The 72,089-nt window shown below is 33.7% G+C and overlaps 1 long non-coding RNA gene across 1 annotated transcript; it reads right to left on the bottom strand.

Annotated features, from left to right (window-relative positions):
* Positions 1–34,033: 34,033 nt before the first annotated feature.
* Positions 34,034–39,663, bottom strand: LOC129223758 (uncharacterized). Its single transcript, XR_008580646.1, has 3 exons — positions 39,524–39,663; positions 39,306–39,426; positions 34,034–34,224 (listed from the first exon to the last, which is right to left on the bottom strand). It is a non-coding gene; the product is annotated as an uncharacterized LOC129223758 (long non-coding RNA).
* Between the last annotated feature and the right edge of the window lie 32,426 nt (positions 39,664–72,089).

Below are 72,089 nucleotides of genomic sequence, written 5' to 3'. Positions count from 1 at the left end.
TACATCAGCATAGATATTTTTTTCAGATGGCTTAAAGATGTCTTTGTTCCGAGAAAACCCCAAGGAAAGACTTTACTAATTCTGGACGGTCACGCATCGCACTTAAACTGTTATGACTTGCTGGAATTTGCAGACAACAATGATATTATAGTTGTCTGCCTGCCCAGCCATACCACACAAGCTCTTCAGCCTCTTGACCGGTCTTTTTTTAAGCCACTAAAACACTACTTTAAAAAGGAAGCAAGGAATTGGATTGTTAATCATCCAGGAAGGACCATTGGGAGAATACAAGCTGCAGAACTGATTGGTAGAGCCTGGAAAAGGGCAGCTTCTGTTCACACTGCTATTAATGGTTTTCGAAAGACGGGAATTTTCCCTCTGAACCAAGCAGAGATTCCAAACCACTTCTTTTCCATCAGTGAAGAAATGAAACCGACCTGTGAACAGTCCGAAAGTTCTAAATCATCTGACCTGACATCCACCCCGACAAAGTTATTGCACCAGATTTCACCTGTACCTAAGTTACAGGAAAGATGCCGAAAAAGAAAGAAACAGTCGGCTATGGTTATTATATCCCAAGAACACATCAAAGAAAAAAAGCTAAAATCCGCTGCCAAATTAAGCAAAGCGTCAAAACAGCTGGTGATGGACACACCCATTGAAACCGGCGGAAGTGATCATACAAACAACTGCCTCGAATGTGAGGAGAACTATTATTTGACAAAAGAAACAGTAGACTGGATAAAGTGCGTAAAGTGCCAAAAATGGTTACATGAATCATGCACAATGTATGGTAATCTTTGCAATGTTTGCGGAAAAACAAAAATTAGAGAAAATAAAAAGAAAAATATTGTCTGAATAAAATTCCACTTATTTCGTAATATTTTTACATTATACTTTCTAAAATGTAAATTTGAAATTTTCATATATAGGGAAAAAAATGAAATATTTTGCAATAGTTTGAGTTTGATTATAAATTTTATATGTTGTGTATGAGAGTTTCATATTTTATAAATTAATGCTAAGGTTGGATTTTTCCTTTTTTTTTCGAAATAGCTTTCATTTCATGTGTTATAAACGATTGATTTTTTTTATAAACTATTGACCATTGTTTAAACTTTTTATGTTTAAAAAATAACTGATTTTTACGGGTAGGGCATCTCTCCCATGTGAGTGAGGCATCTCACCCGGAACTTCGGGAGAGATGGCCAAATGTAGTACTGTCACAATTTTATTTTTTCACTTAAAAAATGTACAATATTGTACAAAAAAACTACTTAGTATTAATAAACAATAACTATTTTGTATTTACCATAAACTTTCGTTGTCATTTTTAATACCCAATTTATATTAGAGCTCCTTTTTCCTTAAGGGGGGCATCTGTACCGGAATTACCTTACAACTATTCTGTAATACAGTACTGAATAATAAATAATTTAAAAAAGATGTTTATGTGATGCATGTAATTATTTATTATCTTTCTTTTTTAAATGAATAAAAATACTTTTTAATACGTCCCACAATTTATCTTGCACTGGCCATGTGCGGTGACCAAAACACACAATAAACAGCACATTATTGTGTTTTGGGGTTTGCTTTCAAGTTAATTTACTTACATTGTAGCTGTAAAAAAGTATAAGTTGTTTTAAAAACTTCTTGAAAGAAAAAAAAATCCTGATAAAACACATTCCATTTAAATTTCTTTTGAAAATCCAACAAAAAATATTGGGGGTGCGGCGCACCCCCTGGCACCTTCGTAAGTCCGCCTATGTTTGTTTATCAATGACAAAAGGAGTGTCACTGTTGTCAAAACCATCATTGCTTAGGTTGCTCGAAACTAAATCATAAGTTCATTATGCGACAAATTGTCATTTCATTTCTTCACAGGTTCTTTTCTTTTGAATAACTTCCTTCTTTTCCATCAATTTTTTTCTCCTTCTCTTTTTTTTTATAGCACCAATCGTGATTTTTGTTCTGAAGAACTAAGAAATTCCTATCCTCTTCATTTTTGATCTCTTTCAAAGCGTCTGCTGCATGCACAATGTCGAGGTGATTTTCCTTAATTTCAGGTCTCACCCCTCAAAAAGATCTCTTCTCCCCATTTTTAGCTAGAATTCTAGAAAAAAAAAATTCTGTAACTGTTTTTATGCATCATGGAGACTAATTTATCAATTCAGTGGTCTGTTCTTCTGGTAGGAATTCGTGCTTTTTGCCAGAAAACAGAAATTTCTTGAATCTTTAACGCCGCACTTTTTTTTCTTTTTGTCATACTTACAACTTTAGATTGTAAAAAAAGATGCTTAAAACCTACCTCTAGTACAGGCCCGTGTCCAGGATTTCATAAAGGGAGGGGTTGAAACTTTTTACCTTTGTAACTTACGTTGTCAAAGGAAAACTAGCTATACGTGTTGAATAGTTAATTTTAGTTCGATAACTAGGCTTTTTTTTAAACGTTTTGTGTATTTTTTTAAAAGAAATCTTATTTGTACGGTTGAACATTTTGTAAAAGCGGAAAAAAAGCACATATTCCTCTTATGCCACCAAATGTTAGTTTCTTTTTTTTTCTTTTGTTTTTCCATCAAATAACATTGAACAGGAATTTAATGAAAACAAAAATTTTATTTAAAAAAAAAATTGCTGTTTCGCATAGAAACATTTTTGTAATGTGTGAAACGACTAAATCATACAACACTAAAGACATACCATAAAAAACCTAATAGTAAGCAAAGTAACCATTTTTCCTGCCCCTAAGTTTTTTTTTTGGCTACATCATTGTCTAATATTCTTTTAAATAATTTTCCCCTGCATGCTTATAGCATTGCCGGACTCTTTAGCCATTCCTCCATCGTTAATTTTTTCAAGCATTTAGAAGCGAAGGTGCCTGGGAATCCTACAATTGAGGAAAATGTTAATTGGTAAAGATGGGGAAATATTAAAGAGGGTGAATACTGTATCAGAGTTTAACTCTAAAATTAATTAAAACTTAAAATACGTTTTGGAAAATCGTTTAATGATTCATTGATTTCTTTTTCAATGGGAGGGGTTTAGCCCCTAAAACCCTCCCCTTGGACACGGCTCTGCTCTAGTAATTTGTTTGGAAATATATATATATATGTAAGGATCTCGGCTGGTCTAGGGGTATTCTTCACACAACAAAGCATGATGAAGGCATCGTACACTAATAAACATTTAATAATTGACAGCACAAGACGAATACAGGAACATAGAACAAGAAACATTAAAACATCGAGAACAACACGTCTTCCACCACACTTCCCATCATTCCTTCTTCTTCAATCCGCCAAAACTGGTCGCGTCACGCACAATCTCACTCCGCGCGTAGGAATACACAAGAGTTCGAGTTCTTAATAAAGTGTCTTAGAAAATAATACATCACCACACTCGTCCATCCTGATTATTCACGTCCTCGTGAACTGGTAAAATTTCGGTGAGAGAAAAAAAATGAAATGTTCTAAAAAGTTTCTTGGAAAGAGGTAAAAAAAAGGTCTGCAAATCCTTTGGAGTCGAGCTGGCATCAAGTCGTTGCTCCTCCATCGTCGTCAGCATCATCATCGTTGTCGTAATCTTCATTACGGTAGTCATCAGCATCGTTGTCGTCATCATGGTAGTCATCATCATCGTTGTCGTCATCATGGTAGTCATCATCATCAGGTGGAGTTGAAGGCAGCACGACGTCAGTTGCACGCTCCGATCATCGTCAAAAGCAGGATTTGAACAGGAACACCAAAAAAAAAAGAAAAAGAAAAACACTAATATTTTTTTTTCTCCCCCTTTTTTTTAGGGACAAAGTTAGTCGGTTGGAGTTGTTGTCCATTTTTTCATAAAGTCAGCAGCAGATGAAGTCGAGTAAGGGCCTTCGTGTGTGCCAACTTTGGTGACCTCATACCGATTGTTTGGGTTGACTTCCGTTACTCTGTAGGGACCAAGAAATTTAGGTCGTAACTTCATACCTGTACCAAACTGAGTTCTTTGTATGGCAACGAAGTCGCCTATTTGATACTGAGTAGCAATTTTCCGTTTTTTATTGAAATTCTTCGTATTTTCCTCTTGAATTTTAAGTATGTTTGTTTTTGCTGTGTTACGAAGCAATTCTCTATCATCATGAAATTTTTGTTCATTTTCTTCTTCAAGTAAACTAAGTATTTCTAGATCTTCGTTCGAACGCATTTTTACACCTGTCAAGAGTTCGAATGGTGAAAATTTTGTGCTTCTGTGTTTTGTGGAATTCAGGATTTTCTGCAGTGTTGGAACAAATGTGTACCATTTTGTGGGATTATTTATCGAAAGCTTTGCAAGAACGGGGATCAATGTACCGTGGACTCGTTCGACTTGTCCGTTTCCCCGCGGTATTCCAGTTGTGATTTTTACATGCTGAATATTTTGTTTTATACAATAATCGCTAAAGTCTCTTGACGTAAAAGCTGGGCCTTTATCGGTAGCTATACGAGAAGGATTTCCAAAAATACTCTCCTGAAATTCTAATTTTGAAATAACGTCATTTGTTGTAGTTGATTTTGTCGGGTATATCCATGTAAATTTTGTAAATGCATCGATAATAGTCAAAATGTGTTGATAGTTCTTATTTGTAGACATTAAAGGTCCTAAGAAATCGACGTGATAAGTGCTTAAAGGGCGATCATCTTTTGGAATTGGATTCAAAAATCCATCTTGCTTTCCACGTTTTTTATTTACCAAAATACAATGCACACAATTGGAAATCACAGTTTCGACAGCTTGTTTAAGGTTAGGGATAAAATAATTTTGTTGTACAACATCAACAGTTTTGGCTACTGCAAAATGACCATTTTCATGTACATGTTTGATAATCTCTGTTTGCATACCTTTGGGTATAACGAGCAATTCGCGATCATTTATCAATTTGTACAAAACACAATTTTTAACTACATAGTCATTTACTTTATTAACCTTGACTAGGGCAATTACTGTTTTTAAATTTTCATAATTTTGTTGAGCTGCAGCGATTTGATCTGTCAAGCAATTTTGAGTTATCATCATTACAGGATATCTACTCAAGGCATCTACATGGTTCATTTTTGTTGCGGGGCGATGAATTATATCGTAATTAAATTCTTCAAGCAACATGGCATATTGGGCAATTTTAGGTGATATATCTTTCTTAGATAATGTTTTCTTGAACGCGTCACAATCAGTAACAATCATAAATTTAGTATTCAAATAATGTCGAAATTTTTTAATTGCTTCAATGACTGCTAACATTTCAAGTTCATAGCTTGAATAATTTTCCTGCTGAGGGGTCGTTTTTCTACTAAAGTAGTAAATTGGGTTATAGTTGTTATTCAAAGACTCTTGTAGGAGTATAGCACCAAATCCGTGTTTACTTGCATCAGTGTGTAACTGAAGTTTTGCGCCAGGACGAAAAATGTCGAGAACAGGATAAGAAGTTAACTTTTCCTTCAAAACAGAAAATGCCTGATGTTGTTCTGGTCCAAAAACAAATGGAGCTGATTTCCGAAGCAAATCACTGAGTGGTTTAGCAATTAATGCATAATGCTGAATAAATTTTCGGAAGTAACCAGTAAGTCCTAAAAATTTTTGAATGTCTTTCACATTCTTCGGCAGGGGAAAATTTTGAACTGCAGAGGTTTTGCAAGAAGAGGGCATTATTTTTCCATTTTTAATCACATGACCCAAAAATTCTATTTCTCGCTTGAGAAATTGGCATTTCTTAATATTTAGGTCGAGTCCATACTCAGAGGCAATTTGAAGGACTTTTCTCACCTTGTTTATACCATCCACTTCATCAACGGAAGGAATAAGAATATCATCCATGTAAATAATGACGGTCTGATCAATTAAAAGTTCACGAAAAATGCAATTAATATATTTCTGGAATAATAAGGGGCTTCCACTTAATCCGAAGGGACATTTCTGGAATTCATACTGGGCATTATGAGTGACAAATGATGTATACTTCTTACTGTTTTCTTCAATATCAATATGAAAAAATGCATTTTTCAAATCTAATGTAGTAAATGTCTTTGCTGAACTTAAAGAGTCTAAAATTTCATCAATTAAAGGTAAAGGATAGTGATCTTTAATTGTTTTACGGTTTAGTTTGCGGTAATCAACACATAAGCGATATGAATTATCTTTTTTCTTACAAAGTACGATCGGTGAAACAAAGGAACTACAACTAGGTCTAATAATATCTTTTTCAAGCCAATCAGCAATCTGAGAATCTACGATTTCTTTTTGCAAAGGGGATAACCGACGGGGTTTGCTTACAACAGGAATCTCATCTTCTAAATTAATTGACATCTTTAAATTGGTCGTTTTAATTTTATCAGGCTTATAACTCTTAATTAAATGACTAACTTCTTCACGTATTTGAGGGGTTTGAATATGTGCAAGGTCTAATTCAGGTTCATTGGGCACAATATTTGCGACATTCAACAAAAAATTTTCATGTTTTCTCAAGTTACAACCATTTTTATCAACACATAAAATACCTTGATTAATAACATCAGTACCAATAATTGCATCCACATTTAAAATATCATCATCAACTACATAAATCAATGTCGAGAACATACAGTCATCAATTTCAATATCAGAAAAGAAAGTGCCAATGGGGTAATAGGTTTTGTTTCCCAAGCCGGAAAATGTTGCACTTGTAGGTTTTAAACTTATATTTCGGAAATTTTTAAAAATTTTATTTGAAAGCGCGGTTAGCTGTGATCCAGTATCAATTAGAGTAGTTATCACTGAATCATTTATTTTAGCTGACTTCAGCATGTTGGAGTTAATTTGGAAAGAATTACAAGTTTTATGAGCACAGTCGGTCGTTTCCGTGGGTGAAAATGGAGTCGGATCGGCCTTGCATTTCGAAGAATTCGAAAAAGATGTCTTATCAGTTGTTTTCTTTTCACAATCTTTACTAACATGGCCAAAGCCTGAACAAAAAAAACAACGTTTTCCTTTGTTTTTTGTTGGACAGTCATACTGCAGGTGGGAATCATTTCCACAAAGAAAACAAAATTTGTTCATCTTTCTTTCGTTATGTTCGTTATATCTGGCTCCTAGTGAATTTTTTTCCGATCGAGTTGAAACTGGAAAAGGCTTAAACGCTGTATTTTTTCTCGAATGTGCATCAGCAGACATTTCAGAATATATCTTCAGCTTATTTCGAAAGTCATGAATATTCAAGCAATTATACAAAACACTTTTATTAAATGGCGTATCATCTATTCCGTTTATTATATAATGCATTAATGATGAATCATCAATATTAGCCGTCGAACCAATCTGACGCATCTTAAAAAAATATTCTTCGACACTTTCATTATAACGCATTTTTCTGTTCGAAAGCAATTTGTGTACTTCAGCCGGACAACGACTGTCGGAGAATTCCGCAAGCAATAATTTTTTTAACGTCTGCCAAGACGTTGGCAAAATTTCGCTATCAATGAAAAGTTTTGCTTTTCCTACTAGTAATCGTTTAGAAAATAACAAAGCTTGCAAATCACTGAGATGTAGAAGTATGATCGCTTCTTCAACGGAATCTATCCAAATGTTGACGTCAGACATTGCGTCGCCATTGAAACGTTTAACTAGAGTTTCGAAATCAGAAAATGTAACGTACGGTAATGCGGTGTTTGGATTATCAACATTTGTTATTATATTTGTTTCCTTTTCGTTAGGATATTCGGTTTCAGTTTGCACTGTAGCAGTTGCAGCGCCTTTAGTTTTTTGATCTCTCTTTTTGGACTTCATTTTTTCCACACCACGTCTGTATGTTTTCGAAATAAGGAATTGAAAATTGTGAAAAGAGTCACTCACCGCTTAAAGTTGAAGGAACAGCTACACGTTGAAACTTTCAAAGGGGCGAGGTTTCGGAATCAAAGGCCGTGCCCTCATTTGTAAGGATCTCGGCTGGTCTAGGGGTATTCTTCACACAACAAAGCATGATGAAGGCATCGTACACTAATAAACATTTAATAATTGACAGCACAAGACGAATACAGGAACATAGAACAAGAAACATTAAAACATCGAGAACAACACGTCTTCCACCACACTTCCCATCATTCCTTCTTCTTCAATCCGCCAAAACTGGTCGCGTCACGCACAATCTCACTCCGCGCGTAGGAATACACAAGAGTTCGAGTTCTTAATAAAGTGTCTTAGAAAATAATACATCACCACATATATATATATATATATATATATATATATATATATATATATATATAACCCAGAAGATCAATATAAAAATCATTTCTAAATTTGTGGGAAGAGACGTTGGTGCCATTTTACAAGTCTAGGTAGATCGTTTCAAAAGTAACCAGCAGCACAAACCACAGTCAGTGAAAATTATTGATAAAAGACGATGTTGTACTTGGTTAGGAAACAAGTGAAAGATGCACATTTTGTAAAAATAGAGTTGCCGCACTAACCACTCTCAAATAAAAATTAATGATGCAGGCAATGTTATACTTGGTTAGAAAGTAAATAAACGATGCATATTTCATGAAAATATAGTTACAAATTGAGTTTACCGAATCATATGAAAATAATTCTAGATTTATTGTGTAAAAAATATGCATTACCTTTCATAGTACAAAAGGGAAATATCAAGTTTTTTCTCACAATCAATTAGCAAAAGCAAATGCCATGTTATGGAAAACACTGCATGCTAACAAAGTTCATGAACTTAAATTAAATTATAATTCTAATTAATTTTAATATCGCTCATAAGTTTGTGTGTTCTTACAAAAATAACTCAACTAAAAACTAACAAGGAAACTTTTGTGAGGTTGTTTCAGAAATGATTGCCAGCAGCATGAAACGTCGTGTTGGCGGAAAAACTTCGTTGCCTGAAAAGAAGCCTGGTCAGGAATCGGAATGTTATACTAGGTCACCGGAGAAGGCAGTTTGAGTCAAATATCATTGCTAACAATAAATAAGGCCATCAAAAATGAAAATCTGATAGGTTTTTTTTTAATTTGAAAAATGATGAAAAAATCTTTCTTTTCGGCGAAAATTCAATTATTTCATGCTTCTTGAGGCACCCCTTAAACATTTCCAATTGAGCTAAAATTTTGCACACATCATTTTTTTGTTCATTGAAACAAAATTGTGGGGTGGGAGCTAACTTTTTACAAAGTTGAAAAATAAGGGCCACCCTAATATATATATATATATATATATATATATATATATGTATGTATGTATGTATGTATGTATGTATGTATGTATGTATGTATATATATATATATATATATATATATATATATATATATATATATATATATATATATATATATATATATATATATATAATATAAAAAAAAAAAAAAACCAACTAAACGGCTTCAATGTCGTAATTGTGACAAATGGGCACGTGATCGATGTGCTAAGTTTGATAAATTATATGCTTGTGAAAATTGTAATTCGCGGACAATGATAATGATGATGATAGTTTATTAGAATAAGTCATTTATGAAGTAAATTTGTGAAGCCAAAAAGTTTTTGATTTTTAACGTGGTTAAGAAGTTTTAAAAAATTTAACAGAATAAACCAGAAAATGTGGAAAATTCATTTCATTACTAAAATATATCTCATGTAACAACTAATCCCATATATTGTAACAACATGTCCCGTGGTGGGGTAAGTTGTTACAATCTACATCTCTTCAAAAAACTTGAAATATTTTGGAGTAGTGGCTTCTAATTATTTTTTAAAAACATATGCTATGAATGTTAAACAATCTAGATGCATTTTAAAGTTTCACGTGTGTAAATAATTGAAATAGTTTAGCGTAAAAAAATATCTCACCAAAAACATTCTGTAAAAAACTAGCCAAGTCTCGATGGAGCTGTTTGTTTATCTCTAAAAAGTAATGAAATCTAGACAAAGTTATGACAAGTCGAAGGTTCCTTACTGCGATTTCTCTATTGTCATAGTTAATGTAGTGTGACTTGGCCGTTAAACATTCTTTATACGTTAGTGGGTACAGGTCAATTTTGTTTACACGTTTTCCAAGTGGCAATTTTCCATCGTCAATGGGTAGCGGTTCTGGCGACAGATTGGTGTAATCGTGTCATGGAGCACCTGGTTTTGTACCCTTGTGTACCCTTTAACGGCCAAGTCACACAACATTAACTATGACAATAGAGAAATCGCAGTAAGGAACCTTCGACTGTCATAACTTTGTCTAGATTTCATTACTTTTTAGAGATAAACAAACAGCTCCATCGAGACTTGGCTAGTTTTTTACAGAATGTTTTTGGTGGGATTTCACTTCTTTTTGTAGAAACATTTAATTTGTGTAATATTCGAGTAGACTAAAGTTAGGCTAAACTTAATTAGAAGATGTGTCCCACTACGCTGGACTTTTGCAATGACAGTCGATTTTTTTATGCACCAATAGTAGAAGGGGGCATTACCATATCTCTAATACAGCTGAGACCAGCTAAGGGTTCTTCATTAGATACTTCAGACTTTCGATTTTTGACATCAAATGAAGCGGCCAACCAAGTTGAATATTTTTTGTAAGGGCGGTATGTCGATCTCTAATAGTTTGGTCTAATAGCCAGATCTTCGATTATCCTAGTTTTTATAGTTTTCCCTTTATGTGCCCATTAAACCCTAACTCTGTACCAAATTTCACCTCTCTGAGTTTATGGGAAGTACTAGTTCTATTTTGATGATCATGAGTGAGTGAGTGAGTGTCATAAATGCGAAACTTTGCTTTCGCTTAACTTCGGAACTAAATGACCTACAGACTTGAAATTTCGGATTTTAAGTATGTGATTATAGCTTACTGGATGATGAAAATTTCTGCGTTCTGGTGTCATCAGAAGGTTCTCAAATAGGGGCCTGAAAATGCGGCGAAATGGTTCCAGTAAAGGATGGTACGGCAGTGTTTGCTTCGCGCTCGACTTGGCGGGGGCACTGCCGTGCCCCCGATATATATATATATGTTGTAATCCACATTTTAATATACAGTTTTGTCTCCGCGTAAATTGAAACGTCCCCGGATAAACAAATGTACGGGCTTCATTTTCTATGCAATATTTAATGTTTTCTTCTCGATAAACTATGGGACTTCTACTACCTAACAAAATGATGAATAATTTCTTAAAACGAAAATTACAGTATTTAACCACGAACATTTCAAGTAAAGAGGTCAGAAATTTTTGTTTGTTTTAGCCGATACTTTCGAGTTACTGTACGTATTTTACGCGAAATTTTTCATGTAATTAGATAGCAAACCAAACTTAACGAACAAAGTATTCGTTTGAGCCATGATTTCGTAATTAACATGATCGTATTAAGAGAGATCAACTGCATTTTCATTTCCGCTTAAATATTTCACATGCTATTGTGTGATATTTTATCTTAAAATATTACTTTAATGATAAGAATCAATATCTATTGATTTACTTTTCTCTAAAACTCTGCATTTTTCAATTATTAAAAAAAGAAAGAGCGATTGTTCTAAGCCCCTTCCCCACCCCCCAAGATAATTATTATTCACGGAGGAAAAAAACTTAGTGTTTTATAAAATAAATGAAAACTTGCAAATTAGCATTTCGAAGTTGTCTCTGACGATGAGACATTAACATGTTTTTCTGAATTCATACATAGGTATTTCAACATTTTTGTACATTTGACGATTCCTCTGGCATATCATATCTGTTAATAAGATTTGATATTATTCTTTTTTCATTGTATAAGTACATGCATACAATTTCAAATTTTTATCTAAAAAATGATTACACAGAGAAGATTTTCAGAGGTCCGGGAAATATTTTTACTAGTTTTGATCGTAAAATTTGCTTGATAATATTTCAAAAGTAATCTTTGCTTTCTGTAACTATAGGTAGTGGGTTATTATGCCTGTACAGCAATAAAAAGAAATTATAATTATCAAGATTTAAAATATTTACATTCATTTGTCGAAGAAACTATTTAGGCTGATGCTGATGAATAACATTTTACAAAAATCTCGATCAAACACTGCTATTATTTCCAAATAAGCAAGTAATAAATGCTGTTATTTATAACTAAATTGCTGTTGAAAAGTTGTCTTTATTAGGAGTCTGAATTTCTAAAACAACACCACCAGCGTGATGTTTTGCTAACTTTCTTCTAAAATATAAATTTTAATGTCAATGAAAAAATTGTGAATTTTAGGAGAGATTGCTTTTGTTACTTGAATTAATAGTTTTCCCGAATTCCGTAAACCAATTGTAGAGCACTAAAAATTCAGATCCGAATCAGTGACTATCGCTTGGTACGCAAAGGTCAGCCCTAATAAAGTCCAATTATTCTTTATAAAGAATCGCTCATATGGGACGGGGAACAATTTTTGCACAAAAAATAATGCGCTTGGAGAAAACGCGTGCTGTGGGTTTCCTGAGATAAAATAGTTTGGACATTTAGCAAAAGATCTTCATAAACTTCATCACCCTTTAAAATAGATTTCACTTTTCTTATGGGATCATGCTTGGGTTTTGCTCAAGGGCTGCAACTTTCGGACAAAAATGATGTCGATTTGATTTGTGTGTTGATGGTGTATCCAATTTAAATTGTGTTAAGAATTCCTTGCTGCTTCATTAAGGTTGGTCATTGTGTGAGTACGTTCGATTCATTTCAGCAAGGGGGGAACGCTGATTGGTTTCATTAATCGCTGTCTCTGTAAAAGTTTTTTGTTAACTTCGCTGGTTTTATCTCTGACTTTTAATAGACATTCAAACTTGAACAGCTTAACCCACTGCACTCTCATGCGACTCATCCTGTGTTTCATGCAAGCTTTTGTTGCATTTTGTAGGGTTGTGCCGAACACATTGCAGATTGCTCAGCTAAATCACCCAAGTCAATTTTCAAGTTACTACCCACATTTATAACATTAGCTTCAACGTGGCAGCAAGCACAGGTTGAACAGCATAAATAACATCAGTTTTTTCATTGCTTTCTTCCTTGGAGAAAACTATTATGCACTTATTGTAACTTAAAGCATTTGAGTGCATTTCCCACGTTTACAGAAGCGTTCCAAAACTGCAAACAGGATGCTCCAGGGGGAGGGGGGGGGGGGGTTGAAATCTCTATGTAATACACTTTTTCAATTTTTTTAAAGCGCCATTTTCTGGGTTTCAAAGTTTCAAGTGATGGTTTTCGAGAACGTTTGTAATTTTTACGTATTTTCTCAATTGCTGAACGTATAAAAACTGAACCTCGAATTGGAATACTAATTAATTCTCGGAAAAAAATACTCTATTTTTAATCCGTTCTTAAATGGTAAATCCACCGTCTATCATATGAAACACAAAGTTTTTCTTGCGGATATACGAGGAAGGTGGTTTGAACTTAAGATGATACTTGTGAAAATATTCATTATGAGCGACAAAGGTTTGAAAACATGTTCGCATGGAAAATTTTTGTGGGATAGGGAATCTTGCGGAATTTTGCTCTCAATCCCGCAAAATATCATGCGGACTCCCACGGGATTCGGGATCGGGATTGGAAACCCTTATGAAAACACGTGGTGTGGCTCCCCTGCAATTGATTTTACTAAAATTAAAAAAATGTGGACAGTTGGAAAAAGATTCGCATTAACTTCACCACCTTCTCAAATAGTTTTCTTTTCTTATGCTGGGGTTTTTGCTCAAGAACGGCAAATTTCGGAAAAAAAAACGATGTCTGTTGGATATGTGATTTGCTGTATCCAATTTAACTTGCATTGATAATACCTTTGTTGCTTCATTAACGTTGTTCACTGTATCAGTGAATGTGATTCATTACAGCAAGGGGTGATTACTGCTTGATTTCACCACTTCACCAAGTCGCAGTCTCAGTATAAGTGTTTGGATAACTTCGCTAATTTTACCTCTCAAAGAGGAATTCAAAAACATGAGCAGCTTAACTTACTGTACTGTCATGAGAGTCATCCTGTGTTTCATACAAGTTTTGTGATCCCCTTTTAAAGTCGTGTTGAATACATAAATAATGTCAGATTTTTTATTTCTTTTTCCTTTGGAGTGCACTTTTTGTAACTTTTAGGTTTGAAGAGCATTACTAAAGCCTACAGATGTGCTGCAACATTGCATTCAGGCTACTCAGCGGCTTTTAAAATATGTAATACACTTTCTCTATTTTTTAAGCGTAATTTACTGGATTTTAAACTTTAGTGATAGTTTTTGAAAATGCTTATGTTTTACGCATTTTCTCAATTGCTGGACGTATGAAAATTGAAACCTCGAATGAGAATGCAAATTCATTCTCAGAAAAAATACTCTATTTTTATGGTATTCTCTGTTCTGAAATGGTAAATCCATCGTTGGTCGTATGAGACACATTTTTATTTGCTCTTCCTGCAGATATACGAGGAAGAAGATTCAAACTTCAGATGATGCTTGCGAAAGTAACCGTTTTTATGAGCGTCAAAAACTGGAAAACATTTGAATGGAAAAAAAAAAATTGGGGGATTGGGAATCCCGCGGGATTGAGAGCGAAATCCTGCGGGATCCCGCGGTGATCGGGATTTCGGGACTGGAAACCCTAGCTAAGACTGACTGACCGAACCTATGCTCAAATTGAATAACAAAAGCAAGTTATGTTGAAGGTATATTGAAACAATAAATCGATTTAAGTTTCAGTTTATGCAGTTAAGTTTACAAATTCAACATTGTACGCGAATGTTGTTTAATAAAAGCATAGCTTCTGTCAGCCAGTCTCACTACTGCCATTTTTTTTAAACCAAACATTAAAAAATTTTAATTTTGTAATGTTTCTGTTAAGGAAATGTTATTTGGTTAAGAAATTGCATGACTTGTTGAATAACATATGCTAATTATATTGAAGGTATATTGAAACAACAAAGTGAGTAAGTTTCTGTTAATGCATTTAAATTAATCAACTTCAACAATATAAGCTTGTTATCAAATAAAAGCATAGCCTTTATGTGCCATTGTCATAAATGCCTTTTTTTTTTAAAGAAGCGTAGGATTCTATTTTGGTCTGGAGTTATTCAATGATCCCCGTCCTTCTTAACATTAGCTCAGAAGACACGCGTTCTGCCAGGTAAATAGGGCTTGAATGCAATGGGGAATAATTTTACATTTTACAAAGAGAAATCCAGGTGAGGCTTGGAAAGAAAACTGACGTTACACGTTAAATACTTGTTATTCGAAGCAATATTCTAAATAGATGACAAACTCTATGTAAAATTCAACAATATTGAATCACTATAATCATGACAAAAAATGAGAGACAAAAATCGAGCAATTGGTTTGTTTTCCATTAAAAATTTTTTTTGAAAGAGCATGGTCGAAAACATGGGGTAAACTACTTTTTCTTTTTTCAAATTTGTACTTATTTTCTCTCCTAAAAATAGTCTTAAAAGACGTTCCGTCGCTGTTTTCATTTTTGCTGCTGACGTCACAAGTGAACAAGTCGCTAGGATTACCAGAATAAAGTTTCAGAACATTGCCAAACTTCACCAAATTTTATTTATTTAACAATTCTGGTTCCGATAATAATTACTCGCAGTGAAAAATCACCAAAAGGCGATATCTTGCCAGGAAAGACAACCACGTGCTCCTATTTAAGATGGCGGTCTTCACTTGTGACGTCGCACGATTTAACCTTTTTAGAAATCAGGCATTTTAAAGAAATTAATTAAAACTTAATGATGGAAAAATTCAAATATTTTCTATCCCCACATTACATTCTTTTGCTTATTCTACCTATTTCAGTGACTGAAGGAAACACCCTCATTAAAATCAGCAATGGAAATGAAAGTCATAGAGAGAAAAAAGACAGTTGTTCAAAAACAAAGAAGTCAAGTATTTAAAGTTGTAAAAAATTTTTCCTTTTTAACTTCTATTTCACTTAATATAAAAATTATAAAATATGGTTACATAAAATATAAATTACGTTACACTAATCTTATGTGATTTCAGGAAATAAATCGGGAAAAGGGATGAAAAAAGTTAAGGACACGTTTTTTCCTAATCCTACTTTGCATATACATTTATCACGAAAAATATGTCTCCCATATTTACCTTGGGTATTCGTTTTCAGGTCAATATATCAGAAATACTTCGGTATTGGAAAGAAAATAATCTGCCTGGAAAGTATAATAAAATCTCTTTCTGGGTTCAGTAGTCTAACATCTCTCCAGGATATGTTTGATATGAAAACAAGATCAATTTTGGAAAGATACGATTTTTTTCTTGAGCTTTTAAAGTACTTTTGTCACGTACTTGCAAGGAAAAAGGAAATATTACATTAAATATAATACGCAGATGGTTTTTTTATTTTTAGTGTAAGACACTTCTAAGGGATATTCCTTACTGCATAGAGAAAAAATATACTTTATTAGTCATACAGAACCTTTTTCTGAAGCAAAAGTTTAAATCTTTGTTTACATGGTGAATTAAATGCACTGCAAGTTTTCGTTTAGCTTTGCGAACAGTATCTTAACCTAGTCTTATTTTCGTGTATTTGTTTAGCTGCTTCTGAGAAGCTATTTTACTTTTAAAGTTGAAGAATTGTATGATTACTAAGATAACTATCACTGTAATATTGTAAAATGTTCCATAAAATAATCTGGTTTTAAACTGGCTGCTAGGAGCAAATAATGTAAGTAACACCTAAAATCAGTAAAAATACATATTTAAATAAATAAAAATTAAAATAAAGTGAACAAAATATCATTTGAAAAAAATAGAAAAAAAAAAATAAAAAGAATAAATAAAGAGTTGCGCATTAGTTTATGCCTGTTTTTTTATCCGGTTTAGAAACAAAATATACCAAGGGCGCATCTCAACTTTTCTCTAGAGAGATCTTGACATGTTTAGGAAAATCTCTTATTAAAAAACCATACGATAGTATAAAAATGAAAAAGTCTTAATAAGTAACAATCGAAAAGCATAATATAACATGTTTTTGGACACATATGTTACTTTTCATCGTCTCTCAGTTGTTGAAATATGAGAGTAAGTATTACGAAATTCTTAAAGTATTTCGAAATTTTAAGACAAGTCCCCAAATTTTGCGAGTTTTTGTGTGAAATGGATGACGTTCAACACGCTTTGCATGGATGTTCTGCCGCAAGCAGATGGTGAAGTCGCGGCGTAACTTTCATTTCGCGCCAAGTCTTCAAATTTGGTGACATTTCTTAAAATTTCTGCAGATTTAAAAACATTACATCTCGATAATAGGGATACGGGGGTAAACAAAAAGTTTCACTATGCTCTTTCCATTCAATTTTTTTTTCATATTAGAATGGGGTTGTTTCCTTCAGTTAAAAGTACTACTTTTAGTCACAAAAATTGTTTGAATAAGCAAAAAAAAAGAAAAAAAAAAAAAAAAAACATGGATCCAGAAAGTACTTTTATTTTCCCAACAGTAATTATTTAATTAATTTTTAAGACGTCCAATTTTTCAAACAAGGCGTGGTCTTTATGACGTCACAAATGATGCCCTTTGGCGCATTTTTCACTGCGTTTCCACGTTATGATAATCAAGCAGCGAATTAAAAATTGCCTCTACGCTTGCTATCAACCATATCGTTGCCAGTACACGTGAGTAAAGATGCGAATTAAATATTGTGCTCTTCTGAATGGCAACAGTGAATGGCATTTCATCCTTTGTGATGTTATCGGCAGAAGCGTTAAACAATAAAAGCGCACCGAATAAAATATTTTTTTTAAAAATATTAAACTTACTCAAATTATTTAAAAAATGGTCAGATCCTATGTTTTTAAGCATGCTCTTTCAGAAAAAAATACTTTTAAAATTTTGGAAACGACCTCATTCGCGTGGTTCTTTGGTTACACTCGTATCAGTACCACTGCATTAAAGTATCCATAGAGAGTTCTCCATTGTTGTGAATCAAAGCTCTTGAAAATTCAGATATGTAGCAAGAAAATGAACATTAAAGGTCTATCAAGTTACTTATTCATAGTTGAAAAAAGCTTTAAGTTTAGATTGAAATTGATGATGGTAATAAATGCTTTGATCTTTGGCAATTTCAAAGCGACTTAACTAGTAAGATTAGAGATTTGTGTTAAATACATCAATCCAATTTTGGATTTGTATTAAATTGTATTTGTTTATAATTTGTATATTGATGCTCTCCGTCCTGGGCAGAACACTTTGGTTGTGTTTGATGAGTGACGGTAGTTCACCGGTTAAAATAATGACGTCACCTGTAATGCTTTATCATTAGCTGACGTCAGTGCTGTCACGTGATCAACCGACCGGTCGCTACCGGTTGAGGTCGTCGAACGTATGCTTTGTTTCATAAACCTTTTGAAACGGTTGACAATATTGTGACACCCATTTTGAAACTAACGTTAGGTTTGCAATATACCAGGCAGCTCGGTTTGGATGTAAAAACCGGTCTGTCTGGCATATTGCATGCAGTTTTGCCTTTGCCCGCCTTATTAGGAACGGTAACTTACTGCTGATGAATGTTAGGTTTGTTACATGGCGTATGTACCTATCGAGACCTCCTGTAGATAAGGGAAAAAAGAACACTTGATTTTAATATTTTTAATTTTATTTATATGATGAACGACGTTTAAAGACTAACTAAATTTTCACTATGTGATACTAATATACAAGTAAGTGTTTACGAGAAAAAAAAAAAGATCAGATTAAATCTTTGAATTTTATTTAGCTCCTCATCATTTACCTTTTCAATATCAAATATCCCTAAAATACCCTATTTGCTTGAAATATATAGCTTTATTTAAAGCGGGAGGGGGGGGGGAGGGATCGTTACACAGTTATTGCGGATTTCTGTTTATCACTAGCTAATTCCTTTAGATAATTAAATGCACAAAATCGGTGAATTGCATCATTGCTGACGATAAGCAACAGCGATTACTCTAGGGTTAGTGTACTCAAACTTATGAACGAAAAAAATAGAGAGAAAACTTCTAGCCCTTGACATTCATTTGAATTTTTTTATGGTTTTTGCAATCACGAACTGCGATAGGACTTTACTTGTTGGGTTTCTTGTTTCTACAAATGGAATGGAGAGGAAATTTCTACCCGCTATATTGTGACTGGTGATTTTCTAGATTAGATAATACGAGGCATATCTATAAAAATGGGTAATTAGACTGCAGTAGTAAAGATCAGTTTCATGACCAATTTGCACTCACACATTTATCATTGGGGGGGGGGGGGGTGCGCGGGAACTTCCTTTTTTGAATTTGACGCTCAAAAATTACGAAGCATCACAGAGTGCTGGGGAGAGGCTCAACGGAAAGATCTGAATTTGGAAAGTATTGTTACATCACGCTTTCAGTTGGCATCATGCCTTGCTCGAGACAGCATGGCGCTTTTACTGTGGAGGCGTATTTTTCTAACGGCCTCTCGATCGGAATAAAGGACTTAAACTGGCCTGCACGCTCGCCTGATTTAGCCCCCTGCGACTAGTTCCTATGGGGTTATCTGAAGTCGTGGGTTTATACCGATCGTCCCCGATCCCTGGAGTAGAACACCTATAACTGGAGAGGCCGACGCATCCGCCATATTGGAGCAAGCGTACATCAGGGAAAGCTATCTTTATTGGCAATCATTCTCCAAACAGGGAACGAGAGAGTCGGAGAGCGAAGGCGAATATTAGGAAAATTTTGGAAACAGTTGGCGTCGTTTCCATGCTGCTAGTCACTTCGCGGGCTATTAATTATCCGTTTATTTTTTCTTTCTGCATCTGCTGGAAATCTGAAGAACTGAAATCTTTTTTAGAGCTGTTTGCACAATTTGCAGCCGAACAACCACCCATTTGACTTAATTTAGCCCATGCTGAAGAAATGTAAACATCAGCAGCAATTCTATCGCTACGAAGCACTGGATCAAGTTTGCTCCAAAAGGGCGGATGTGTCGGCTCCTCCACTATAGGGCCTTACCCTGGAGGACCCGAGGAACTCTTTTGAGCCGAAACTGCAAATGTACCGGTCGGCATGCTCCAAAGAGTTGACTGAAAGTTACAATAAAATAAATACCTTTGTGCTGAAAAGTAAAGTAAGAAATAACAACCTCAAAAAGCACAAATTGCGGATTACTGCAGACACGTGTCAGAGAGAGCTTCTGCCCTTTATTTGCATTCCTGTTGGTTCTTTATTGGTTTATAATTTTCTCATTGGTGTTTGGTTAATCCGCTATTTTTATCTTTTAAGCTGTTTGCTGTCTTGGCTTTTGTCGGATGTCTTTTCATCCATAAGCTCATTACTTTTTGCATTGAAAAAGGCGTTCATTGTAACGCCGAAACACGTGTCTGCAGTAATCTGCAATTTGAGCTTTTTGACGTTGTTATTTCTTACTTTACCAAACTTACGAGTTTGACTGAATCGGTGTATTGACAATGGAGGGCAACATTTACAACAACAAGATCTTGTTATCAAAACAATGTAAATCACAATCTCCCATTATTTGACAGAAAAAAGATAATAATAAATAATTTTTAGGCATGTATTTTTTTTTAAATTTCATTTTCACAAAATGAAGTTCCCTCGCGCCACCCTGTGTTTACAGCGCATACCGGTTTGGGTATTTTTATTTCGTATCAATTTTAAATGATTGGAAATAGTAATCTGGAAGTTTTATGTCTAGATAAGGTCTTGCTATTTAAGTTTCAGTATGACCGCCGATGATATGGATAGGCTAACATCCGGTTTACTGGTGAAAATGGACGCATCTATAAGTTTTCAGGGATTCCAGCTGTAGTACTCCAGTCAAATAAACTAAAGAACAAAAGGTGGTGAAAAATTATCTGAGTTTGCACAATGATTCCATGAATGACCGTAGATAATATAAGATTATAATGACCACCGATGAGATATGGAAAGGCTAACATCCGGTTTACTGGTGGATATGGACGCATGCATAAGTTTTCAGGGATTCCAACTTTAGTATCCCAGTCAAATAAACTAAAGAATATAAGGTGGTGCAGACTTTTCTTTGCTTTCATAATGAATCCCTGATTGACCGTAGACAATATAAGATTAGTAATACACGAAAATACACAATTGAAAAAAAAATCTTTCGCTCACGTTAACAAATGAGTTTTATTTTAAAGCGACTCTAAGAACAATTTCTTGACAAAAGCAGCAGAAAAACAATGAAGATTTGGAAACATCCTGCTTTTTTTTAGTTAAGAAATCGTATCTTTCAAACAAGTTCATTCCTAAAAATTCAAAACAATGATTAAATTAGTTTTCCTCTTTTTCTTGCAATTAGAAACTCACAGATTTTTTTTCTTCAAATGATCCTTACACAGGACAAACAAACAAAGGAATGAGTCTTAATTGAATGTGTCCAACTCACGCAAAGAATGTAAATTTAAAATTATTTTATACACATGAAAATTAACTCGATTCTATCTGAATAAACTGTTTCCGAGATTTTTTGCTTTGCTTTTAAATACTGCTCATGCGTTTCGTTGCTGAAAAAATTCAATAGGTTTAATCTCAGGAACTTCTATTAACGAATTCACAAGCTTCGAAGATTTAAAATTGTTTCCGACTGCTTTTGCTTCGATAGCAATTAATTGAAATTTCGATCCCAGCAGCATAATGGGAGATTTATAAGAAATTTTGTCTGGCTTTATTTTTAAAACAAAAGCTGCTAACAGAAGGGATTGTCTTATTTATTGTAGAGTATTGAAGTAAGTCGAATGTAACACAGATTTTTACGGTTAATATAGAGCTATGTAAAAATTTTTGGAAAGTGGGAATAACTGAGGCAGTGAAAAGCAAAGGAATGTAAGTGGACATTTTCAAGGTTTAAGTAAAACGCATTTAAAGTTGCAGCACTAGGTAGGGTTTCATTAGTATTTTTCTAAATCATGCTGTTTAGCAGCACCTACCAGGGCTACTAGTACTATCTCATAACCTAAAACAGAGTAGAGGTTCACCTTCCATTTGTACAATGTCTGCCGCTTATTAAAATTGCATTCGATCTGAGAACATTTTATTTTACACAGCGAGCAGCTAATTTCATCAACCGGCATACGTACACTTAAAAAATGAAAGGTTTTGATGTTTTAACCTGCCTACAACGATACTGTTGGGACCTAAAAAAATATCGTAATAGACAGGTTATCGTTATAGACAGTTTGACTGTTCATGCTAACATTTTGCTGTCCCCCCCCCCCCAAAATATTGTTATAGACAGGTTATCGTTATACACAGGTTTCACTGTACTCTAAAAACGAAATGAATTACTTCATTTAATTTTTGTTTTAAGTGTCCTAAAATACAGTTGATATTTTAAAGAAACATGAGGTAGGGTAGACCGACCAGTGAGTGAACACTACCCAGTGAAAGAACAGCGCGTCATTTCTTTAAAAAAAAATAAGCTTCCAAAATTTTTTTTCTGAATAAATTCACTACAAAAGCGTTTTTTATTGATATTCTAAGCTATCTGACACCTGATTGGTTACTTTGGATACGTATTTTTTTCCTGGAAAAAATTTGAAATTTTTACTGCCGTGAATCGTTTTTTCTTCTTTCAAAATAATAAGGCTGGTTTCGTGCTAGCAATTATTTTGATACATATTATTTTTATAAATAAATTTTATTTTTTAACTCTACGAAAGAAAAATTAAGCATTCATATTTAGGCTATGGATTTAAATTGTTTCAGTCAATGAAGAATGCGTAGATTTTCAGGTAGAGGGGTGTTCAGTCACTGGGTACGAAAAATTGCGAAAACCCAGTGAATGAACAATGGAAAAATTTCTTTTGATTTAAAAAGAAATTTGAAGTTTCTTTGAGATATTTTCATTTTCGTACTTTTTTGTAATGCAGATAGTTTTATATGCTTACTTATTTATGTATTTCATTATATATTTTATAATTTCTTTATTTTTGTCTTTGCAAACAATGCACTTTTTACTGAGTTTTATCTTTTATCTATCTATATCTCTATCTTCAGTAAATTACAACCCATTAGCCAGGGCTCGCGTTCAATCTTCGAGTTGAACCGAACCATTGCTTCGGTCACTCGTCTGGTCTGCTAATTCTATATTAGCTACCAGTTTGTTTCGCACTCTTTGCTTCCTTAAGAGGTTTTCCATCTCCAGCTCAATCACTTTCCTATGCCGGGCTGATGAGTGCTAATAAGCACGAAACTGCAGTCCTCGGCTGGAAATGACTGAGCTGGCGGTGTATTTCACGTATATCTCTATCTGTATATTAACCTACCTACATCTATCTTTCAATATCTTTATCTCTCTTGATAGATAGACAGGTAGATAAGAGGGATAGAGAAATAGAATATATATATATATATATATATATATATATATATATATATATATTAGGGTGTCCCAAGATATAATGGAGAAAATAAAATTTGTGAAATCGAATACGCATACCCTCCAAATTTTTTCCATTTCACCTCAGAAACATGAGAAAAAAGTTTTATTGCAATAAAATTACGGGAACCCGTGCCGACTTGAGGTCAAAGTTGGACCTAAAATCCTGTACGGCGACTACAGTGAAAATATTTCTAACTGTATAATTCCTTACTACACGCAACATCAATTTATTTAAAGCAGATATTTACAACAATATTAGACTAAAAGAAACATTACTGTACATAGTTTTATTTCAATGTTTGCTTTTTGCAGTCAGGATAGAGCTTCCGGTGCTCTTGAACGCAACATAACACAAATTGTTTTTGTTCCTCATCAGCTGTTAGCAAACCATTAAAGTCCTGCAGCATTTTTACCGCTCATTCAGCTGCATCATTTACTGCTGTAAGCATTGAGACAGTCTTTTTCACATCAAGGAATGAAATATTATTGACCATACCATAAAAGCTGGATGAATTTTTGTAGAGCAATTTTAGAGATGATTGGGTCCACATTTTCGTACTCTTTTCAAAAAGCACAAATCTTTTTTGGGTGCTTTGACTGCCAAAATGCATTGAAGCTATGGTTTCACGTATATTGTCACTAAAAACAAGCAGACATGAAACAATGCTTCATTTTCCTTCGTATCTAATTTTAGTTATGAACTAAGCAGTAATAGTTTTAGGGAGTAAATCGCTCGAGCCATCCATCGAGCTTGGTGCATGGCTCCCGGTGGTCGTATTTTAAATTCATTTTCTGTATCTCCACCTAAAAATAGGATAGGCAGTTCTATCAACTCTTGATAGTCACCCCTGACCATAATATTATTAAGTTCAGCACGGTAAAAGTCAAGTAAATTTTCCAAGTTAGGGTACAGTTCGGAAAACTCTGCAGCTCCTCCATAGCACTGTATTTTAGTGGGATAGATCAGTTCATATATATGATGAAGGCAAGCAAATGAAAGCATTTCTCTATCAATATTTTGCTCAAGAATAGCGCAAGAACCACTTAAAGGACCTGTTTTGGAAGCTGTAGTATCACAACATAGAGTTTTAACTTTGTCTTCAAAATTCCAAACTGCCTTTCAAATAGCCTATGTTTGTTCTTTTCCTGTAGAATTATCCAGTTTAGACTTAACAATGAGTTGTTCGTCACATCCATGTGAAATAACTACAGATAAGCGATCTTCTTTTGATTTTTGAGCAGCAAAAGTAGGCAACAGTTACATATTCCAAGGTAAATTCACTACGGTACCTCGTACTGAAAACCAATTTTTATTCTTTCCTCGTGATCCTTCCGCTTTTTGGTTCGAATTCTTTGAATTGAAGATTTACCTATGGAAAATTCATCAATGTTACACCCAAGTACGTCAATAGTAGCTTCAAGAATAAACACATAATCTCGTATACTTGGACACCTGTCCAATGAAGCAACTGACTTTGGAGTAATAAAATCGCTCCTCATTACATATTTACTTCTTTCAGGTTTTGATACTACTTGTTCCAGGTTCTCATATACTTGCTCCAGGTTCTAATATACTTGTTCCAGGAACTGATTTATATGTTTCAGGGAAATCTTCTGAATTAATATTTTCACTAGAGCTCAAAGAAGAATCTTCTTGTACAGGTTCATACAATTCCGTGGATGTTGAAGCGGAATCGTATTTAATGCGCCTGTTTTCTTCTTTGACTGCTCAAAGTCGAACCCTTTCCTCTTTGTCAGCCAGTTTTTTTATCCGCTCCACCTAAAGTGACCACGTCGGCCGTACTCTCTTTGGAGTTGCAAGAAAATCCCATCTTCGTCTATTTTGATTAACCGAAGTGCATCAGCATGTGCAATATTGAATAAATTGTTTAAATTTCTCTCAAATACTTATTGACGCTGTCTGAATACTTCTTGCAGTTTCTTTGCATTTTTTTGTAAGTCTCTCCAAGTTTGATGCTGGTTTTTCAGTTTATTCACTCAATTTGGCAACGATTTGGTGGGAATGCGTGCCTTTTCCCAAAAGATGATGCATTCCGAATAGCGAGATTTGCACTTTCACTGATGGATTTACTTCTCGAATGTCATAAAACAAAACAGACAGAACTTGTCCATTAGAGGAAAGTTTCATGCCCGTAATTTGGGTGTTTTACGCGACTCCTATTAAATATATCTTTTTTCGAACTTTGCAGTTCCACTGCCATGTTTCGTTTCCTATGAAAGGACTCTACTGCGCGCGCTGACCGGAATATATTCGTACTGACACATTTGACGGTTTGCAAATTGCCAAGGATAAGCCCCCCCCCCCCAACATATGTTTTTCTGTTTTCATTTGTTTTCTGTACGCTATTTACTGCCGCTTTGAGCTTCGCAAAGTATTGCGTCGCCAGCAGTCGCTTGCTTATGAATACACGTGCTATTTACACGTTTAGGCGCAAGTCGGCACCAGTTACCGTGCTTCAAATTGCATGAAACTTTTTTTACAGCGGTTTTGATATAAAAGGAAAAAAATAAGAGGGTATGCGTTTGAAAAAAACGACTTTCATTTTTTTGGGACACCCTAATATATATATATATATATATATATATATATATATATATATATATATATATATATATATATATATATATATATATATATATATATATATATATATATATATATATATATATATATATATATATTAGGATCGATAGGTAGATAGAGAGACTAATATAGAGATAGATAGCTAGGTAGATAATAGATATATAGACAGGTAGATAGACCGATAGATATAGATAGGTAGATATATTGATAAGGGGATATTTAGATGGATAGGTAAATAGATAGACAGGTAAAAAAGCAGGTAAATTGATAAATAGACTGATTAGGATAATAGATTGGTAGATATTTAGATGTACAGACATATAAATAAGTAGATAGTTAGGTAGATAGAGATAAGTAGATAAATAGATAAGTACATATATATGGATAAGTAGATAAGTGGACAGATAAGTAAATATATAGATAGATAAGCAGGTAAGTAGATAAATAAGTTGATAGATAGATATATAGATACATACATAGATAGATAGATAAGTAGATAAGTAGATAGATAGATATATAGATGGATAGATAAGTAGATAGATAGATAGAAAAATAGATAAGTACATTGATAAATAGGTAAATAGACATAGAGATAGCTAGATAGATAAGTATATAGATAGATAGATAAGTAGATATATATATAGATAAGTACATTGATAAATAGGTAAATAGACAGAGATAGACCGATAGATGTGTAGATAGAAAAATAGATAGAATGATATATTGGGATAGAGGTATAAAAAGATAAATATAGATAGATAGATAGATATAGATAGTTATATAAATGGATAGATAGATAGATCTCAAAGAAACTTAGTTTCTTTTTGAATCAAAATTTATCATGTTCATTCACTGGACCAATTTGTGCTCATTTACTGGTTCGAGGTGTTCATTCACTGGGTCTATTTTTTGTTAAATATTTTTTACTATGCTCTTAAAATATTAGCTTATTGTTGTTTGATCAACAAAATTGGAGAGTTAAGATTCAATATCATTTGAAAGTTAACAAAATGTTTTATAATTTTTAACATTATATTTTCCTCTTTGCTCTATAGTGCATCGTATAACATGAAGCACATTTCTGTCATCTACTAAAGAGGGCAAATTTGGCACTAAGATTTCTTCATCTTCTCATACTGATTCTTTCACCTCTTGATGCTTCAATATAAATTTTTTACACATGATGTCAAACGTTTGATTTTATAAAACGGCGATATTGATTTTATTAACGGTTAGTTTTAACATGTTTTCGTATTGCAATGTTTCTGTTTTTCTAGATATGATTTTGAAAATCGGTCGATTCTTTAATCCAGTGATTTTATTAGTGGCGGCTACTCTACTGGATATCTCAAAGTTTTTAATTTTGGCCCTTTTTCTTCTCACTTCCTCAACTGTTCCATGGCTTAAACGTTTTTGTTTTGAATGGAAGATGAAATTTTTTTGAGTAATTTCAATATTTATTTCTTGTGAATGATTAAATTTTGTATTAAATTTTGGTTCAAAAATGAAAGGAGGCGTTGAATGGTATAGATGTAAAACAAATAAATGAACAAGTATATTGTAACCATCACAAAACTTTCTTCTGATTTCATCGCTTTTACGCATAGTCGCTACTACCAAGTTTTGAACAACAAAAATCAACGGTAACTAAATCACAGACCAAAAAATTACTTTCGACAAGGTATTTTTCTTTTTGCTGCAGCTTCAATAGTTGCGCAGGTATTAATGTTCAAAGTTGATTAACCTCTGAATAAAAAGCAATTTCTCTCCACTTTCTTTTATTTTTATGATTCCTGGAAAAGCCTTCGACACTTCTTTTTGATAAACAATAAAATAACGTGATTAGAATGATTTGATTTCTTGAAACTAGAGAACAGGATAATGTGGGTGGAGAATAACTAGTAATGTTCTTCTGTCATTGTTCTGAAACATCCCAAGGCCAAACAATCATCCACCACTGGGCTAGTCCCCTCCCTCCTTTTTTTGATCCACAAACCAGTAAACATTTCTAAATCTATTTCGTCGACCAGAGAACCCTATAATTATGACCGTTCAAAAGAACCCTATAATTATGAGACGCTAACCGGTAGGTTTTATTTTTATCGTATCTACAAGCGTATTTCACCCAGGGCTGTGGAGTCGGAGTTGGATTAACTTCGGGATAAAGGAGTCAGAGTCTTAGAAAATTTGGCGACTCCAACTCCGGGCTATTTTTTTCTTCAATTTTCACTGACTCTCTTTACACTTTTTGAAAAACTAACTACCTAATTTAATCCAATACACGTATAGGGGACGTACTAATAAGAAAATAACTGTCAGAAGCAACCAGCTCGCTTGATTGTTTATCTTACTTTCTGTAATAGCTACCTACATTGTCCCTTAGTTTGCTGGTTTTATAATTTTCCTTAACTAATAGCAACTGTTAGCTAACGGTTTTCTTGCCAAACATTTTCTAATTAATCACTTCCAAATAAAATAATAATTTATTTTTTCTTCAATCTCAGTTATAAAATAGTAAAAGGAATGTATCTGGAGCAAGTCGGGACCTGTAGCTCGGGAAGAAACTTCTGAAGGTGTTCGGTGAATTCAAATAAAAAATGGTGCGAAAGCACGAATCCAAAAGATCCGGTGAAATCTATTTGGTTTTTAAATCTAAAGACTATATCCAGTATAAGCTTAGTTACTAAAAAGTATGAAATAAAAAAAAGGATATGATTTATTGGTTACAACACTCAATAATTGCAGTTAATCCTCATATTATGGTTACTTCTGAAGTAGCCATTAAAATTAAAATTAAAAATTGAACGAAGAAAAAAATAGGTATAGTAAAAGTTATTCGTAATAAGCTGTATACCACAGCATTTTGTGCAAAATTTGCTCCAGACGAACATGTACCCGGCCTCTCCCTGCAATATAGTGCCCTATTTTCGTTTAAATTTTATAGATGAAATATGATTTAAAATTTATTCGGGAAAATTTTCAAAATAAAGTATTCATATTTTTTATAAACTTTGAAATAAACTTGGGAAATCACCTATCAGATGGGTGTCAGCCAGGTAGGACCGATCCCTTTCAAGAAAGGTTTTTTGGCTTAACAAGGAATTTTATTTTTCCTCTCAAGTTACAGCGTTCAAAAATTGAAAGCACACGATTTGATCAACATCTATTGGTTTCTCATTAAAATGGGAGCAAATTAATCCTTTTCGGTTTTTAAAAGAATGGAATTTTTAAGTAATTTTGTTCTAAAAATCACAAGTATTGAAAAATTCAAATTTGCATTTCGAACGTTGTACGCATCTTAGGTTTACAATAAAATACGGCGCGAAATTTTCATAAAAAGTCATTAGTGTTTCAATCTTTGTTTAGGGGTTTTCTCTCTTCCCATGAGGGGGGAAAATTCAAAATAAATAAACAAATAAATAAAAATTCCGGAGCCAGAGTCGGAAGTTTCAAAATCCAGGAGTCGGAGTCGGCCATTTTCCTTGGACTCCGCAGCCCTGGTTTCACCCCCGCCAATGAAAACTGGAAAAAAAAAAAAAAAAAAGATTCAAAAATTTAGTCAATCGTACCTTTTTCTTTGTATTTTCAATAAACATTCGGCATCGTGGATAATAAGATGCAAAAGAAACTAGACCAAACAATTTCACGTCTTGAAAAAAAAAAGAAAAAAAAAAAACTGAATTACTCCATCTAGGGCCGGATTTAGACTTAAACAGGCCCTAAGCTATTTCAGGTATGGGGTCCTTTTTGTGATACGGACAACTTTTTTCTATCGGTGGCGAAAAAGGCCATTTTGTAAGCGTTTTTCCTTTTTTTTCACAATGATTATATTTCTTTAATACATAAACCAAGCTTTACTTTTCTGTTTGTTTTTTAATGTGGTTCCTGCTGTCCTTTTTGAATTGACTATACGAGGGGGAATGGTATCAAGAGAGTGATACAGACCTCCTCTTTAATTGGGGCATTGAATGCCTCCAATTTTAGGGATCCGCGTGGTCCTTCCCCGGAAGGAAGTTTTGAAAAATATGGATAAAATTCTGCATTTTGAAGAATTTTGAGGAATAATAGGAAAAACAAAACTGTTAGGAATAGGCAAATTAATACCTTTTTTAAACTTACATACTCTTTTGCAAATTTTGAAAAAACACAGTGAAAATTGCGTTTGGGTCGACAAATCAATGACAACCATCGACAGAGAGAAAGAATGAGGGAGGAAAAAAGATAATGCATTGTCACTTGCTCACATTGACTTTCAGTACAGTTAGTTTTTGATCATCTCTTAATCATGGGTGGATACACACTACTATTTTTTTGTTCGGGGGGGGGGGCACGCTGATGAGTGACCCCCACATTCCTCTACGAGCGAACTTGCGGTTTTGGTTGTGAAAAATTTCTGAAACTGGTGTCAATAAAAGTCCCCAAATCGGCCAGGAATAACGCACTTAATTGGACAAAAACGTTACTAATTAATTTCATAAACAATGAAATAATGTAGTATTTCAAACGTTTAATTTAATTTTTTTTAAATGAATTGAAAAGATCACTGCAATCGTTTACATTTTATTCATAAATTGTGGATGCATAATAGTGTCGGCGGTTTGGGGGGGGGGATGTCATGACCCCCCCTGTATCTGCTCCTGCCCCCAACCCACCGACAAATACAGCAATAAATTCAGTATAAAATGATCAATGGAAAGAAAAATCTTTAAAAGAAATTCTATGCATATTTACAAAATAGGTAACAGGAGAGTAACATACTGCCCATTTGGACCATTCATAATTCATACACTTGATAAGAAATGAAATTAAAATACACTTTGCTTATGAGTTACAAAGACTTATTTTATTGTTTTCAAGGTCTCTAGAACAATTAAAATTATTTTAGGTGCTTCATTTGCACCTTTCCTTTGTCGTGAAATTAGGGCAGTTAGTGACAAGGGATTGGTAAATCAAGAGGCATGACGTCACACATTCTAGTCAAAATTAGGCCTCCTACACACGAGGCAACTTAGTCTAATCAACTTTCGTACAGGCAGTTATCAGGAGGTTTAACCTGATGGAATAGTGAAGGAATCGCCAGACATCCTTCTCACGACAATCAACCCATCAAGCACATGAGAGGGTACTATTCTCATCTTGATGAGTTGGTTGAACTTTTTTTATTGATTCAACTCAATGAAGCTTGCCAAGCCTTCTCTCTACACACGAGTTAACTAGTTGAGTCAACTCGGTTCAGTTTTAACAGCATTGTGGAGCAGCTGCTCGAATAAATTCAGCTTATTGGAACAAAAGCTGTTTCTAAGTTGCCTTATGTAAAGATAAGGACATAACGCCTGTCAACTAGTTGACAGGCAACTTTTTCGGTAGTTCATTTAACTAAGTTGCCTCATGTGCAGTAGGCCTAAAATCTTTTCATAGTCATAAGTTTGGAAAATGAAATGTGACTTGTGAGAAGAGGAGGGAATTGAGTACGGCGAAGTGTGATACTTTGTGACAAGGGAGGAAGTAGGATTACGGTTAGCCCTAAACTTACGGATTTATGACTAGCCTTAGTGTTACGGTTAGCCACAAACTTGTGGTTTATGGTTAGCTTCAGTGTTACGGTTAGCCCCAACGTTATGGTTAGCCCGAAAACGGTTAGCCTCAAAATTTTACATGTACGGTTAGCAATTTTTCTGGTTAGTCTCAAAATAATTGATAAGTTTTTGGACACGCTATTTCCGTTTTATATTAATGTTTTATGCGGTAGTAAAATTCCATGCAGGATTTTTTTTTTGAAGAGGAAAAATAAAAATTTCTTTATAACTAATTCCTAAGAATCAATACCTCTCTAGGTAACACCAAACACTGCTTTCTTCCATTACTTTTGGTAAAAACCACATCTCATTTGATTACTAAGCGTCTTCATGGATAATGCTCATAATACCAATATATATTTGATAGCCGTCTGAATTGAAAAATAACTTATAGCTGCTATACAAACGTCTGTGACCTTTGTAATATGATCCAACTTATTTTAACATTTTCTCGACGTAATTATATATTCTCGTCACGTTCGATTCCTTCATTTTCAATTTCTTCGGCACGTTCCTTCAAAATTTAATAACGACGCTACTCATTGATCTCTCGAAGTGATTTTATCTCAAAGAACTTATTTGTTCCTTTTCTTCCGGAAGTAGTAAAAGCAGTGCGAAGTATATATTTTACTCAGTTTAAATATTTAAATAAAGCGTGTAGAATCAGAACTATTGGAAAATAAGATATTTAATTCCAAAACTATATTTACTTTTAAAAAAGAATTTTCTTGTACTGGCATCAATTTTATCCTGTTACTTTACTTTATATATATATATATATATATATATATTAGTGATGTGCTGGATCGTTAATTATGTATATCCGCGGATGCAAATGATTCGTGTAAGACGTAAATGTGGATACGGACCTTAACTGTTTTACCCAATTTAGTCCCGGTCCTGGGGAAAAATTTGAGACGGAAGGTATTCCCGTTAGAATAAATGCGCAACGTGTTTGAAAAACCTCATTTTCACGAAAGCAACATGAATATGATTTATTCGCAAGTGAGGTTCTAAGAAGAGTAAGGCCTGGGCTCCACATGCGCGGAAAACCGAAAGCGTCGGCATAAACGGAATTTCCGATTCAGTCGTATTTCCGCGCAACGGGTGGTTTTGAGAGCAGAAAAGACAACGCGGAATTCTAGAGCGGAATTCCAGAGCGCCATCTGCAGGTGGCTTCTGGACGCTCAGCTTTTTGTTTTGGTATCAGCGGAAAAAATGGATGATCAAGATGAAGAGATTGCCGTGCCGAATTACATTTTTTAAATTTGACCGCTGCAATTGAAAAATAAATAATTAAAATAGAATGAAAAAGGGGAAAAAAAAATAAAAAAAGCATTCTAGGCAGCTGAGGAAGATACTGCAAGAACGGGAAAAAAACTAGGCTTTCAAGCTACTTTGATAAAAGAGCTGAAGGTGAATTCTACCCATTCATGAACGATCCACTGTAGATGTTTTTATGATGAGCTTAGATTTCGTGAATTTGACATTGCTGGAGCCAAAAAAAAAAAAAAAAAAAAACACAAAAAAAAAAAAAAAAAGTGAATGAATAAATATTTACTGAATAAAACTCGAAACAAAACCATTCAGTGTGGGTAAGAAAAATTGAAGATCATGAAAAATTTAGATTACATACGACGTATATTATTTCTTCCCCTTTTTGGATAATGAAACAATAATAATTTCAATTATTCATTCATATTTCAATATTTTAAATTTGATTTAATATTTCATTAAGGAAAACTATTGTTTTTCTAAGAGAGCAATTTGGAATTTTAACTATTAGAATCAGCCAAAAATAGTAAAATTTTGGTGTTTTATATTCCTAAAGAAGTTTATGTGCCTGAAGAGGGGGAGGGAGCGATTTATATAAATAATATATAAGAATGTAACGTAACCAACTAAAGTTTAAAAAAAATATGATGCCTAGATTTTCAGGAAAACCACAGTAGGTTGAATAGCAAATTACACCTCAACTGTTGATATTATCCATTCATATTTCATTGATGTTAAGCCAAAACCTAGTAACCAAAGATACTAGCATTTTGCTGGTTTTATAGAATGTTTTGTTAACATTTTATTCGAATTAAATGTTCTAAGAAATTTGTTAGTAAAACTCATAAAATCAAACTGAGAACGAACATATTTATTAAATCTTAATTTTACACCCCAAAAAGTTTTATTTTTTTTCATTTCATACCATTTCACCCACAACCTTATTATATAATCATTACTGGCCTAAAATATTTTGTGTTATAAATTTTAATATATTGTTCTTAATTTTCATTGTTCACAGAATCTCATTATGTTTAATTTATTTAAATATTTTTAATTTTAATCAAAAGCATTTTAATCATTCAAAGCTTGCATTTTTACAAAGCTCACTACTATTTCAAACATCAGTGAATCAAAATAACACACAAATAAATATTTTTTTTTATTTAAAAAGTTCCATTTATTTACATATTTTAACTCAATTTATTCTGCTGTATTAAAAGTTCAATGTCAGACATCGCTTCTATAATTTTTTTCTCCCTGAAAGGAATTTACATTTAACTAGAAATTTTTTGAAATGGGATCATCTTTAACTAAAAATTCTCCTTTGCTTTCTTGACAGCAAAATGGCAGTTCTACTTAAGTCATTCCTGCATCAGCATTAATCCTCCAATCCTTCTTTTAATGTGTTTACTGGATCTGAAATATAAAATAAATTTGTTTACACACAAATCAGGTAACTGCAGCAGTAGAGCCTGATGTAGATCCTTGACAGGGTCAATGGTACAGACAGAAAATTTTCTTTAGGGGTAAACTCTTTCCTAGCTTCAAAGCAAAGGTACAACAACATATGTATACACAGATGCACAACCAGTTTATAAGGGTTTATCCTTATCAGAGCTATGCTTTTATTATGGAGGTGGTCATTCATAAAGGCCAAAGTTAGTCTTCTCTTTTTTGAGGCCTCACACTTTCTCAGGAACACCCTTCTGTTTTTAATCTGAGGTGATTATTGAATAGGGCTGGGGTCTTCATAGTGATAATAATTAAAAAAAAAAAGAAAGAAAGAAACTAATATGCAGCACAACACATAAGTATATAACTGAGTAGTGAGCAGTAGAGACAATCATTGCAGTTCAAGGGATGTTGAAAAAAGCTAAAATTCTCACTTGAATCTAATCTTTAATAGAGGGTTAGTTTTCAGATTATTTGTATAATGTTTGAAATTTGATTCAACTGAACAAACTATAAGAATATACTTAATATACTTACTAATAAGTTTTCAATAATTGGTTACAAAGCTCATTTTTGTCGTGTAATTTAGGTTTAGTCGCTTTGTTGATCAAAGCAGATAGTTTTTAATACTTCTTGATTTGAACAATCATTTCTTTGAAAGATAGTTTTGCCAAAGCAAAAATCTTTTTGGAGGGTGTCACATACAAACATTAATAAGAGATCTAATATAGAAAATGTTCAGTTAAACTATTTCCCTTTAATGATCTAGTTCTCTTTAATGATTTATTAATTAATACTTATATATAACTCTGCCAATCACTTCATCTATTTTGTACTCAAAATATTCATCATGGACTGCTTTGAGGCACTACACACTTTATATTCAAGTTTCGAATTATTTTCTAATAATAATATAGGCTATTCAGATTTTCCAAACAATCCAAAGAAAAACAGTTAACCAGTAGGATAGGGTTCTGAAGAGAGCTCTGATTTTTTATCCAGAGCAGGAGCCGAGCAACCCCTGATCCAGCAGGCCCAGAGAAAAGGATTTCAAATAGAAACTTGGGGGACATTGATTACGAACACATTAAATGTGCCCCAGTCACCATTAGTGAACACGGACGTCAAACTCTTCAATCATTACCTTCTGGAAACCCTATGTTGATGAGAGTTCTTGTTTTTTCAACTTGTAGGAGTACCAAAGGTCTACCAAAAGGAGACTTAAGTGGCTGGCTGCTTGCCATTAATACCTGGTTTGAACAATGGTGGATTGAGAAAGATACTTATATGAAGCTTTTGCCTAACTTAAGAGGCTGTAGGCAATAAGGATGTTTTGGATGTGTTTTGGATTACTATTACAAAGTATAACATAATAATGCATCTGAAGTGGAGCATTTCAAGAAATTTTTTTAAAAATATTCTTCATTAAAAGTTTAAAAAATCAAAATAAAAAACAAAAAATTCAAACCAACTGGGCAGCTGCAATCTAAGTACCCATATTTTGTTGATCTAAAATAATAGCTGAGACTAACATTTCATTCAATCATGTTGGGCACTGCGGGTTAAGTTTTTGATCCAAGAAGTTTTCCTCGGGCTCGAATTCTGATATGAGAAATATGAACCGGGCTCGAGCTTTCAAAAATGAGCACGAACTCAGGAGTAGGGGCAGACTGGGTCTCATAGGTGTGCGGAGGGCTTCAGAAATGGGGGTACCACTGTACCAAGAAGTTGAAACTGCATTTGGAAAGGCTCCCATACTTGTTTGCTTGAGGAAAAATTTAAAATATTTTGAGTAAAAAAGCATTTTTAAAGCATATGAGGTAAGAAATTAATGAACCTACAACTATAAAATTTTAGCCACTTTTGTATTAACTTTCATTTTTATGTGCTAATGTGGGTACCACGGTACCCCTGATACCCCCCGTGACACGCATATGCTGGGTCTACCAAGAAGGCACGAAAGTTGACTACCAAAAAGGCGCCAAAAAATAAATAAATAAATAAAACAAAGGTGCACAGGTTTGAGGGCAGGGGAAAAAAACGAAGGCACACTTAATTTTTGACATCTTGAATTCAAATAATGTTTTTCGCAATCACGAGTGTGTGTGTGTATAGACGCGTGTGTGTGTGTAGACATGTGTGAGTGTAGATGTGTGTGAGTGTAGACGTGTGAGGATAGACATGTGAGGATAGACGTGTGTGTGTAGACATGTGTGTGTGTAGACGTGTATGTGTGCAGACGTGTATGTGTGCAGACGTGTATGTGTGCAGACGTGTATGTGTACAGACGTGTATGTGTGCAAACGCGAATGTGTGCAAACGTGAATGTGTGCGTGTGTAGGGCATATAGAACTCACCACCCAGGTTTGTTCCCGCTTGAGTATGTAGAGGCTCAGGTCCAAAAATCTTAAGTTTAGCTTTGTATGAATGCAAACAATTTGTGATGACAAATTGTGGCGACAAAAATTTGTCTACCTATTAAAATATGAAACGAGCTAGACTTATTGTCGCTGTCATGATAATCTGAAAAATCAGTGGAACATCAACCTCAGTCAAGGGAGCTTAATAAGCAATTTGTAACTGTTCAAAAAAGAAGAACATCTATGATGGACAAAATGTAAGGTATTCACAGGGCCGACAAGAGGTCATCTCAACCCAGTCGGAAGCTAGTGACCCGGCTTAGAATCATGGTAGCGTGGTTAATTACAAGGAGTTGGGGATGGTCAAACTAGGATCCTGCCTTGGTTTTCCGTGATCCTGAGTATTTATAGGCAGATGAGAACGGTGGCACGAAGGGTAAACAATATCATATTTGTCAATGAAGCAATCACATGTAAGTTACATATACACAATACTAACAAGAAAGAAACATCCTTTAAATAATAGAGACGTACCGAGTAGCACTTTGGCCAAGTAGTCGAGTACCGAGTTCCAATTATGTTTCAAGAAATACCACCGACACACACGTAACAAATTATGAACTCATTGGAATAGTAGTATAGACCTCCATATCCAAATAATAGTTTTTAAAACAAAATTCCAGCTGAAATTTAACTATGCATTATTTAAAAGATTTTGTTTAAGTCAATAATTTTACAAATAAGTTATTTTTTAAAGTAAAAATAAACAAATACATAAAAGGATTAATCAAGTTGGAATTTAAAACAAATCATATCAATCTATGCTTCTAGTCCGGCAAACTTAAATAATTTTTAAAAGCAAATGAAACAACGTTAAAAGCACAAATGTGCAAGAGCACTGCAGACACGTGTTTCCGTATTACAAGGAACATCTTTTTCGGTGCATAAAATGTGAGCTAATGAATGTAAAAAAATCAGATATTTGTCAGATGTCTTTAAATCTGTAAGCTCATATTTTGTGCATTGAAAAAAGCATTCCTTGTAATGCCAAAACACGTGTCTGCAGTGTTCTGGCATATTTGTGCTTTTAACGTTGTTTTATTTTTTAAGAAAAGGTATTTTTATGCTTCTTATAAATAATTTTGAAAGTGGCAAAAATCCATTTAATATAATAAACATTTCATATTTTCTGTACTTACCTTTTTTGCCTCATTTTTAATAAATAAGTTTCATCAACTTTGGGACATTAAAATATAAGATTTACTCCATTGAAGCATAACAAACTTCATTATTCTCAAAATTTGAATTTTACTTGTAAATGAGTGCAGTATATTATATGCTTGCACTTTTTTATTAATTGTAAAATCTGCTTTGAACAATATTAAATTTTTTACAACTACTTGGTGTTGGCCGAGTACCTGATCAAAATTTGGCCGAGTACCTGATCAAAATTTGGCCGAGTACCGAGGACTCGCCAAATTGGCCGAGTACCGAGTAGTTACCGAGTGCTCGGTACATCTCTATTAAATAACCTCATTCAGGAATATGACAAATCCTGGGCACTGGTATCACCAGTGATTTTCCCATCAATTTTCCTGAGGGTATACTCTCAGTAATCCATTACGCACAATAAATGTACATGATCATATACATAATGAGTCATAATGTGAAAAATTTTGACATTTGAGGGTATACACTATTTTTGTAAAAAAATATTTGAGAGTATACGGCATATATAGAGTATACCCAATCAAGGGTGCCCATATGCAAAATTGCAAGGGGGGGGGGCTCAGATATTTTCTCCATGGTTTAGCAGGATATTTTCCCCATAGAAACTGATTTTGGTGCAGGTTAGAGTTATTAAAATTTTACGTTTTTAATAACTTATTCATTAATGGCTGGAGAAGAAACGTTTCCACATTTTTGCAAAGAAAAAAGTACTAAAAGCAAGGAAGTTCTAATTTCAAAGGTTGGGGGGACTTGAGCTCCCCCGTAGCCCCCTATATGGGTGCCCTTGTACCCTATGGGAACACCACTGGGTATCACCCAGGATTTATCGCACAAGTGACTAAACAAACCTTGTCAAACTTCCTAAAAACAAAATCTATCAGAGTGCCACTGAACTTTACCATAAACTGAGAAATAGAGCGCCTAGTACGTACAATTTTTTTTCTAGATCTAAAAGTTTCACTTTTTGTGCATTTTTCAATAAGCAAATATTTAATGAAAACCTTATAACTACACACTTTCCAAGTTTTTACTACAAAATCATGCAAATTAGCAAATATGTTTTATCTGTCAAACTCTGTATACACAAATATACATATTGTAATGCAACACAATAATTAATGATTTCAGAGTGGTGAGAAAATTATACTCCTTCAGAAGAAAAAGTAAGGAAAAGTTTGTTATTCTCTGGCTTTATCAATATGTTAACAAAATACACCATAACAAAGTATGACCTACCTAACGCAACATTTAGAAGGTCAGCAATATTGTACTACATTACGGTGATCGGGTACAGAAGATTAACTTTTCAAAAAGGTAAAATATCAAAAGTATGGCGTCATTACATGATTTAAAACTCAAATAAACAAAAAGAATGATCAAATAAACGGCTATCAATACATGTATTAAGCAAAAAGGAGGGTAGGATTCTTCAAAATCCAAAATGAAAGAACTAACCTTGTAAGTTCGTGGAAGTATAAGTCCAGTCCAGTATTAAATTCATCATCCACCAATTCATATGATAAAGTTTCCATCTATTGTTTTTTTCTCTTCACCTCCTTTTTCTGTACTTCTGGAGCTGAGAAAAGTGAATATTTAATACAATTAAATGAAACTATGCACACATTCATTACATTACAAATTTATGATAAGTGTTCAACAAAAATTCCACTTACCGCAAATGCCACATTTTGTCCCAAGCATGGCGCATCTTATCGCTACTTTCTTCTCGTTGTTAATAACAGCAAAAATATTTCTTTAATTCTTCCATTAAAAAAAATTGATGATACAGCGATACAGCATACGTTCAACTTCGGTGGCCGCCATTGCTAATGTTTACAATCTGAAGTCGAGCTCCTATTGGCTGTTAGAATGCGGAATCCGCTGGCGGAAGCAGAAAAGTTGAAATTTTTCTACTCTCGATTCAGTCGCGTTTCCGTCGGGCAGAAACGGAAAAAAACCTGTTTTTCCGATTCCGCATTCGGTTTCAGTCGGTTTTCCGCGCATGTGGAGTCCAGGCCTAAGGGAGAGTCAATAGGATTGTGGGAGGAATGGGACAGCGGAAGGAAGGTAACAGCACTGCATTTATGCCGAAATAAAATATGAAGAATTATTTCTAACGTGTTCAGAAGCTGTAGCAGCAAGCCTAAAGCTACTTTACCCACAAGACAAACTAGAAATATTTTTTTTTTTTGCGTTTTATTTCGGCATATATGCAGCGCTGACCCGTTCCTCCCGACTCTCCCCTATACTGACGAAATCACACAGCTGGGAACATCTTTACAAACAGAAAATAGAGAATTTAGTTTTTACGTTTTAAACGAATGCCTACAAAAACGAAGATGAGGAAAAATACAAACCTCAAACCAATAAATTCACTATTAAATAGCTGAAATCATATCTTACAGTTTTTATGAGATGCAAAAACTAATTTTATAGTTTTATCCATACATGTAGAATTTCAAATACGTAATAAAAACCAAGACTGTAGTAGATTCGTTTAAGATCCGCCAAATATGAAATGGATACGGATGCAGATTTTTATTTTCCCACGGATAATCGGTACATCACTAATATATATATATATATATATATATATATATATATATATATATATATATATATATATATATATATATATATATATATATATATATATATATATATATATACAGGGTGATTCAAAAAGAATAGAGGGGTTTCAAACGTGCATATTTCTACCAGTAAAAAAAATACAAAAACGATTTTTTTCGTACTTAAATCATTCTATGTACCCCCGTCTCGACGCTTGAAAGATATTACAATTCAACTAACTCAAACTGTTGCCACATACGTTGTAACAGGTACGCAGTCACAGAAAAAATTACTGCAGCTATCCAATTTTTCAGTTCTACAAGATTAGCAGGTAAGATGGATGTAAGTACAGTATCCCTTGCATTACATGCACTTCCAAGGAGAAAATCACATGGTATTAGGTCTTGTGACCTAGTTGGGGGACGTGAAGTGCTGAAACTTTTCTCTTTTGTGCTCCATTTTGACTAACTGAATGATAAATAACAAGTGGGATGCACACGATGACAAGCAGAGACGTCTAGTGGTAGGCAATTACAGCATTACAGCTCTGTCATTCAAGCTCCAACGAAAAGCTGTGGGCCTAATATTTCCAAATCAGTAAAAATAAAAACAAATAAGGAAGAAAGTCAACATCTTTTATTTTTGAACACATCGTGTAGGATGGGCGAAACTAACCTGGAAGCGGACGTATTGATGTAATTAAGATGTGTATACTTCACAGACGTGAATGCTGCTGCCAGGCGAAGGATCTACGATCAGCTTTTCAGCAAGGCAACAATCCCCGACCTTCACTGCCCAAGAAACCTCTCTTCTACAATAGCTAGGCAACGCACTGGACATTTCAAGGACATGAAGATATTACCAACTAATAAGAAATCCTATCCCACCTTGCAAGCACTATCCCCATTTACAACTCACCCCGGATCATGTTTTTAATTGTTAATCCATTATTCGCTCCCTCCTTCAACTTGAAGCACCACCAATTGAAATCCTGTACAGCCATCGGGCTTCAGAATTAGCAGATCTTGTTATCAAAACTTTTAGAGGCATCTAAACCTTTCGCACTCTGCTGCACGTCATTAGACACGACAACAAGATGTTTGTAGCCTTCACAATGCTGCCTAGTTAGCTTTACCTCAACTGTAGACAACAGAACATAAGGTTGATAGTTTAAAAAGAAAAAAAAAAATTCAGAAATGAAAAGAACAAGTCTTTGTTTTGGAATACGGGTTAGAATAACACCAAACATTTAAGACTTAATTAATCGAAGAATCTTCTTTGTAAACGAAAAGGGCAAAATGAAAGAACAAGTTACCTGCTAACTTTTGTTTTATACAGGTAATAACTACCTGCGACCTTGTACAATGGAATCTTGACTACCTCACGTAAGTATAAATTTCGTGTTTAAAAAAAGTGTACATAAACGACTTTTTGATAAACATACACTATTAGTCCCCCCCCTTTGGAAAAAAATCCTAACTGTTAACATTAATTACCGTTTCCCACCATATAAAGAACTAAATTAATGCTGTATTTAAAAAAAAACTGTTTTTTACAAGAAAATACTGTTACGATGCATAAAATCGTTCTAAAATTGCGATAAACTTGATTTTTCTTTTCATCTTTAGATAAAATAGCACGAGTAGGAGCCATTACATTAAATTATCCTTCACAATTAAAATAACGAGCTGATGTGTGCATCACATGACTTCCTTTTACTCCGATTTAAAGTAATTTTTTCATTATTGGTAGTTTTATTATGATTCAATAGTATACTCTCACTAATAGTGGCCAACCGCCAAATTTGTCGCCAAGTGGCGACTAAAAGACTGGCGATATATCGCCAAGTGTCCGCCAAATTATAACACCACTTGAGTTTACATCGAAATTAACAATGATTTCCCCCCAAAGAGGGGCAAAAGATCCCTTTTGGAGCATCCGAATGCAACCAAAAAGGAAGGTGCACAACTAGACCCCACTAGGAGTCCACGTACCCAATTTCAACTTTCTAGGACATTCCGTTCATGAGTTATGCGACATACATACACACATACGCACATACATACGTACATACAGCGTCACGAGAAAACTCGTTGTAATTAACTCGGGGATCGTCAAAATGGATATTTCGGCTGTCTGTACGTTCCTAGGCACATATCCACGTGTGGTGGAGTAAAAAAGAAAAAAAAACTCAACATTCATTTGGGGGTGAGCAAAATGGAAATTAAGGCCAATTTTTGGGTGAAAATTTTTTCGCGAATACAATACTTCCTTTTTTGTAAAAGGAAGTAAAAAAGAGAGAGAGAAAAAAAAGAGAGGGAAATATGGTGTAGTTACTCGTAAAGCCTTGAATCGTAGCGTAAGTAGCGACACGTCCACCATCTTGGAGCTAAACGATGCTTTTTTCTATGGCTGCTGAGATGAAGTAGCATGTTTATCTTCTTGATTGTGGTTTCTTATTAACACCATTTTAATACACAATTAAGAAGCAAAATACGCTACTTCACCATAGCAGGCATAGAAGCAGGGGCGGACTGGTCCATCGGCCTTCGGACCGATACGCGCGCCCACCTGTGCGCCATTGCGCCCTCAAGTCTGAACACCTTTATTTATTATTATTTTTTTGCACCTTTTCACCTTTTTTTTTTGTTCCTTCTATTTTTTTTCTTTGTGTCCACAAATCTGTGCAATTCCCCCTTTTTTTCCTTTTTCTTTAAACTCGCAAACCTGAGAACCATCGTTTCTTTTTTTTTAAATTTATTTAATTTATTTATTATTACTATTATTATATATTTTTGCATTTTTTTTTGGCACGTTTTTCCCCCTCAAGGTTGACGCCCCCCTGAGGGACCCAGTCTGCCCCTGCATAGAAGAAAGCATTGTTTAAGCCCAAGATGCCAGGCATGTCGCTACATTCTACGATTTAGGGCTTTACTTATTCATACTCACTAACAAAGTGAGGTTCAGACTGGCACGGTATGGGAACTTCTGCCTTCAGTGATGCTAAAGGACTGAAAGTTAATTCACGGATGCATCATTATTTCGTAGACGATAACGAAGCCGATGCTTACGCCCCACGCTTCGCTTGTGAAAAATCTCGTATTGAAGGCGAGGAGCTCGCGTTAGCTCTGAGATAAAACTCGCGTTGCATCAAAAACTCGCGTTGCATCCATTTTGCATAAGTTAAATTGCTTTTCAGAGCGTACTGTATTTAATTTTCATAAGTCAACCATGAAAATTCCGTAGTTTTTTTTTTTTATAACTCGAACAGGCTGCTTGTACTCACAACGTCGACATCAGTTACATTAATCCATCACTCAAATCCTTCTTTGTCTATTGAACCTTCAAGTAGGTCATTGCAAAAGAGTCAAGCATTATCCATCTCTTGCTCTTCATAGGATTATGCTACTGGTTCCTCCGTTTTCTTTCGGATACCTTTTAATCTTAAGCAGGCGTAGGATTATAATAATCATTCAGAAGTTGCTCCACTTCTTTCTCTTGGGCTTTCTAAAAAAAGGAGTCTTCCTAGCATTTTTTCAGCAGCTGCTTTAGAAGATAGTTTCTTCCATCGTGTTTTTTTTCAATTTAAACCTCCTGTCTAGATTCCTTTGAGGAACACTGAAAGCCTTAGTTTCTTTTATGTAGCCCATATTCCTTTCCATAACTTCTTGAATGTTTGAAGTTATACTCTTTAGACACCTTTGCAAATCAGCTTTTCTTTGACAGCGACCTTTGATCAGAAATCTGAAAATAAATCAATGTTTGAAGTAAACTATCCAAATGTAAAATAATTACAACAAACAATTGTTTGCCATTTTTTTAGTATATTTTTAAAACATTTTATTTTTGAAAAAATATTTTCTAACTAACAAAACCTTTCAATAAATTTACGAATACCTCATAATTGTGTCTTAAGAACAGCAATATTACAATTATTGTCAGAATTATTGTGAACTAGAAAGTGGCTCGTCAAGGTATGACGGGTGAAAATTGTTTCCAGTCTTCTACATTTGAACGAAGCAATGGCCTGTTTGGTGATATTTTGATAGTTGAAATTTTAACCTTAACACCTGTGGATTAACCCTAAACTCCAGTAGATAGCGTTAATTGTTTTCTTTTCTTCATTCCCCTGAAGTGACATCTTTCTTACCAGTAAAGCTGCGAAGTTACGGGATCGAGTTCAGCCTTGTCACGATCAAACCTTTCCCTGCATGTTAAACATTACCAAAACATATTATCAAATTATCATGCCGTGGCGCGAGTTTCATTGTTGAAACACGCGGGTTACTCGACCATCGGCTATTATTTATATGAGGATATTGTTGTGTGAACAATAATTCTTAACTAAAATACTATGCACAAGAAATGATGAACTTAACTACTATTATTCAGCCAAATTGTTGTGCGAAACACAGCCAAATATTCTATGAATGAGGCACAACTTACTTGGTTTTATAGTGAAGGTTATAAAATGTCTCATCACACTATTGCGTACGCTGCCAAGTTAGCCATGTCAACTACAGAAAACGAATTTATGATAATTCATCTGAATTGGATTTTAATCGTTTATTACGCGCACATGGGATACATTGATATACATTGACCCATTTTCCCCTTGCGTTTGAACTTGAAACTGATCATTTCAGGGCAGGATATTGATAAGTTTATTATCCGTATCATCCAGTGATGACAACTGAAAGGAAATTGCGAACATTTATGATATAGGTATGTTATATAAATAGTTCGCCGTTTTGAATAATTGAACAAGTCTAAATTTCGGAAATCATAAGTGAAACTTCTGTGAAAAATGATTTAATATGACCTTAAAACATATAATTTAAAAGAAAATAAGCATCAACATAATTATTGAGAGTAATAAGAGTAGAATAAGTTTAAAAAAAAGCCGTATGGGGCAAAATACATTTTAGTTGCTACGTGTTTTGTCACTTTTTAAAATAAACTTGGAGAAAAAGGAGATGAGAACCAAATTTGAAATTAAACTTTTTTCAACGACTGTAGAGTTTACAATGATAGTAATTTTACTTACAACTAGAAATTATTTGCTTTTCGAAAGGGAGCAAGAGGGTATGATTTATGATATACTTTTAAGGAAGGGCTTAGAGTTTCAAGCTGAAACATGTTCTTAATTCTATCGACTATGTGAATTCTATTCTAGAAATTTTGAGTGTAAATTTATCACTTGGGATTGCTCTTCTTTTTTTTTTCTCTATGCTGCTTTTACTTTAGAGTCATCAATGCTAACTGCAAAATATTATTAGTTTCTCAAACCAAACCAAACCATGAAATTAAAGACCAAAGAGCGCTTTATAATTATTGTACTTAATAGCTTAGATTTTTTTTTACATTTTATGCAAAAGTATGAACACGGGATGCTTTAATAAAATTAAACTGGAGAGTCTGTTTCTTTATGATTATTTTTGAAATTGTTTATTTATGTTTGTTAAAAATAAATGATAAACGGAAGAAAATATTTCTAGTAATTTTTAATTGCAAATATATGTAAAGGAAGATAGAAAAACGTGTTATCTTTCGCGAAAAAACATATTTTTCGTGCAAAACATTTGAGAATTTGTTAAAGAATTGAAAGAAATGCACTTCATAGAGACATAATTCTTAGTAGCACACATAACATTTAAACGTTTCTTAAATGTTTTAAAATGTTTTCGCTACGTTAACAACGATTTTGTACAACGTTTATGAAACGATAATAAAAGGAGCAAAATAGAGCGGGGGTGAACACGGAGAATAAAACTACATATTTTCGTTATAAAGGCAGGATGAATATGGGAAATGGCTTGTAAATGCTTGAAATGTGCAAAAAGGGTTTTATTAATTAATAAAAATGGAATGGAAAATAAATGTAGTCTATTATTTGTCATGTCTTTACAAATAATACTAACTCTTTTCTCCAGGGACCAAACTCTTCGCTTCAGATATCTCACTCTTTCATTCAGGTAAGGTTACAAGATAAAAAATGAATAAAATGTGAGAAAAAAAAAGATAAAATCTATATTTAGTCGCACATTTTTTGAAAAGTTTGAAATTTGCGTTTTTCGGAAAAAAAAGTTGAATTTTGACGTCTTGAACTCAAATTATGTTTTACGCAATCACGGATTGCGAAATGACCCGACTCATTGAGTTTCTTGTTTCTACAAGTAGACTGGAATTGAAATTGAGAAGAAATTTGCACTCGTCGTATCTTACCTCAGAGTCAGAAGGGCGTAAGTCATATAATGGTAATTTTACAGGAGAGAGGAAAAACATTTTTAGAACTCATGTGAAGAATGGGATGCATGCTCTTTTAACCCAGGTAAAAAACTGAAAAGGATTACATATAATGCACCAATAAACGGAAAATCGCAATTTTTAAACTTGCGTCAGTCTGACTTGGAGGTACATATATCATGATTGGTGATTTTCTAGATTAGTTACTACAAGTCATATCCCTAAAAAAAAGGATTGGCCCTTAGGTTGCGGAAAGAAGATCTGGGTATAGTGGCAAATTTTGCACCTGTATACTCATCATAAAGATAAAAATAGCAGTGTATACTTTTATAGTATTTTTATTTCTTTTCAATCTTAAATTATGGTGATTGGCAATCTGGAAATTGTGAATTTAGATGAAGTTTTGCTTTTAAGTCCATCTACGTTGATGTATTTTTTAAACGTAATTTTACAACACCCGCTTTAAAAAAAAAAAAATCTGCCAAAGTTAAGCCTTGAATAAACGCAAACTATTTGTTACCATGGCGACGAAAATTTGTCCTCTTAATAAATATTGAAGCAGCGAGCTAAACTTATTCTCGTTGCCATGGCAATCTGAAAAATCAAAACAACACCAACTTTGGTCAAGTGAGGATAATACGCCATTCGTGATTGCTAAAAAAAAAGTTTGTGAGGGAAAAAATATGTTTTTTTCCAGATTCAGTCCTAAAAATATAGAAATCAACTGATGAAACTTAAAAAACACCTCCATTCCTGGCGACTGCTATTACAGAAAAATACTGCTTTGTAAACAAGCACTATTTTTTATTAAACAATATTTAAGACTGATTATCTTTTGGTAAGTTATTGAATTTAAAAAATTGATTTGTATATGTTTATGGAACTATTATATATTCAAGAGGAAGTTCACATTAGGTCGATTTTCGAACACGAGAAGTTAAGTTTCACTGTGAGTATTTAAAGTTTCATATACAAGAATATGCAGGCGTTGCAAAGTGTTATGATCTCTGCTTGAAAGCTATAAATCGGATTTGCAATATCGACAAAAGCTAAAAAGCTCAAGTACATACGTAACAGTTCCTAAAGTAATTTCCGTTGCAACCAGTGTAACATCTTTGAAATATTTGAAAAGGGCGAAATAGGAGATGCATTTTCTTATCAGCCAACAATCAAATAAAGTGAAAGTTCTTCATTCCATCTAGTGACGAAAATATTTCTAGTAGTGGAAGTAGTAGTAGCGTTGAGAAGTGTCTCATTCAGCTACAGAATTGTGATGTATACGGAAAAAGAAAGTAAATGAAAAATATGTAATGCAATAGAGATCAGAAAATTTGAATTTAAAAAGAAGAAATGTTTGCATAACGAGCTCAGGCAAGCTTTTTCCGTTTTAACTTTAAATTTAAGTATTTTCCCACTCAAAGTTTTCCTCGTTTTCTATAAATCTCAAAGAAAGTAATGTTTATTAAGCCCTTTCAAAGAAAAATAACATGAATAAATTTTTTTGGGGGGCTGGAGTATATTACGATGTAGTAAAATGGGTATTAAGTTTATTATTTTTATGATAGAAGTATTTTTTCCTATTTTTTGTTACGTTACACGTATTTGAAAACATGAGAATTAAAAGTAGCTTTAACAACTGTTGTTGACTTCCAATCCACTGAGACTTTCCATTACGATTTTATCTTTTAAAATAGCTAAATAGAAACTGCAGTCCTCGGCTGGAATGGCTGAGCTGGCGGTGTATTTCATGTATTTCTGCTTTAGCTCTGGCTGTAGGGCTTTAACTTACAGAATATACCAGCCTTGCCTTCAATCTTCGAGTTGAACCGAACCATTGTTTCGGTCACTCGTCTGGTCAGTGCTAATTCAATATTAGCTACCAGTTTATTTGGCACTCTTGGCTTCCTTAAGAGGTTTTTTCGCCTCCAGCTCAGTCACTTCCTAAGCCGGGCAGATGAGTGCTAATAAGCACGAAACTGCAGTCATCGACTGGAATGACTGAGCTGGTTGTGTATTTCATGTGTTTTAAAATAGGGCTCAGATGAAACCAGTTTTGCGTTACGCGATCATTGGCGTAGAGCCAATCTAAAAAAATCTCCATTTTCTGTTCAAATATAAATTAGCTCGTCCAAAGTCAAACATAAAGTTAACAAAGCCACGCAACAAACATAGAAATTTGCAGCTTGTAGTAGGTCAAATGCAGAAGAAACAGGTAGATTTGGATTGACAGTCATTGTAGCAGGATGAGTTTCACGCACTCAAGAGTCTATATTTTGCAAATTTTATAACTGTCTGTCGAATTCATGATGTGTTTTTTCAGTGTGATTTCAAATTCTTAGCTGTCCAACAGAAAAGGGGGAAGAGCGCTGTGTGGCCGACAACTGCCTGCGTGCAATAAATTGGGTATCAAGTTAGATTTCCGCCTTCGCTCCGGGTGTTATTTCCGTCTCTTTGTGATGTAAAATTTCAATTAAACCCGCAGCTATTCAATATTTTCTTAATTATATTGAATGGGGTTGCTTAAATTTGATAAAACGTCTGAGGATCTTTTTTCCTGTTACCAGTGTTATTGATACGCCTAGATATAGAATGTTAGGAGCAGTTTGCCCTTTAGAATTTTCGTTGGCAGCAGACTAGAAATGTTTTCAAATGGTGCGCTTTAATTGTAACACGTGGGGCCTCAGTGGCCGAGCGGTCTGAGTGACCGCTTGATATTGGCACACTTGAGGCGGTGGGTTCGACTCCCACCCTCGCTCCGGTTGTACTTTCCCTTCTTTGTGATGTAAATTCTTTCATGTGTTGTTTATATGTCTAATAAAAAATATATATCATGCGTAAGGGAGGCAAAACACTCAGATTGTAGTCCTCATCAAAAACAAACCTGTGCAATTAAGCACCAAAAGAAAGAAAGAAAGAATTGTAACACGTTTTAACTGTTTTTAAGTGTGTGTGTTTTTGCGTTCAGTGTTCTTACGTTGTTCAAAATTTGTCCGAGAAACAGTTCACCCCCAGCTTAAACGCTAAGGAATTGGTTTCGACATTGATTTGAACATTTTTTAGCGCTTACAAGTTTGGTTATCTGAACCTTCTCAGAATGGGGTAAGTAAATCCTCCATTCGTATTATTGTTATTCGTTTGTATTTTATTCAAGGGCAGATTACAAAACATTGAAATAAAAGGCAGATTTTACGCTTGACGCATTTGTAATAAAATAAAATAAAAACTAAGTGATGTACGCAAACCATTGCCGATTTAAAGGATTTAAAAATTTAGACCGGAAAGAAAACTAAGGAGCAGCTATTGAACAGTTTGCCTTAAACTGCATCAAACGACATTAAAAGTGGAAGAACGCGATGAACGAGCATTTACTTTACAGTTATAGATTGTTTAGAAAACTGGAACATACAATATCAATGCAGCATCTAATAATCAACATGCTTCAGTTTCAGAAAGCTCAAATCTAATGTATACCTTCACATCGATACATGGTTTGGAGAAATGATACATACACCTTTAAATTTTTGTAGGTATGTACTTTGAAAACGTAAATTATAGGTATACATCGCTCAATGGTTGAAACAATAAACCTAACCTAAATGGTTTAAACAAACAGGAGAAGTTAATTGCAACTCATATTATTGGTACTGACAGATGTGGGATTTTTTCCTAACGAATTTTATGTTGGTGGGCGATTCTCGCAAAAATGTCCCGTGCGTAACGCAGGTTTTTTTATTTTATTCAAGTAACTATGAATTAAATGTGGGATTAACTGTTATGCTTTGACAAAGCATGTATTATTTCCCCAGGAGTATTATTTTTTGAAGGCTTTGGTTAGCTGAAAAAAAAAAAAGAAAAAAAAAAAAAAAAAACTTAGCGGGACATTTTTCCGAGAAGCGCCTTGGAGATACTTATTTTTTCAGCCATACGCTTCCCGTGTGACTTGAACTTTGAAATTAATCAGAATATACACCAAGAGAATTGTTTCTGTCGTTGTACCTTAGATTACAATTTCTTGCTCATCAGTTGACAGATTCATTTTCTAGGATGCCGTGCAGGGTATTATGGAATTCCTGGTATTCTGCAGGCTCCTGCGTAACCACGTTGTTTCAAGCGTCCTGATGCGGTTGTCCCAGACATATGAAAGTCAGCAAATGTTTTTCCTACCCATAGACCACTTCCTCAAACAGGGGTCGAAAAACTGGATATTCTGTAATAACCAACTCCGCATGTTAAAAGGGGTTAAAGGATGAAATGAAAAATAATGTAAAAAAGAAAGAAGCAGAAGCTCCATAAAAAAAAAAAAAAAAAAAAACGAACGTTCGAAGTTTTTTAATGATTTTAAATCCATAATAACATGCAATATACCGACGACCCGGTTATGACGTCCAAAGAATGCAGTTTCGTTCTTGTTATGAACTCATCAGTCTGGAGTATTCAATAACCGAGCTGGAGGTTGATGTCATCGTGCCAACAAACTAGCAGCTAAACTAATTTTAGAGTACCAGCTAGAATCCGCAGCAATGGTACGGTTCAACTGTCTTCAGCTCCGTTATTGACTGTTCATGACTAATGAGTCAATAACAAGGACGAAACTGCAGTACCCGGATGTCATAACCTGAGTGCATGTATTTTAGCCCTGGCTTAAGGGAGGTAACTTACTGCTTAGTGTTTACTATTCTATATTACCCGACTAATTCATATGCCATTTTTAGTAAATATATATTTTTTTCATGACGAAAAAAACCTTTTTTTTTTTTGCAAATGACAGTCTATTTTAGACAGTTATAGGCTGCTCTCATGGTGTTTTGAGGATTTTCCTTTAAATAACCAGTTGATAGATATGTAAATGGTATATTTCATATTACTCTTTCCCATATATTCCTCTCTCAAAATGTAACATGTGCTTTTATTGTCAAATCTTGAAAATAGAATTAACTGGAAACAAAAAATAAGCCATTTTTCGTTACAGAATTAGGAAAAAAAACATCGATATTAAATTACGTTTCACACAAAAAAGCACATATGGTCCTTAAGGTACTACCAGAAGCAAAAAACGAATTGTGCCGTTATACGAATAAGCTTTCAGCAAATATTAAGCTTAATTCACAACTGCTTAAAAATACAAGAGTCCCGTGTGGATATTCTTTTTTAATTGCATTCCGTATTAATGTCAAGAGGATATCAAATTGCATTGAGTTTTTTTTCTTTGAAAATCTTTACAAGTAGATTTTCAGAAAAGAAAACAAAATAATTAAGGCACGTTTAGAGATAAAATTATTTTTTTATCTGATTAAAAGGGAATTAAGCATGGTTTCATTAGAATTTCTGATTACCATTCCCCTGTGAAAGATTTTTGTCTTGCTTTTCATCGTTATGTATTTTTTCTTTTTTGGTCTCTAAGCTTCATAATGTTTGAATTTATTTTATTTAGTTTGCCGTGTATTGTTAATTTTACATTTTTCGAAAGATTAAAGTATTTTGTCTTTGCTTATACAATCGATAAATCTATTCTAATTAATTTTTGTGTAACATAAATTTGCAAACAAAAGTTTTGTTTCTCGAAAAGCAAGTCATAGGATATTCAATTTTGTTGAACGTCTCTCATACATACATCTACGTATATTTACAGTGCTGGCCAAATTATTAGACTAAGACTGTTTGAAAAGGAAATTCTTTATTGATTACATAACTATAGGCACATTAACGAACAGTGAAAGAATGATCTAATATTTAGTATGCATTCCATTGTTCTTGATGAGTATTTTAAGTCTTTTTGGCATACTTTTCACAAGGTTTACACCATTTCTTAACTTTTTAAAAAAGGAGGTAAAAAATTGTTTATACTTTTATATATACTCACATACACATACTCACTAGTTACCTAAAACTAACTTTAAATATAACAGAACACACTAATAAAAAGAACTAGTGAACTGTTTAAGCTGATTGAGGGTTATGTTCTTGGTACGTATAAACAAAGAACATAAACAAACAGACAGTGCTGCCACCTGCAAAAATTAAATTATGCTAAAGTAACGTAATAATCAGTGTACAGTATGTACTGTACTTTAACTGTAAAACAAATAGTATTTTAGTATAAATAGAGTTCAAAAAAAAAAAAAAAAACTCTTTAGTCTAATAATTTGGCCAGCACTGTATTTATATGTGTGTATACGTATATATAACTCGGATAGCCGTTTTGTTATATGTACTGTAAAAGCTGAGTTCGTACAATAATTGTAGGCCACATTTTGTATTTTTGGCTCTTTTTTTCTTATGCAGTTTTATATTTCTTTCCTTTAAATTCAAAATACATTTTTTACTGCATACAGTAGTTTATGAACCACGGCTCAACTTATAGGTTAGTTTGCTTAATCCGTACCTTCATTGATTCGGACAACCTGGTTCTCCTATTATTCCGAATTAATAAGTTACTACTGCACATAGTCGTATGATTGGGAGAAAAATGAAACTCGAAAGAAAAAAAATGAACACAGTAATAAGAAAAATGAAAATAGTAGTAAGGAAAATGAAAATAATAAAAGAAAAATTAAAATAGCTTCTTGAATTTAATATTTATGCAGTGATTTCATTTTCATTGAGGCGATGAAGCCGTAATTATACCTTCAAGTGTAAATCTTTACCAATAATAAAGCTGAAAGTCTGGATCTCTGTCTGTCAGGATCTCTGTGACGCGCGTAGCGCCTAGACCGTTAGGCCGATTTTCATGAAATTTGTCACAGAATTAGTTCATAGCATGGGGGGTGCATTCGATTTTGTTTTTTTTATATTCCAATTTTAAAAACCTTTCACCGAGCAAATTATCACAACGTGGGCGAGTTAATTACCAAATTATCATAACGTGGAACCGTAACACGGGCAAGCATAGCAAATTAGTGAGAAATTCATCATCCATTATTTTTAAATATGCAGGCGAACCAAATGACCTTTTCATTTTCTACTACGGGCAAAGCCGTGCGGGTACCGCTAGTTAAATATAATAAAAATAAATTAGAAATACATTGTACAGGAACATACACAAGAAAAAGTATATGGAATGATGGTGGAGTGAAACAGTTTTGAAAATTTTTAATGGTAGAATTGCTGCTGCTCTCCTAATGAAAAATCTTCGAAGTCTAAGAAATTGACCTACTCGAATTTTTCCTTCCTTTTTTCAGATGGGAGCATGGTTTTTAAAACTGTTGAGTAATTTTAAACGGAGGAATGTTGGAGGTTACGGAAGTGTTAAAAAACATTACCGGGAAAAATAAGACAAACACTAAAGGGTCAACATGAGGACAGGTTAGAATTTCGTTACAGTGGTGTAGGGGAGAGAAGGGCTAAAAGTTTCCGGGATACGTTTTTCCATTTGAAAAGTGCATTAACAAAGATAAATGTTTTTTGTCAATATATCTTGTGAAATGGAGAGCTGCAACGCATCAATGGCAGTCACCTTTATTAGTAAAGTTGCGTCTAGGATATCGAAAGCTGAGTAAAAGCTTGTCCACGGAGAGAAGGCGGGTGATTTGAAAGCAGAAACGGATCACTTCATTTTGTAATACGTAGAATCGGAGAGAACGGTTAAGCAGTCTCGCGGATTCTACCTATTGACGAAATGGAAGTGGACCGTTTGCATTTAGAAATTGCGTGCCTTGTATCCGTGGTCAAGCTTTATGAACATCAATTAATTATTTTTGTAAATATTTTCATTTTTGATGCTTTTGATCTTTTTCACGAGTTTCAAAAGTTAGTGTTTATTATTTTGTGTTTTTTGCAAAGCGAGATTGTTCACTCTAATGTACTACACTAAAACCATTTGCACTTTGTTTCACTAACCTAAAACTTCCTTTTTTAAAAGCATATGCTTTGGCAAGTTGCTATTTTTTTCCGTGGCAAATTGATCCGGGGAAAATCCGGGGGCGATTCACCGGAAATATACGGTCTTTCGCCGATAGGATAGATATTAAAATATGAAATTTTTCGAAAATATAAGCAGGAAACATATCAAAATATCTTTCATACTTTGATACCAAAATGTGAAGATTTGAAGGATCATATTTGCAGCTCTAGAGCTTGAATACGCCACCTTTCGGAGAGTTATGAAAGTAACTAAGGTAAAGGTAAGACATTTCATTTTTGCCCGGACAAGGCAGATGTCTCATTGGCCAGAGTAGTATCCCGTGTAAGTGGATCTGTCTTGGTTTTGTCTCTTTCGGCAGCCATTATACAGAGACTGCAGCTCCTCTTTTACGATTTTAGTCTGGTGACATCTGTGTAGAATTAAAATTATCGGAGATGTAAACTAAAAATGCAATTAATATTCTTTTTCGACGTCTGAAGAAGGATGATTGAATTAATCGCTGAAAATAGATATTAGAACATCATGCATACAATCATTTACTGTACCTTCCATTATGGATCGTCTGCGAAGTACCACATCATTTTCAGTTAGAGACGACAGTCTATTATGAGTGAATACTGAGCTAACTGTCATAGCTCATTAGCTACTTACGCTGTCAAATATAAAAAAACGTTGATTTTCTGTATTATATATACGCTTTACCTACTGTATAAATATATTACTGGGAGAGGGTGATTCCGCCCCAGCTCACTTTGCTCGCCAGCATCCAATCACCGCCATCTATCCCGCCTTCGGTGGTGAACCTGGGGGCTATGTTCTCTCACCTGCTTTGATCTGGCAATACTTCTCCTCATTGAGGGGGGGGGGGGGGGTTACGGACGACGAGTCACTTTACAAGCGTCAAAAGCATTGTAATAATATGATATTTAAACTTATCTCACAAAGGCAAACAGTTTGTTAATAAGTGTTAAAAAGTAATTCAAAATATCTTTCAAATAAAACGAGAGAGAAAGCTTTTACTGTCAGAAATGAATTGAAAAAAAAAATATGTTACTTATTCCGTTAAACGATGATACTTAAGATCTCAAATAACGTGTAAAAAAACAAGACAAAAGGGAACTAACGAAATCGATTGAAAATGTAGAAACAAAAACACTTAGTACATTTAAAAATTTTATCGCATGAAAAATTACTTTGAAAAATATTATTTGTGCGTCGAAAAAAGCAAATTCCTCTGCTACGAATTCCGAAGAAAATTCGACAAAATATTTATCTATAATACGAATTTTTATTTACGCATAAATATTCAAAAAAATTAAGTCAGTTAATTAGGATAATACAGAGAATCGGAGAAAAGATTATTTTTATGTCTTTTCTGAGATAAATAGTTTATTAAGATTAAAGATGTGTTCATTAAAGTGATTTGATAGTATTCTCCAGTGAAATAATTATTTCAAAAGCTTTCGTCACCATTTTAAAAATTAGTCTCTCGAAAATCAATTTGGATTTGTTAGCAACAAATATTTTTTGATATTTTTCGGCTAAGGAAATTACCAAGTTGAGTCGGGAAGGAAATTTCCCCTGGTGACGACTGTGGACAGAGGTGTGTATGAAAGTCAAACAAAACAAGGAGACATGAAAGATACGACAAAACTTAATTCGTCAGCATAAGTACCAAGCACGTTGAGACATATGTCATACCGCTTCATAAGCTTCAAAAAGTCCCCCAGGAAAATATCAGGGCTTGGCGTACGGACGAAGCGTTGAAAGGCTATGGGTGGAAGAAATTCATAACAACTCCTTCTGCAGGATAAATGCTTTTCATATTTTTATGGAATGCCCGAGGATTTTTGTTGCCGATTTTTTTGAAGGTTGGAACCGTCAATGCTACCCAGTACTGTGACATCCTGTCAAAATTGAAAGAAGCAGGTCGATAAAAGCTGCTTGGCCTTCTTAGGTCTGGCGTTCTGATGTTTCATAACAATGCAAGACCACACTCGTTGACGGCAACGCAAAACCAAATTGTTAGTCTTGGTTGAGAGCGTCTACATCAACAAGCCGTTTAATGCTTCTTCCGTATGCAAAACTCTAAATTTTTCCTGGAGGGCTTTTTGAAGCTTATCAAGTGCTAAAACAAATGTCTCAATGTCCTTGGTACTTATGTGGAAAAATAAAGTTATGTCCTATCTTTAATGTCTCATTCTTTTTTTTTTTTTTACTTTCACACACAACCCTACCACCATCGACAAGGCAGCCTTATTTTCCGACTCCCCTTGTACTATACGATTAAGAAATATGTAAAAAGTATGATATCAGTGTAATGTAGCTGTTATATTAAATAAACTGTTGTTTTATTTTATACTAGTGGTAGTCGCCCGGCTTTGCCCGTAGTTGAAAATTAAAAGGTCATTCGGTTCGTTTGCATATTTACTAATAATGGATGACGAATTTCTCGCCAATTGGCTATGTTCATCCGCTCTCCCATTCCACTTCATGATAATTTCGTAATTTACTCGTCCATCTTTGGATAATTTTGCTCCAGAAAATGTTCTTAAAATTGAAATAGGAAAAGAACAAAATCGAATTTTTGAAAAATATCTTCGAGGTGCACACCCCCATGCTACAAACTGACTTTGTGCCAAATTTCATGAAAATCGGCCGAACGGTCTAGGCCCTATGCGCGTCACAGACATCCAGATATCCTCCGGACATCCAGACAGAGATACTTTAAGCTTTATTATTAGTAAAGAAGATAAAGATAAAGATGCGTGGTAAACGAAACTCTTTTACATCGAAGAACTCTCTAATTTAACGCATTAGTTCAAATGAAAGGTAATGTAAGTTGTTTTATTTATTTTTCTTTTAAGATGTCATTCTGATGAGAAACGAACCGTGCCTCCTTTTAACCTGCAAGACCTCTATTCTCGTAATCGTCAGTCCTAAATGCATGCTTCCATTTGCAAAAATGGTCAAATAATATGAAGAGTTATAACATTGATAGTTTGAAATAAAAAAGAAAATTAGTGAAAAAAAAAAGAAATATAGCTTTTTATACGGACCCTTGGTCCTATAACTTAAACTTAAGGAAATAATTTCCATTTACAAATAATTCCAACACAAAAAGTTTGTTATTGGTACGACAAATGGTAACCGAGTTATGAAACGCAGTGTTTTATGACTTGCAGCACTTTGCACTAGCAGTCAATAACACTTTTTTGGGAGAAATATAGCGGCTAACAAGGGTTTAAATTATTAAGTGCAAAGAGCGTTTTTTCTAATTGTACGAGCTTGCAGTGTGTTTTTACGTATCATAGCATAACATTTGCATTTACTTTTAATAGGAATGAAAAATATAAATATTTTGTTATTTTACTTCGACAACCTGTCATTCTTCTGAAAGGGCGATTAATTCCAATCTCGCCTTCTGCACGGTACCTGAAAATTTTGAGCTCCAATATATTCCTTCAGTTTAGATTGCAAATGTTTCAAGATTTTTGTGTTTAAATTATTTTTTCATGTAGATTATTTCCCTTACTATGTTTGAATACTTAGGGTCCGTATGTAATGTTAGTTGTCGTATTTGTTCACTTATTCTCTTTTTCGTATCAAACTTTTAATATCTTAAATCTTCACCATATTTTGATTCTTTCTGCAACTGTAATGTATTCCTATAGGACTAACTGTTGAGAAATTAGAGGTCTTACAAGTTAAACGGAGGGACAAGCTGTATAAACCATTTGGAGAAAGAACAGATCATCCCTATTTCACTAATAAGTCATTTTGAAATAGGAATTTTTTTGTGTGTGATATGCAAATTTAAACCACAGTTTTTGTAATGTAAAAGTGCATTTCCAATCTTGGGCCTGTAAAAGATTCTGTACAGAGTACAACTCGAGTAACCAGTTAATTCCAAGGACAACCATTCAGCCCTCTTCGTCGGTGTTCTCATTTTATTTCGTTGTGGAGTTGATCGTTTTAAATTCTGAATGGATTACATGGCAGTAACTCAAGGAAAGGATGGTAATCCATGAGAAGTAACAAAATTCCATTTTATGTGAAATATAAAGCAGAATAAGAAAGTTAAAAGTACAAAGTAGCTATGCAAATCATCATACAAATGTGTAGAGGTTTCACGGGGTTTCTCTTTCAATGCTAAAATACTACTACCAATTTATCTAAAAATACTTGTTTAGCTAAATACTTTTGTGACTGAGACCCTAAAACGAGGCATGCATAATTCAAACTTAGCTATAATTTTAGATACATTTATCTCCTTATAATTTTAGTTACAATCTTGGCAATCTTTGTCTCCTGCATACAATTTTAGGCATAATAATTTATATGATTACCCATGTAATTATATATATGCGTAAATATAACTTAAGTAAATATAGCTTCTAAATGTTCCGAAATTGGCGCTCGGATCTGATATGGATTAACTTAATTTACGTTATTATATAACTTATTTAATATAATCATTCATAAAAAAAAGAAAAACTTTTTAATTTCTGTTTTGAAGCAAAATTTACTGAACTATTTTTAAGCTTTTAAAAAGCAATTATGTCTGATAAAAACATTAAGTCCTTTTTCATTTAGAGAGCATCCTAATAATTCTCAGATCCATTCTTTTCTAACTGCATCAGTTCATTCACGGAGCATTTACGGTGTAGCTTCCAGTCACGTCAGCAGTTGGTTGGGAGCACATTTGATTTGCTTCATTGGTTGTCTTTAGAAATGTGCTGGTTTTATTCTTAGGTAACCAAAGGATTACAAAACAGATACTACTTTTTTTGGTCTATCGATTTAGAGATAATAATTTATGGGCTGTAAAATATTACATTGTAAATTAAGGCATTCAATAAATTTCTGATTTGTTTTTCCATCTAAAACTTTCTTTTCTTTCGTTATTTGCTAGAATTTTTTTTGATCAGCCTTTTTTTAATGTGTTTTGGTAAAAATATGTGAAAAAAAAATCCAGGAACCAGGAAGTGCTTATGAAAGAAAAAACTTTGCTATTAATTAAATACCCGTTACATAAATTAATTGTAATATTTTTCTATGATTTGCTTGCAAAAATAATTGTGTGTGAAGGTACGTTATTTTACTTATCACATAAGGATAAATCAGCATTTGAGAAAAATCAGAGAGAATTATTAAAAGAAATCGCAACACTGATTAAAAGTATCATGTAAATGTTATTATTATTATTTTTTGATGAAGGAAATTTTTTTAACGAGGACAATAAAAAACTCTGAGGATCGGGGAAAATTTCCCGCGGACTGGTTACCTTCCCCCGGTTTAATGGTTGAGACACTGTTCTACATACTATCATTTACTGTTCGATCAATTTTGTATATTCAAAAAAAGAAAGCTATCATGTACGCCTAGGTACTCGAATAGTACCATGCTTTTTTGTGTTTATAGTTAATATTAATTGGTCAAAATTATTTTTATTTAAAGTTCAAAATACGTAACTTATTGTGCACTAATCTTGCAAAAGTAAGACTATATCCCCCCTTTCTCTGAGAAACTGGTAGCTAATTGTAAGATTAATTTTACTGCAATGAACTGAATGTTTCTTCTAAAAAATGCCCAATGACAAAAAGTGTATGTGAATAGCCATGCTTTAAACATAAAATGTTTTCCGCTTAACCAGTATTTTATGTATCAAATGTCAGGCTCCATTTGAAAATGGAGAGAGAAAGAGAGGGTCGTGTATTTATAAATCCACTTATTGTCTAGAACTTACTACCAACAGACATAATTACTTTGAGCAGAAAATTTGAACTCAAAGGAGCAAATTAAAAGGAAAAAAAAGAGAGAACCTATTTATACTCAGTTATTTAAAAAACTAATGCTAATTCTTTAAAAATCTCAGTAAACAAATTGACTTTTATAAATATTCCAGTTAATTTCTTATGAATGGATACGAAAAAAAAACTTATTTCCAGAAAAGGTGTTGATTTCATTTTTTGTAAAAATGATAGCTTAAGAAGAAAATTCACTTTTGCGACATTATATATTTATACGATTTACCTTTAACCGATGAACACAGTGATTCTCAAAATGTTTTTTTCCCGTAGAGGTAAACTGCAAATAACACAAGCCTGAAAAACTAAAGTTTTCGAAAAATACGCAATAAGTTTTCTCTTATCTTCATGTTTTTTGGGGGGCCTGAATTCAGAAATGACCTCCATTTTTTCAGTCACATCAAGATTCTTAAAAAAATTGAATTAACAACAAAAACAATTCTCCTTCAACAAAAACAATTCTCTCAAACAAATTTTGCATTAATTATCTGGCAACAGTGATTTTTTCCTCATACAATTATATAGAAAACTAGCTGACCCAGCACACTTTGTTCTGCTATATAAATATCTTCTAGTGAATATGTTGGTTATTTTAAAAATAACGAATGGGCATGGCAAGTTTGTGGCGATGAGATCTTTGACAGAAAGAGGAATGGAGCACTGTAGGCGATGATGAACGATAAAAAAAAAAAATCATTTCACCAATACAGTAATACACACTCACATAAATAGACAAAATTTTTGTATTGTTCAAGATCTGGCATGCAGAATCAAGTGTCAAAATGATGCAACGCTCCGATAAAATATCGGAAAACTTTCAATGATGTAAAAATATCTGTTGCCATCTTCTGCTTATTTACAAACAAAATGTAGACATATGTAAAATGTTTTGTAACTAATTTTTGCAAGGCTTTTTCAATGATTTTCAACACTAGTTTTTACATTGATTTTCAACGATGGTTTTTTTCTTTGATTTTGAACAATGGTTTTTACAATGATTTTCAACAATGATTTTTACAATGATTTTAAAAAAATCCAGAATAGGGACAACCTGATTACCTAGCAATATGAAATATACTTTAAGTCCTTTTCTTATACCTACCAAATACCCATAAAAATTTTCATTAAAATTGGTCGAGTCGTTTCGGAAGAGTTCAAACACTAACATCGTGACAGAAGATTTTTATATATTAGATAATCTATTCTTGGTGGTATAAATTTATTTTCCAGCAATCAATTATTTTTGTTGGTTTAAAATGGGTGAAAATTCCTGTTGCCAGATCGTAAGATCCTTTTCTGGTAGAGAGAAAAACAATTTTTTTTTTGAGTTAAAACTTTTTATACCGAATTTGGTGTAGGTTTTTCAAGGAAATCACCAACATACTACTTTAATTGTAAGAAATATGGAATGGATGATTGACAAAGAGGAAAAAATAACGTACATGAAAGCCTAAACAATTTTGGAACTGCAAAAAATACTACACAACAAAAAAAGTTTCTGTTTACATATATCCTATCTTCCTTGATATTTTCACTTCATTTCTTTGGTGTATTGGTGTGACTTTTCAACTCAGGTACCACTGACTGATCCAAAATTTTCTGAGATCAAGTCTATATGTGGGTGAAGGAAATGTAATTCCCCTGGACAATCATGGAGCAGCCCAATGCTTGGAATTGATCCAGTATGTTCATTACAATTTTTTTATCATCAGGATCCTTGTAATTACCCAGAAATTTGCTGATCACATATTAGGAGGGAACCCAGGCATCTTTTAAGTTTCTAGTCATACCAGTTTCAAATTCTTAACAGTTCATAAACTTCCAGATTTCGGGACCAACTTAGAATCTCTCATGTAGCTTTACTTCGATAAACCGGAAAACACAAACACTCTGCTCAGGTATTTGAAACAATCGTCGTCTAGTATAGACTTGATCAAGTGTTTCATCACACCAGTGGTGTAGCTGCAGTGTTTGCCGCCCGGGGCGGTTCCTCAATTTGCCGCCCTTTCGTTGTGAAATAGCTTTTACATAAAACTGTCAAAGTTTTCAACTAGAAAATTTAATTGAAGAAAAAATAAGACTGAATTATTTTCTGTATAATTTCAAATGAAAAAAAAGGGGGGAGGGATTAGGGCCCACACTTGGAGAAAATTGCTAAATTTAAGTCAAAAACCGTTATTTGAGTGAAGTTGTTAGAAAGGGCCGTTGGGCTTGCTCCCGATTTTTTACAAAATTAGTATATTTTAGGGAGGTTTTTTGTTGACGTTAGGGGATCGGTGGGTAATGAAAGAAAATTTTACGATTTTAAAATGCAGCTTAGGCTACTTAAGAGAAGTCAAGGAAATCGGGATTGGTCAGATACTCAACGCGAAAATTTTAAGCTCGGGGAGACAGGGGCGCTGAGGTTTCTTACTGAAATGTTGCAAAATTGAAATCAATTTTAAGGAAATCTTCAGTGGTTTAGTTGAAAGGGGAAGGTTCGGGTTCTTTCTTTAGAAATTATTTTTCCCTGAAGTCTCAAAAACGAAATTCTAGGCTGTCTTTGGTAACGTTGAGGAGTTCCCTAACGGCATAAAAAATGTTGTGAAGCCAGGCGTTTCTCTCCTGAAAAATTTGCGTAATTGACATCCGACTTTGGGTTTTGTTTCATAATGTTGGGAGGAAGAGGGGACAGAAGGAGGTTTCCCTCTAAAAATCATTTATAAAGCTGAAGTTAATTTTTGACTATCTGTCAGAAGGAAGGGTTAGCGAGCTCTCCTATTCACGCAAATTTCTGAGAAAGAAAATTTTGGACAATTTTTGCGGACGTTAGGCAAAAGGGTAAAAAGTTCTACCCTTGGAAACTTTTCAAAATTGAAGTTTTCAAAACGCAATTTTAATCTTTGGAGACGTTAGGTGAAAGAGGGAGGGCGGTCTCTCGGAAAAATTCCAAAACTGAAGTCCTAAAAACGTATTTTAGGTTATATTTGATCACGTCAGAAGATCAAGGACAGTCAGGGTTCAAATGCTGTTTTCACAAATTGATACTGAAGTATCGTAGCTTTGAAAACGTAATTTTAAGCTAGACTATTTTTAAGCTGAGACTTTAGAAGAGAGGTGGGAGTTTTCGCCAGGAAAGTTTTCAGAATCAAAGGCCTAAATATATATTCTTTGGCTGAGTTTGCTACGTTAGGGGAAACGGCAGGGTAAGGGGCTCAGTTCAGAAATTTTTCAATATTGAGGTCTAAAAACGTATTTCTGAACCATCTTCATTGATGTCAGAAACATGGATGAGATATTAAAGCGCTCTCCCGCTTAAAAACATTTTCGCACTGTTAGAATACAGAGTGGGGGTGGGACAGGTTTCCAATCGAAATTATTTGAAACTGAATACTTTAAAACGCATTTTATGCTATGTTTGGATAAGTTGAGGGTCTAAACCAGTGGTTGAAAAATGAAATTCGCTTACCTTTCATAAGGAATAGACTAACAAGTGATCCAAAATTGTCGGATAGATTATCTATTTGCAAAGTAAGAAAACGGGATTCCGTTATACTTCGTTTGAAGAACAGAACTCTTGTAAAGAGTGGGAAATCAAAGCAAACTCTGACACATATAAAGTGTGATGAGCAATAAAATGTTTCGTGTAACATTTTATACCTCCCCCTCTTTTTCTTACTCTTGTCACCATTTTCCTGATGTAAAAAAGGGGGGAAGTTTCTGTTTCACTAGCAGGCTTTGAAGAAACTCTCTTAAAACCCTATATTAGCTTTTTCTTATAACAAAAATTGGAAAAGGTCATTGTTTTCGTCTTTCTGAAGTTAACCTCTACAGTCTAAATAACAAATTAAAAAAAAGAAAAATACTATGCACTTTTCATAATGCACTCAAAATGACAAAATAACTTTTCTGGGTCAGAATGGAATATTTAAGTAGTAATTTAGTTTTTAATTATTCCAACAAAATGACACCACAAACAAAGAAAAGTGCGGCTCAAATCAGGTAGAGAATTTTTTTATTATTATCGAGCTTTCAATCATAAATTTGAGTGTTGGAACACGCATATTTTTCCTGGAAAGTTTGACTTGAAATGACTTGAGTCACACAAATCTTCGTTTGTGGTGTCACTTTCTTGGAATAGTTGAAAACTACAAAAATACTTAATTTGTCCATTATGTCCCAGAAAAGTTATTTTGAACTTTGCATTGAAATGCATTTTTTTTCCGCATCAAAAGGGTCAATTTGCTGCCCCTAGAAAAGTGCCGCCCGGGGCGGGCCGCCCCCTCCTCCCCCCCTTAGCTGCGTCACACTAAATTTCCTATGAAAAAGCTATACTGCCGTTTGCAGGTAAGTGGCAGTATCTGCAGAAGTGAGTTTTTGAGAAGTTTGAAGAAATACGTTTTTGATTCCATACTAACAATAGGGAAATGTTGGAATAAGGTTAATATAATATTTTCATAAGAAAATTGCAGATATTTCCTATTACTTGTCCACGGCAGTATGTCAACGCTTTTTTGGTTATCAGATGATTAGGCAAAATCTGAGAGGACGAAGGTGTGTCGTCTCCAGAAGGATTATGTTGGTCACTGGTACTCCAGGTCAATGAAGAATGAAGCGGGCGACAGATGGAATTTTATCAGGAAAAGAGATTAGTTTATAATTTTTGCAGTGATTCCCGGGGAATTATCAAGAGCAAAGGTAATAATCATTGGAGTGTTTTTTTCTGTCCTCTCCTTTTCATAGGAATCTAAATAGTTAGGCCGTACTCTTTCCTGTGAGCTATAAGCGTCGAGTCCGCCCCAAAGATGATATAGGAAGCCCACGACTGATCCTGGTTACAAGTTTCCAGCCCAAATGCGTAAAATTAAGTTCTTTTACGTAGTCTCTCATGCAATTTTCAAAACTGTATTCGCTGTATATGTAACAAAAGTCATCTGGTGAATTTTTGCAAGGTCTTGAACTAGAAGACATGTTTCATAAAAGATGTAGAGAAAAGTAGCTGGTAAAACTGTTTCAATATCACAGAGGGGTATTCTGTAGGTTTCAGCTCTATAGGAAAAAATTATCAAGCAGGGGTGGTAAAAGTTTAACTTCTAAATTTTTTTTTACTATATAATAAATGTTCATTAAAATACACATCCAATTCTATTTTTCAAGGTAATGAAAAATTTCTATCGCGTCACAGAATTTATTCAGAAAGCAGCACCATACATACCACATAAAGTTCAGCTATTACTTTTCTGGCATTTTTTTCATCGTTGGCCTTTGCTATTTGCCCTAGTGTCCCCGTTATCGCAATGTAGGGTCTTACAGAATTTCAAATCTTAAAGAAGAGTCTTCGAATTTAGCAAATTTTAGTGAGTAATATGGGATATCTTTCACTCTTTGTAGATGAATGTTCTGCCACATTCAGCCGGTGAAACGAAGTGTTAGCTTCAACTTCTCGCAAAATCTCTAAATTTGGCGTTTGTCAAAAAAAAAAAAAAAAAAAAAAAAAAAAAAAAAAAAAAAAAAAATCAGACTTTAAGGGTATCCACTCCTGTTCGCTTCGCTCAATTACCCACGCTCGACACTTGCGGTGACCAAAACCACCGGCGGCAGACAAATGATAAATGATTTTAATGCTTTTTCCCATGGATGTCATGTAGACTGTTTTTATCAATTCATACCTCGGAGCCCTAAATGTTTAAAGGGGTGAAATATGGCGGAATGACTTTCTCTAGATGTCCTGTATTTAACGTTACCAGATCTTTCCTGGTAGACATTGACAGTCCGGTGGAGATAGTTACAGACAGAGACACAGACAGACGCGCACAGGTTTTAATGTTATAGAGATATCTAAGTAACATGGTACGCGAGGACAAATAACATTTGCATCAAAAATGTCTCGTATTCTTTTGATAGCTATTATATTTAAAATATTTTAATTACTACACTACTCGCTTGGTTCTCTGATTAGAAAGCCTCTAAGAAAAAGCTTTGTTCCCAGGGTATAATGCATCGAATAAGTTCAAATGATTTTCGTCTGGTGCAAATTTATTCTTTTAGATTCTTAAACACGTTTAAGTCCCATATTATCAAAGAATTGTGTTTTTTCTTCTGTTTGAGAAGAGTTAAGCCATTAAAGAGGAGCCCTAATAAATTTCTAGGTTAAATTTCAGATTAAATATTTGCTTTTGAAAACAACATGTGACTTTGCAAGAATAAATTACAAAGAATCTGAAATAAACATCGAGGAATGCCTTGTAGTCGAAGAATATAGCTAATAAGATCGAGTTAATACAACCGAGCCCCTTGATTTTCGAGATTTAAATTTTTTTTAACAGTTTTTTTTTGGGTTAATTTGATGCCCCCTCTCCCACAAATCTAGTTCTAACACTGTATTTTCTGCTTTACTACTATCTAGTCATAATTTGATTTACATTCTATGGCTCAACAAAGTTTATTACATTACAAATTTAAGATTTCTCAAAAATGACTTTTTTTCTCTCAGAAAATTCTACGACGCTTCTGAAAGTCAAGGATTAACGGAAATACGCTCCCATTTATGCTTGCAATAGCAAAACGTGCTTATTAAGATTCAACTATAGCTAAAGTTTTGTTCAAAAAGCTTTTAAAAGATCAATGTAATTTTAATAGACTTTTCAAGTTTCTCACACTTGAAAATTTTATGAGATGCATTTTTTTTCTAGTGATCTAATTGTGTCTTACTATTGAAGTAAAAAAAAAAATGAGAACTAGTTAAGAACTTTTTTTTATAACGGTCTAACCTTCTACTTTCTTGGGGTGAGTTTTTAATGTTTGAAGATTTCTCTGAAAGCTGTATATATCTGTCTATCTATCTGTCTATCTATAAATATGTCTATATATCTATTTTTTTATATGTATCAATCGCATACATTATTTCGCTAAGATTTTTTTGTGACGACACCACAACTTTCATAGTAATTCTTCAAACTTGATATGTAAGATATCATTTTAAAAGTTTTTTCACCGCTTTTGATAAAAATTAAACAGAAAGCCTAAATTGGTATTTTTTCGAATTGATATTTTTTCGATATATTTTGATTTTGTTTCTAAGCATTGCTTAAATATATAACGATTCACGAATGGAGCTGTATAGCTTAGATGGGAAACATAGCTTAGATGTTTTAGAGCATCGTGTTATAAACGTGCGGATCGTGGGCTTGCTCCCACAACGGGATTTTGTTTTTCAATGACTTTTTTTCCCTCTGCTTAGTTTCAATTTAAATCTCCAAGAATACATAATCTATGCGCATTTTCGAATTCTGAACCACAGTTGTGCTGTTGCATTAAAATCAGTTCTCTGATTCGTCAAAATCAGACAACATGTTTTAGGATGATCAATCTTTGTATTTATAAGTTTTTTTTTCTTGTAGGTGCATTCTTAAATAGGGTGGACCGGGGCACGTTTACGCATTGGGTACGTTTACGCAGTGTCCTTTTTTCAAAACAAGTTATAAATGGAGAGCCAACTGTCATACCAGATTGATGCTACTCCGTATCGAATATTCTCACAAGTTTTTGAGCATCAGTCGAGCTTCGGTTTAGCATGCAGATAGAAAAATCTGTTTACTACCGAGCAGAGTAAATTTGTGTTAAACATTTTGAAGCTTAATGTTAATAAATAATAATTTGTTAAAAACGAATAAATATAAAAAATAGCAAATTTTTATCCTTTTTTTATGAATTGTATTTATATGAACCGAAAAGTTATTACATTTTGTTGCGCAATAAAAATATATCCAAACTTGCCGACGGGACACGTTTACGCATTTTCATCGGGGCGCATTTAGGCACGTTCTTGTTGTGTCTTACTACTATGCCTTATTTCTAAACGGATCTCGGACGCTATTTTCGCTCTGTACTGTCTCAAACCTTTAGCATTTTCAGGTTATTTAGTTTTGAAAATAATCATTCATTTTTAGTAACAGATTCGCATCTTATAGCTTACAATCATGTAGGGTCTTCATGCCTGTTCAACTTTAACTTTATACACTATTCAGCCTGTAATACATTTTCTTTATTTTAAACATGGTAAGACATTACGTTAAAAAACAAAACAAAAAACAGAACCGCGTGCTAGTCATCGCTGACAAGCACGAATGTTATGTACCAGTTCGCTAGTCTATATACATGGTGTTCCATTTTAACCTGCAAGACCTTTATTTTCGCAACCGTTAGTCCTAGATACGTATACTTCCAATTGCAAAAATGCTCAAAATCAGATGCAGAGTTAAGATTTCGAAAGTTTGAAGTAAAAATAAGTCAAAAACTATAAAATTTAACATTTTATACGTACCTCTGGTCCCTTAACTTACATAAAGAAATAATCTCCATTGAAAAAATTTCCAACACAAAAAGTCTGAAATTAGTACGACCAATATTCACCGAGGTATGAAATGCAGCGTTTCGTGTCTTACATCCCTTTTCACTCGCCATCAATAACACCTTTTGGGGGAAAATATAGCGGTTAACAAGTGTTTAAAATTATGTGTGTGCATCAAGTGTGGCTTTTCAAATTGTTCGAGGTTTTGTAATGTGTTTCTGCGTATTACGGCAAATCATTTGCAGTTGTTTTTGAATAGCAATTAAAAATATGTATTTTTTGTGTTTTTTTACTTCGACAATCTATCACTCTTCTGAAAGGGCAATAAGTTACAAATCTCATCTTCTGTATTGTCCCTTAAAACTTTGAAATAGAATATCTCCCAAGTTTTGGTAGCACAAATGTCAAGTTTGTGTCAGTAATAGTTTTCAACGGAGATAATTTTCTAAATATCAGTTAGGGGACCTAGGGCGCGTATAAAAAGTTAAAGTTTTTTATTTTTTGACTCCTTTTTATTTTCACTTCAAACTTTCAATATCTTAACTGATTTTGATCTATTGGAAGTATACATCTAGGACTAACGGTTGCGGAAATAAAGGTCTTGCAAGTTAAAACGGAACCCTGTATATATTGCGCAATTTATTTGCACGGGTAAAAACTTTTACGCATACACTGATGTCTAAACAGTTTTTTTTTTACAGTTTCTGCGCAAGTACTGTGCAGCACGTTGAGTTTAGTGATCAAAAAAGACGAATGATGGCCTAAAGATGAAAACCTTAATTTTTATTGCTAATTTTTGACCATATGCAAACTTTTTACCTCTTATTTACTCATGTATTTTTTTCAATTGTAAGGATTTTTTTGTTTTAAATGACGTAATGGTGCACTTAATGAAATCTTGTGTGAAGGTTATTTTGAATAAAGGTTGAAAAATGCAATGAGCAGCACGAAAACGTGTTAAGTATATACAGTGCTGGTAAAAAAATTGCATCACCCTCGCATTTTCACAACAATAGGATTATGCGAGAAGTTTTGGTCGACCGATTAACGATGAATGTATGTGAAATTCTGCAAAACTTATGAAATAAACATGTAACAGCAGGAATCCGATATTTGTTTACGTACATCGGGGCTGTTTCCAGGCCAAGGCAAACTGCTGACCCCATGCTCATTTTTCCATTTCTAAACATGCGTGTGAGTTTAGAGAAAAAAAATGTTAACCCCATGTCAATTTAAGTCTAATGGCAGGATAAAGGTTTTTAAATTGTTACTTACCTATTTTACCCTATGGCACGGAGCAGAATAATCCTGGAAAATGACATTTGGAACTGAAGTAAAGTGATCCCGGATAGTAGGAAGCGATTTTTCCTCCAAAATGCCAATATACACCTGAGCGTTTACTGTTCCTCTTAAAGTGAAGCCCACCAACTCCTTAATCATAAATACATCCCCAAATTATCTGGGATACGGGATGCTTGACTGTGTGTTAAATGCAGTCGGGATGATATTCCACTCCTTTGCGGCGCGGGTAATGCAATTTTTTTATTACCACCACTGTACGTAGAATCAAGTCAATTTAACTAACCCTGGTTTTAGGAACCAAGTTCAGTTCACGTTACTCGTGAATGTTGGGCATAGCATTTATACCAAACGTTTTGCAGCTGTTGCAAAAGGTGTGAAATTTGCTATTGATTGATGGTTCTGAACAACAGTGGAAACTTACGTGATAGTCACCCCGTTTGATATGAGAATATATAAAGTAAGCAATTTCCCATGAATAACAGAATAGTTTATTTATTCAACTGTACATTTATTATTTACAAATAAATTTAAACTCTTACAATCACACATCTTTAACAAAATGGTTGTTAATCTCAATTTTGCTGATAAGTACGACTTTCATCAGAAAAATAAATTCCTGTGAATATTGATAAACAATTATTTTGAAATGAGCAAAGCGTCAAAATAAAAATTTTGATTATTTTTTTTAAGGATGCAGCATAAATAGAAACGAAAAAGGAAGCTCATTTATTAAGTGATATATTTCTTTGGATTAAGAAAGTTCAAAATCTGGCTATGTCCGGGAAACTCGAATTTTTTTTTCCCATAAAAGATTGTAAATGTGTTTTTTTTTAATGTTAGAAGAAAAAAAAATGATAGAAGTTGGTTTTTTTTCCTTCTGTTTTTTACTGAAAGTGAAAATGAACATAAAAAGTAAAAAATAGTAAGAAAAACATTACTTAACAGTTTAATTCAATTTTAGTTCAGTAATGTGTACAAAAATTTATTTTACTAATTTAATTTAAGGAATGCTATCAACAGAAACTCTGTCTTTATATCGCCAATATACTAGAAGCATAGACGATTTACTTTGAAGATAGATTAAATAATATTTTTTCATTTTTATAAAAAACAATAATCAGAAAAAAAGTTTTTGATATTCTTGACTAAATTAATTAGCTGTAAAAATTTAATCGTATCAGTATGTTCAATAATGATATTATTTAAAATATTTGTTTTACCTAATATCATAAATTTATTATATTAGTTTTATTGGCTTGTATTTTAACTTCAACTTACGTGCTTAGTTTTTGCACTTTTTAAAATAGATTACATTAAAAAATCAAAATTTTGCAGGTGGAAAAATTCATCACAACATTTTTGAAAACTGAAACATTTTGAAATTAATTTAAAAGGACAAAATTATGAACTTTTTCCTGCAATTCTCCTCTCTACCTTCAAAAGCTGTTCACATTATGCGTTTACGTTGCGATTGTGCTGCGAAAGAAATGTAAATAGTTAGAACTAAAACCTCTTATATATAAGAGGACAGGTTGACTTATCCAAAATTTTGGTTCCAAGACAGTATTGGATCAGGTCTTGTTGGAAATATAATTATTTTAATCTAATTTACATAGTGTTTTTTTACTTAAAATATATGGGACTTAGAACAGAGTTTTACTGTAACCATCAGTACTGTACCCTCATCGAGTTTCCTCATGAGTTTATAAAAAATGAGGATAAAATATTAAAAACCCGACGATATAGGGTTGTCAAAGAAAAACTGCGCAAATCACAAGTTTTTTGAAATTTGAAGTTTTAATAATTGAATAATTCTGCTGATGTTCAGCAGATATCTTTAAATTAAAGGAGATGTTTTGCAGAAATCATCAAAATCTGTGCAGATTTCTTAACAGTTTTGTAAAAACATCATATAAACTTTTTCCTGTGAAAATGTCGAGTTTTGAGCCAAATAAGCGTCATTTGCGAGAAATTTAGATCTAGGGGAATGTGGGGCAATGTGAAATAGTTAAGATAACTGAGCTTTTTCAAAATGAACAAATTGGAAATTTGATTTGAAATTTACGGTACATAAAAAAGAACATTGTATTTAAAATAAAACTTGATTGACACATAAATTT

The sequence above is a fragment of the Uloborus diversus genome, chromosome 6 (assembly GCF_026930045.1).
Source record: "Uloborus diversus isolate 005 chromosome 6, Udiv.v.3.1, whole genome shotgun sequence".
Lineage (NCBI taxonomy): Eukaryota > Metazoa > Arthropoda > Arachnida > Araneae > Uloboridae > Uloborus > Uloborus diversus.
The sequence above is the reverse complement of the archived record's forward strand: the minus strand, read 5'-3'. Positions and strand labels throughout refer to the sequence as shown.